Source organism: Oncorhynchus gorbuscha, linkage group LG12 (genome assembly GCF_021184085.1).
Source record: "Oncorhynchus gorbuscha isolate QuinsamMale2020 ecotype Even-year linkage group LG12, OgorEven_v1.0, whole genome shotgun sequence".
Classification (NCBI taxonomy): domain Eukaryota; kingdom Metazoa; phylum Chordata; class Actinopteri; order Salmoniformes; family Salmonidae; genus Oncorhynchus; species Oncorhynchus gorbuscha.
This window is the reverse complement of record NC_060184.1, coordinates 52913705-52985793: the sequence shown is the minus strand read 5'-3', so window position 1 is coordinate 52985793 and position 72089 is coordinate 52913705.

The following is a 72089-nucleotide window of genomic DNA, read 5'->3' as shown; positions in this document are numbered from 1 at the left end:
GAGCGTGTGCTACAGGTGGGAGATGCTATGGTGACCAGCGAGCTGAGATAAGGGGGGACTTTACCTTGTAGGGTCTTGTAGATGACATGGAGCCAGTGGGTTTGGCAACGAGTATGAAGCGAGGGCCAGCCTACGAGAGCGTACAGGTCGCAATGGTGGGTAGTACATGGGGCTTTGGTGACAAAACGGATTGCACTGTGATAGACTGCTTCCAATTTGTTGAGGAGGGTATTTCGAGGCTATTTTGTAAATGACATCGCCAAAGTCGAGGATTGGTAGGATGGTCAGTTTTACAAGGGTATGTTTGGCAGCATGAGTGAAGGATGCTTTGTTGCGAAATAGGAAGCCAATTCTAGATTTAACTTTGGATTGGAGATGTTTGATATGGGTCTGGAAGGAGAGTTTACAGTCTAACCAGACACCTAAGTATTTGTAGTTGTCCACGTATTCTAAGTCAGAGCCGTCCAGAGTAGTGATGTTGGACAGGCAGGCAGGTGCAGGTAGCGATCGGTTGAAGAGCATGCATTTAGTTTTACTTGTATTTAAGAGCAATTGGAGGCCACGGAAGGAGAGTTGTAATGGCATTGAAGCTTGCCTGGAGGGTTGTTAACACATTGTCCAAAGAAGGGCCAGAAGTATACAGAATGGTGTTGTCTGCATAGAGGTGGATCAGAGACTCACCAGCAGCAAAAGCGACCTCATTGATGTATACAGAGAAGAGAGTCAGTCCAAGAATTGAACCCTGTGGCACCCCCATAGAGACTGCCAGAGGTCCGGACAGCAGACCCTCCGATTTGACACACTGAACTCTATCAGAGAAGTAGTTGGTGAACCAGGCGAGGCAATCATTTGAGAAATCAAGGCTGTCGAGTCTGCCGATGAGGATGTGGTGATTGACAGAGTCGAAAGCCTTGGCCAGATCAATGAATACGGCTGCACAGTAATGTTTCTTACCGATGGAGGTTAAGATATTGTTTAGGACCTTGAGCGTGGCTGAGGTGCACCCATGACCAGCTCTGAAACCAGATTGCATAGCAGAGAAGGTATGGTGAGATTCGAAATGGTCGGTAATCTGTTTGTTGACTTGGCTTTCGAAGACCTTAGAAAGGCATGGTAGGATAGATATAGGTCTGTAGCAGTTTGGTTCAAGAGTGTCCCCCCCTTTGAAGAGGGGGATGACCGCAGCTGCTTTCCAATCTTTGGGAATCTCAGACGACACGAAAGAGAGGTTGAACAGGCTAGTAATAGGGGTGGCAACAATTTTGGCTGATCATTTTAGAAAGAAAGGGTCCAGATTGTCTAGCCCGGCTGATTTGTAGGGATCCAGATTTTTCAGCTCTTTCAGAACATCAGCTGAACGGATTTGGGAGAAGGAGAAATGGAGAAGGCTTGGGCGAGTTGCTGTGGGGGGTGCAGTGCTGTTGACCGGGGTAGGAGTAGCCACGTGGAAAGCATGGCCAGCCATAGAAAAATGCTTATTGAAATTCTCAATTATGGTGGATTTATCAGTGGTGACAGTGTTTCCTATCTTCAGTGCAGTAGGCAGCTGGGAGGAGGTGTTCTTATTCTCCATGGACTTTACAGTGTCCCAGAACATTTTTGAGTTAGTGTTGCAGGAAGCAAATTTCTGCTTGAAAAAGCTAGCCTTGGCTTTTCTAACTGCCTGTGTATAATGGTTTCTAGCTTCCCTGAAAAGCTGCATATCATGGGGGCTGTTCGATGCTATAGCACATTATGTCAAATCAAATCAAATTGTATTGGTCACATACACGTGTTTAGCAGATGTTATTGCGGCAAAATGCTTGTTGTTTCTAGCTCCGACTGTGCAGTAATATCTAACAAGTAATATATAACAATTTCACAACATATACCCAATACACACAAATCTAAAGGAATGGAATAAAGAATATATAAATATATGGACGAGCAATGACAGAGCGGCATGGACTAAGATACATTAGAATATAATAGAATACAGTATATACATATGAGATAAGTAATGCGAAAATATTTAAACATTATTAAAGTGACTAGTGTTCCATTTATTAAAGTGGCCAGTGATTTCAAGTCTATGGATAAAGGCAGTAGCATCGAATGCGCTAGTGAGGGCTATTTCACAGTCTGATGGTCTTAGAATAAGCTGTTTTTCAGTCTCTCGATGCCAGCTTTGATGCACCTCCACTGACCTTGCTTTCTGGATTATACTGCGGTGAACAGGCAGTGGCTTGGGTGGTTGTTGTCCTTGATGATCTTTTTGGACTTCCTGTGACATCCTTCCTGTGACATGCATTACAGCCATGCGTAATTGGCCGTCTCCCACCACGGTTAAGGAGATGCAGCGACTTTTAGGGTTTGCCAACTACTACCGGATGCTCCCATTACCTCACTGTTGAAGGGGGGTTTGCAGTGGTCGGTGGAGGCGGACAGGGCTTTTGGGCACCTAAGAGCTCTGTTTACCTCGGCTCCCGTGCTGGCCCATCCGGATCCCTCTTTGGCTTTCATGGTGGAGGTGGATGCATCCGAGGCTGGGATTGGAGCCGTGCTCGCTCAGCGCTCGGGCATGCCACCAAAGCTCCGCCCCTGTGGTTTCTTCTCGAAGATGCTCAGCCCGGCGGAGCGGAACTATGATGTGGGGGACCGGGAGCTGTTGGCTGTGGTTAAGGCTTTGAAGGCATGGAGACATTGACTTGAGGGGGCTAAACACCCTTTCCTCATCTGGACTGACCACCGCAACCTGGAGTACATCCAGGCAGCGAGGAGACTGAATCCTCGTCAGGCAAGGTGGGCCATGATCTTTAGCCGTTTTGTGTTTATCCTGACCTACAGACCAGGTTCCCAGAATTTGAAGGCAGACGCTCTGTCCCAGCTGTATGACACATAGGAGCATCCCATGGATCAGACTCCCATTCTCCCGGTCTCCTGCCTGGTAGCCGGTCATGTGGGAGCTGGATGCGGACATTGAGCAGGCGTTGCGTAAAGAGCTCGCTCCACTCCAGTGTCCCATTGTGTTCCGTCTGTTTCCATGACCAGTTGATCTATTGGGCCCACATATCTCCCTCCTCTATTGATCTGGGGATCGGTCGGATGGTGCGCTGTCTGACTGGGAAGTACTGGTGGCCCACCTTGGCTAAGGACGTGAGGGTTTATGTTTCCTACTGTTCAGTGTGTACCCAGTGTAAGGCTCCTAGATACCTGCTCAGAGGTAAGCCACATCCCTTACCCATCCCACAACGGCCTTGGTCACACCTGTTGGTGGATTTCCTGACGGATCTTCCTCTTTCACAGGGAAATACAACGATCCTGTCCTGTCGTCTCCTCCCTCTGCCCGGTCTCCCTACGGACCTACAGACGGCGGAGGCCTTGTTTACACACGTCTTCCGGCACTACGGGGTGCCTGAGGATATAGCGCCTGATCGAGGTCCCCAGTTCACTTCAAGAGTCTGGAGGGCTTTCATGGAACATCTGGGGGTCTCGATCAGCCTCACCTTGTGTTTTCACCCCAAGACTAATGGGCAGGTGGAGAGAGTGAACCAGGATGTGGGCAGGTTTCCTCGGTCCTATTGCCAGGACCGGCCGGGGGAGTGGGCGGAGTTCGTGCCCTGGGCAGAGATGGTGCAGAACTCGCTCCGACACTCCTCCACTATCCTCTCCCCCTTTCAGTGTGTATTGGGGTACCAGCCGGTGGATGATTGGTTCAGGCACGCGGAGGGGACATGGGAAGCCGCACATGGTCACCTTCAGCGGGCCGCGCAGCGCCAAAAGACCAGCGCGGACCGTCACAGCAGTGAGGCCCCGGTGTTCGCGGTCTGGCTCTCGACCCGAAACCTGCCCTTCCACCTGCCCTGCCATAAGCTGGGTACGCGGTTTGTGGGGCCATTCAAAGTCCCGAGGAGAGTGAATTAGGTATGTTACAGGTTACAGCTTCCCCCTGATTACCATATTAACCCCTCTTTCCATGTGTCTCTCCTCAGGCCGGTGGTGGTTGGTCCGCTCCAGGAGTCTGAGGTGCGGGAGACTTTGAGGGGGCCCTGGCGTTTCCATCCTGGATTCGAGGCGTCGGGCAGGGGGCGTTCAGTACCTCTTGGAATGGGAAGGGTGCGGTCCGGATGAGAGGTGCTGGGTTCCGGTGGCGGATGTGTTGGACGCTGAACTTCTATGGGAGTTCTACATGTATTTATTCCTCTGTTCCCCCTCATGTCTTTGTGTAAAATTGTTTGTGTGTTACGTGCTTTGTACGCACTAGGCAAGCATTTGTTTTTCCATGTTATTACACAAAGATTGTTTGTATTGTATACATTTGATGTTTTGTGACTGTTTTGCGCACTTTACACTTTGCCTTGTTGGCTTGGAGTTTTTTGACACAGCTGCATCTGTCTGTATTTCTCTCCTGATTAAATAAAGTGTGCACCTGTTCACAATTCTCTGCTCTCCTGCACCTGACTTCACCACAAGTACTCACAAGCCTGACACAAAAACCAAGATGAATGTGACTGAATTATTTGTTTTCTGATTTAACAAAAGACAGGACCTGTTCCGATTGAAGAAGCCTATTTTATTTCTTAATTACTAACGCATCAACATGCTTTTTGAAATATAGATTTCCATCAATCAAGATGCCCAGGTATTTATAAGTGTGGACAGAATCAATGACGTCCGAAGCTTTGCTTGATCAACGTGCTTTTTTTTCAAAGTGTTGCAAAATGTGAGATCCCACTTGACCATAGTTCCAGTGGTTTCTTAGATTCCTAGCTGCTTTCAAACACAACCACAAACACAACCACAAACACAACCACTAATAATTTTGCATGCCCAATTTTTCAGTTTTTGATTTGTTAAAAAAGTTTGAAATATCCAATAAATGTCGTTCCACTTCATGATTGTGTCCCACTTGTTGTTGATTCTTCACAAACACATACAGTTTTATATCTTTATGTTTGAAGCCTGAAATGTGGCAAAAGGTCGCAAAGTTCAAGGGGGCTGAATACTTTCGCAAGGCACTGTAGTTAGGATTTTGTACATGTAGTTTCACCTGACAGGTTGCTAAGCTGTCATATGTCATATTGAAGAATGTGAGGTTCTAAGGTCAAATCTTGTTGAAGGCAAGTTTTATGTGAAATGACACTTTCTGCACTCTTGTTCAAATAATGTATTTGATTTAGTATAGTATAAGCTTATGTCTTAAGCATCCTAAATAATACCATAGATACAGTTTTTGAAAAATAGTCAACTTGAAGGCAAAAAAGGGAAGCATGATATAAGATGCAAACCTGGTGTTCCAACTGATTATAGTCTACTAAATTCAACGACATACCGCTGTGCCACAGAGTATTGATAAAAACGAGAAAAAAAACGCAACTATCTGATAATCACATTCTGACATTTATTGATGACCAGCATATGTCCCTAATGTGCATTGTGAACCTATTATGAATCTCTGATTAATGAACTGTTTTTCGGCACAATTTGGAGAAAGCTCCGAAGCCTTCAAAAAGCCCCAGTTTCCCATAACTAATTACTACTGAAAACAACCCTGTGACTATGGTTATCTGTAGCAGTACGATGATAAAGTTGTGAAATAGTGGGAATGGGATGAGTTACCTGAGCAGGGGTTGGGCTGTTTTTGAGTCAATGTTTTATAAGAATCTCCTCGATTTTGGCCGAGATAACTTTTGCCCCTTTCATATTGGATACTAGCCATCCCTCTTTTAAAACTGGGGCCCAAAAGTGGTCAAAATTGTAAATATACTCCAAATGCATCGAGGAACAGTAGGTTTTAGGCCAGTAGTGTACTCAGAGAAGACGACTAAAGTGTTCCATTCCGTGTCCTATTGTTGGTAAAGGCCCGGAAATGAGAACCCTCTTGCCTGTCTCCTTGAGCCTGCCTTGAGCCCTCTGATATCATCTTTTAATTGCTCCGATTTATGAAGATTGATGTTGTTTGTACCAACATGTATGACTACTGTGTGAGCATTAGGGTGCTTCTCCATCACAGCAGGGACCTGGTGACCTATGTCCAGAATACAGGCTACAGGAAGAAGCAGTGGTGCCTTGCTTCCTCAACCACTACATCCCTAACTACTGTAACAACCACCACTGGAGGACGACGAGAGGGTCACTGTGAGCCTGTGGGATGTGCTATGGGGGCTGATCCAGGGGATGGCCAGCTCAGTGACCCATGACCAGATCCAGGGGAGCTTGCGCTGCTGTGCTGAGGTGAGTGGGATGGATGGGGGGGTGGCAGAGGGCCTTGTCGGAGGGCCCCCTGTAAAGTCAGGGGGCTTATATCCATACAACGGTTAGAGAGCTGCAGGTCTGGATGAGAGGGCAGAGGGAGGATATGTTGAAATGTTCCTCCTATCTTACCTCTAACTCGATTCCACTTTGCCTCCAAGGCGTACTCCGGGTTCTCTTCGGTGGGAGAGTTAATACGGGAAATGGTCCAAGGTAGTACCCTAAGTGGATACTGCAGAGGAGCCCAATCTCTTAGATCACCTTGGATTATCCCCTTGGTCATTTAGAATTGTTGCATCAAAAACAGCATGCAATCTTTATGTCTCCTTAGCTATATTGAGACATGTTTTTAGGAACCTCTTATCTCCTAGTAGTTCAATGATTCGGTGTTTTGTAGTATTTAGTTGTCTACACTTTTCACAGGTGTATAAGTCAGTACATTCTTCCTATTTCACCGTGGTGAACATATTCACGTCTCACATATCATGGCTTTACCGTCCATCTCTGGATCCGACTCCAAATCAGAGGAATCCAACCTGCTTTTACTCGGATCCGAAACAGCAGACCCGGGTACAAGAGCGAACCACACTGAGATAAGATTTGCCAATGACAGCCAAGTAACCTAACGTGTCAGAGCTAGCCGGTGCTAGCCTGCTAAAGTTAGCTCCAGGAGACAGTAAAATCCAACCAATACTGTCTGTTAAGAGCAGGAATAACAACATTGTCCCTAACTAAAACACTTAAAACAAGGTATATAAGGTATAAAATGAATAAATGTCTTAAAAACATAAAAAAATATGTGTTATAAAAAAGTTTAAAACATAGAAGCACTGTATCAAAACTCAAACTTTCTGCTTCCTACATGTCACATGATGATGATATGTTTTGCACATTGATTGACTTCAAAGTGTTTTTAATACCATTTTTATATGCTTTGTGCAGCACATTCTCAGCATATGCGTAATGTTAAAATGAGGAAAAAACATTATTATGACAGTTTGTGATCAAAGTTAAAATCTCATTAATAAGATGTTAGTCTTGAGTCTCCATTTTGGTATTTTCCCATAATGACATGATATGAGGACATGTTTGAATATTTATCAGTCTCCTCATTAATTGATATGACAAACATCTAGGATAATGTAAGTTGACGATGGAAAAAACTGTTTAACATATAAATGAAATCCATTTAATCCAACATAGTGACTTACTTCCTGTAATATATTTTGATGAAAGACAAAACATATTCCCTGCCATTTCACCTAGATATAACTATGACAATATGAGATGATTACCACATACAGTTGAAGTCGGAGGTTTACATACATATAGGTTGGAGTCATTAAAACTAATTTTTCAACAACTCCAGAATTTTCTTGTTAATAAACTATAGTTTTGGGAAATCGGTTAGGACATCTACTTTGTGCATGACACAAGTCATTTTTCCAACAACTGTTAACAGATTATTTCACTTAGAATTCACTGTATCACAATTCCAGTGGATCAGAAGTTTACATACATTAGACTGTGCATTTAAACAGCTTGGAAAATTCCAGAAAATTATGTTATGGCTTTAGAAGCTTCTGATAGGCTAATTGAATTAATTTCAGTCAATTGAAGGTGTACCTGTGGATGTATTTCAAGGCTTACTTTCAAACTCAGTGCCTCTTTGCTTGACATCATGTGAAAATCAAAAGAAATCAGCCAAGACCTCAGAAAAAAATAGTAGACCTCCACAAGTATAGTTCATCCTTGGGAGCAATTTCCAAATGCACGCTACAAAATACTAATTGAGTGTATGTAAACATATGACGCACTGGAATTGTTATGAAATAAATAAAAGCTGAAATTATATTCTGACATTTCACATTCTTAAAATAAAGTGGTCATCCTGACTGACCTAAGTCAAGGAATTTTTACTACGATTAAATGTCAGGAATTGGGAAAAAATTGTTTAAATGTATTTGGCTAAGGTGTATGTAAACTTCCGACTTCAAGTGTACGTAACACATATCTGACAGCCAGGTGATTGGAGTCAAACTGACACTGTCAATGTTGAAAAACATGTGTAAACTACATTGTGTAAATTATGTGAACATTAGTCTTAGCTTTTGCACATACATTTCCATAAAGTGTGTTGAAGTAATTGCCTATTGTATTTTGTTCCAGCAGGACCTATAAATGATCAAAAAGAGTTTGGCAATTGACTAACATTGAACTCCACTCCGCACCTCACACATTAGTCCCTCAGTGTTGTTTTGCCATTAGCAAGATGAATCCATTCATGGCTGATTTGCATAAATACCTCTCAGTGTTTTGTTCCCCACTGTTATCTAAGGCCCTCTTCCCACTACATGATATGAAGGAGAGTCTAAGGAGCATGGTGGTGAAAGAGATTTCTACTTTTCACTTCCCATTTTATCCTTACCTTACCTTCATTGTGACTGGCAACATGACATACCAGGTATTACTGCACTGCTGTTGCGAGAAACACAAAAATGTACATTATGTGTAGACAATTAAAGAGTTTATTTTCTCATCTGCATACTCATTACATTTTAGCTTCAAGAAAAAAGCACAGAGTTGTTATAACAGCATGTCTTCATCGAGTAACAGTAGCCTATCACAAATGAACGATTAACCCTCTCATACGAATATAAAAGTACAGACGGCCTACCTTACAACATTACAAGAAACCAGACTTAATTTTTATCTACAGTTGAAGTCGGAAGTTTACATACATACACCTTAACCAAGTACATTTAAACTCAGTGTTCACAATTCCTGACATTTAATCATAGTAACAATTCCCTGTCTTAGGACAGTTAGGGTCACCATTTTATTTTAAGAATGTGTAATGTCAATAATAGTGGTTTATTTCAGCTTTTATTTATTTCATCACATTCCCAGTGGGTAAGAAGTTTACATACACTCAATTAGTATTTGGTAGCAATGCCTTCAAATTGTTTAACTTGGGTCAAATGTTTCAGGTAGCAAGTTTCCCAAAATAAGTTGGGTGAATTTTGGCCCATTCCTCCTTGACAGAGCTGGTGTAACTGAGTCAGATTTGTAGGCCCCCTTGCTAGCACACACTTTTTCAGTTCTGCCCACACATCTTCTACCGGTTTGAGGTCAAGGCTATGTAATGGCCACTCCTATACCTTGACTTTGTTGTCCTTAAGCCACTTTGCCACAACTTTGGAAATATGCTTGGGGTCATTGTCCATTTGGAAGACCCATTTGCGACCAAGCTTTAACTGATGTCTTGAGATGTTGCTTCAATATATCCACATAATTTGTCCATCCTCATGATGCCATTTATTTTGTGAAGTGCACCATTCCCCCCCTGCAGCAAAGCACCCCCACAACATGATGCTGCCACCCCCGTGCTTCAAGGTTGGGATGGTGTTCTTCAACTTGCAAGCCTCCCCTTTTGTCCTCCAAACATAACAATGGTCATTATGGCCAAACAGTCCTATTTTTGTTTCATCAGACCAGAGGACATTTCTCCAAAAAGCACAATCTTTGTCCCCATGTGCAGTTGCAAACAGTAGTCTGGCTTCTTTTTGGCGGTTTTGGAGCAGTGGCTTCCTCCTTGCTGAGTGGCATTTCAGGTTATGTCAATATTGGACTCATTTTACTGTGGATATAGATAGTTTTGTACCTGTTTCCTCCAGCATCATCACAAGGTCCTTTGCTGTTATTCTGGGATTGATTTGCACTTTTCGCACCAACATACGTTAATCTCAAGGAGACAGAATGCATCTCCTTCCTGAGTGGTATGATGGCTGCATGGTCCCATGGTGTTTATACTTGCATGCTATTGTTTGTACAGGTGAAAGTGGTACCTTCGTGTGTTTGGAAATTGCTCTCACGGATGAACTAGACTTGTGGAGGTCTACAATTTCTTTTCTGAGGTCTTGGCTGATTTCTTTTGATTTCCACATGATGTCAAGCAAAGAGGCACTGAGTTTGAAGGTAGGATTTGAAATACATCCACAGGTACACCTCCAATTGACTCAAATTATGTCAATTAGCCTATCAGAAGCTTCTAAAGCCATGACATCATTATCTGGAATTTTCAAAGCTCTTTAAAGGCACAATCAAATTAGTGTATGTAAACTTCTGACCCCCTAGAATTGTGATACAGTGAATTACAAGTGAACTAATCTGTCTGTAAACAATTATTGGAAAACATTACTTGTGTCACGCACAAAGTAGATGTCCTAACCGACTTGCCAAAACTATAGTTTGTTAACAAGAAAATTGTGGAATGGTTGAAAAACGAGTTTTAATGACTCCAATCTAAGTGTATGTAAACTTCCGACTTCAACTCTATATCATGCAAGTCATTACATGTGGTAAAAGGTAGTTGTGACTGAAAATGTGCGTATAAGTCAATTCACTGTAACGGCGTTCTTCGTTTGTCGAAAGAAAGTCGGACCGAAATGCAGCGTGGTGGTTACTCATGTCTTTAATGAAGAAAAACGGAACGATAAATGAAATAACTAATAAATACAAAAACAACAAACGGAACGTGAAACCTAATACTGCCTATCTGGTGAACACTACACAGAGACAGGAACAATCACCCATGAAATACCCAGTGAAACCCAGGCTACCTAAATACGGTTCCCCATCAGAGACAACAAGAATCACCTGACTCTGATTGAGAACCGCCTCAGGCAGCCAAGCCTATACTAGACACACCCCTAATCAACCACAATCCCAATGCCTACAAAAAAACCAATACGACAATACAATAACCCCATGTCACACCCTGGCCTGAACAAATAATTAAAGAAAACACAAAATACTAAGACCAAGGCGTGACAGAACCCCCCCCCCCCTAAGGTGCGGACTCCCGGACGCACCTCAAAACCATAGGGAGGGTCCGGGTGGGCGTCTGTCCATGGTGGCGGATCCGGCTCGGGACGTGGACCCCACTCCATTAATGTCCTAGTACCTCCCCTTCATGTCCTGGGATAATCCACCCTCGCCACCGACCATGGCCTAATAGTCCTCACCCAGAACCCCGCTGAACTGAGGAGCAGCTCGTGACTGAGGGGCAGCTCGGGACTGAGTGGCAGCTCGGGACTGAGGGGCAGCTCGGGACTGAGGGACAGCTCGGGACTGTGGGGCAGCCCAGAACTGAGGAGCTCAGTACTGAGAGAAAGCCCAGTACTGAGAGAAAGCTCAGTACTGAGAGGAAGCCCAGTACTGAGATGAAGCTCAGGTAGGTAGCCGGCTCCGGTAGATCCTGGCTGGCTGGCGGATCTGGAAGATTCTGGTTGACTAGCAGATCTGGAAGATTCTGGTTGACTGGCAGATCTGGAAGAGACTGGTTGACTGCCAGGTCTGGAAGAATCTGGTTGACTGGCAGATCTAGAAGATCATGGCTGACTGGCGGATCTAGCTGCTCTATGCAGACTGGCAGCTCCTTGCAGACTGGCAGCTCCTTGCAGACTGACAGCTCCTTGCAGACTGACAGCTCTTGCTGCTCAATGCAGGCTGACAGCTCCTTGCAGACTGACAGCTCCTTGCAGACTGGCAGCTCTTTGCAGACTGACAGCTCTGGCTGCTTCTTGCAGACTGACAGCTCTGGCTGCTTCATGCAGACTGACAGCTCTGACTGCTCCATGCAGGCTGACAGCTCTGACTGCTCCATGCAGGCTGGCAGCACCTTGTAGACTGGCAGCTCCTTGCAGACTAGCAGCTCCTTGCAGACTGGCAGCTCTGGCTGCTCCATGCAGACTGACAGCTCAGGCTGCTCCGAACAGGCAGGAGGCACCGGCAGCGCTGTAGAGGAGGAAGGCTCTGATAGCGCTGAACAGGCGGGAGACTCCGACAGCGCAGGAGGGAAGGAAGGCTCTGATAGCGCTGAACAGACAGGAGACTCCAGCAGCGCTGTAGAGGAGGAAGGCTCTGATAGCGCTGAACAGGCGGAAGACTCCGACAGCACAGGTGAGGCGAGGCGCACTGTAGGCCTGATGCGTGGTGCTGGCACTGGTGATACTGGAGCGAGGACACGCACAGGAAGCCTGGTGCGGGGAGCTGCTACCGGAGGACTGGTGTGTGGAGGTGGCTCTGGATAGACCGGACCGTGCAGGCGCACTGGAGCTCTTGAGCACCGAGCCTGCCCAACCTTACCTGGCTCAATGCCCACTCTAGCCCGGCCAGTACGAAGGGCTGGTATGAACCGCACCGGGCTATGCAACCGCACTGGAAACACTGTGCGCTCCATAGCATAACACGGTGCCTGCCCGGTCCCTCTAGCCCCCCAGTAAGCACAGGGAGTTTGCGCAGGTCTTCTACCTGGCATAGCCATACTCCCTGTAAGCCCCCCCCCAATAATTTTTGGGGGCTGCTTTTCGGGCTTCCATCCGCGTCGCCGTGCTGCCTCCTCATACCAGCGCCTCTCCGCTTTTCCGCCTCTCGTACTTCCTTGGGACGGCGATATTCTCCAGGCTGAGCCCAGGGTCCTTTTCCGTCTAATATCTCCTCCCAAGTCCAGAAGTCCTTTGATCGCTGCTCCTCACGATTAACAGGGAGAGTTGGCTCAGGTCTGACTCCTGACTCTGCCACTCTCTCCCTGAGCCCTCCCCCAATACATTTTTGGGGGTGACTTTCGGGTTTCTTTCTGCGCCGCCGTGTCTTTCTCTTCGACTCCATTCTCCTATAGCCCTCTTCGCACTGCTCCAGCGAATCCCAGGCGGGCTCCGGCACTCTCTCTGGGTCGAACGCCCACCTGTCTATTTCTTCCCACGTAGTATACTCCATACCTCTGCTGTCCATAACGTCTTCCCATGTCCATTCTCCGAATAATTCATCCTCCTTTCGCTGCTCATGCTGTCGCTGCCTGTTACCACGCCACTCGGTCCGTGTGTGGTGGGTGATTCTGTAACGGCGTTCTTCGTTTGTCGAAAGAGAGTCGGACCGAAATGCAGAGTGGTGGTTACTCATGTCTTTAATGAATGAATCGCGGTACATGGAATAACTGATACAAATACAAAACAACAAAACGGAACGTGAAACCTAATTACAGCCTATCTGGTGAAACTACACAGAGACAGGAACAATCACCCACGAAATACACAGTGAAACCCAGGCTACCTAAATACGGTTCCCCATCAGAGACAACAAGAATCACCTGACTCTGATTGAGAACCGTCTCAGGCAGTCAAGCCTTAACTAGACACACCCCTAATCAACCACAATCCCAATGCCTACAAAAACCCCAATACGACAACACAATAAACCCATGTCACACCCTGGCCTGAACAAATATATAACGAAAACACAAAATACTAAGACCAAGGCGTGACATTCACTGCAACAAGTTCTTGAATGTGGAAGGACATACCTGCCACCAAAACAATTAAATAAAATTCCTCATGATTTGTCAATGTGCACAATTAGTCTGTTGTTCTTATCAACTGTACCCTACTGATAACAACCACAGTTCCAAGTAGCCTAGAGAAGCCTATTGCAGTCTGAGCCTGTCCAGGGGAAACACTGGGCCTGGCCAGGGGAAACATATCGTCCTTTGTTTTTATAGCCTAACCTATGTATTTATAACCAAAAATAGGCCCATTTACTGGTGCTCTGAGAAAATGTGGTTTATTTTCACACTTCGGGTGGCTTGGCTACCTAGCCCTTTTTAATCCAGGTTGTTGTCTCTTGTTTCTGTGTAAAGCAGGGTTTCCCAAACTTGGTCCCTGGGAGCCAAACAATCAACTAATCATCAAGCTTTGATCATTTGAATCAGCTATGTAGTGTTAGGACAAAAAACAAAACGTACACCCCATGGGGTCCAGAGGACCGAGTTTAGGAAATGCTAGTGTAAAGTTTTTTGTTGTTTGTTTTCATCCTCCCTAGGGCCAGGAGTTTTTCTTTAACCATTGGACCTGATTAGAGAAACAAATCTGGTTCCAAATAAAACATTTTTTTTTACAGCTGATTTATAACTATGTCATACGCTACAACAATGGGGCGGCAGGAGAGCCTAGTGTTTAGAGTGTTGGACTAGTAACCGGAAGGTTGCAAGTTCAAACCCCCGAGCTGACACGGTACAAGTCTGTCGTACTGCCCCTGAACAGGCAGTTAACCCACTGTTCCTAGGCCGTCATTGAAAATAAGAATTTGTTCTTAACTGACTTGCCTAGTTAAATAAAGGTTAACAAAACTAGAGGCCAGAGTTGTTTAGGTTAGCATACTACCAGATCAGGAAAAATTCTGGGCCCCAGGAAAACAACCTCCCCCTTTCACCAATCTGGGACCTTTGCCACCACTGAAATTACCATGCAATGTTACATTTAAAAAAAACGTATCATATTTGTATGATCTATTTTCTACATGTTTTTGGTGATGGGGATGAGCTTCCATAGTTTTATGTGGCTGACTTTACTGTGACAATTTCAGAATGTAACAAGCTGTTACGGATATTTCAGGTACAAACTCAACAAAACAAGTCTCAAATGTTAGAAACATTTCTATTCATTTCAGCTGTTTCAAAAACATTGTTTTGCTATTTCCATTTATACTGTGGGAGTTTTGGCTCAACGACACAATTCTGTTTAAACTGCCCAGCTACAATGGGGACAACTGTCAGGCAAGTATCGTGTGCTACCTCCGGAGGTAGCGGTCGAGATGTAGCAAGTACTCAAATGTACATTCGAGTAATATGTGTAGCCGACGATACTTTTACGAAAGTGTAGTAAGTGTGAAGAGGCTATAGTTATATTTGTATCTGCATTGAGAATCCCTCGCTGTTCACTTGCCTTAGAATCTTGAGCTGTCTGTCCTTACTCCACACTATGCACAGCTGCATAGGTCAATGAACAGCTTTTCAAACGACTTTTGAATTGACTCTGTGTTCATGCTTTCCTCCAAGGTGTATTTCTATGATAATCCAATCATGCGGCGAGGTTAAGGTTAGGTCAGATGGCTCTCCCGCTATCTCTCTCTGAATGACCTTCTTGATCCAAATCAGTCAGGTTTCAAGACTAGTCATTCAACTGAGACTGCTCTCCTCTGTATCACGGAGGCGCTCCGCACTGCTAAAGCTAACTCTCTCTCCTCTGCTCTCATCCTTCTAGATCTATCGGCTGCCTTCGATACTGTGAACCATCAGATCCTCCTCTCCACCCTCTCCGAGTTGGGCATCTCCGGCGCGGCCCACGCTTGGATTGCGTCCTACCTGACAGGTCGCTCCTACCAGGTGGCGTGGCGAGAATCTGTCTCCTCACCACGCGCTCTCACCACTGGTGTCCCCCAGGGCTCTGTTCTTGGCCCTCTCCTATTCTCGCTATACACCAAGTCACTTGGCTCTGTCATAACCTCACATGGTCTCTCTTATCATTGCTATGCAGACGACACACAATTAATCTTCTCCTTTCCCCCTTCTGATGACCAGGTGGCGAATCGCATCTCTGCATGTCTGGCAGACATATCAGTGTGGATGACGGATCACCACCTCAAGCTGAACCTCGGCAAGACGGAGCTGCTCTTCCTCCCGGGGAAGGACTGCCCGTTCCATGATCTCGCCATCACGGTTGACAACTCCATTGTGTCCTCCTCCCAGAGCGCCAAGAACCTTGGCGTGATCCTGGACAACACCCTGTCGTTCTCAACTAACATCAAGGCGGTGGCCCGTTCCTGTAGGTTCATGCTCTACAACATCCGCAGAGTACGACCCTGCCTCACACAGGAAGCGGCGCAGGTCCTAATCCAGGCACTTGTCATCTCCCGTCTGGATTACTGCAACTCGCTGTTGGTTGGGCTCCCTGCCTGTGCCATTAAACCCCTTCAACTCATCCAGAACGCCGCAGCCCGTCTGGTGTTCAACCTTCCCAAGTTCTCTCACGTCACCCCGCTCCTCCGTTCTCTCCACTGGCTTCCAGTTGAAGCTCGCATCCGCTACAAGACCATGGTGCTTGCCTACGGAGCTGTGAGGGGAACGGCACCTCAGTACCTCCAGGCTCTGATCAGGCCTTACACCCAAACAAGGGCACTGCGTTCATCCACCTCTGGCCTGCTCGCCTCCCTACCACTGAGGAAGTACAGCTCCCGCTCAGCCCAGTCAAAACTGTTTGCTGCCCTGGCCCCCCCAATGGTGGAACAAACTCCCTCACGACGCCAGGACAGCGGAGTCAATCACCACCTTCCGGAGACACCTGAAACCCCACCTCTTTAAGGAATACCTAGGATAGGTTAAGTAATCCCTCTCACCCCACCCCCCCCCTAAGTTTTAGATGCACTATTGTTAAGTGACTGTCCCACTGGATGTCATAAGGTGAATGCACCAATTTGTAAGTCGCTCTGGATAAGAGCGTCTGCTAAATGACTTAAATGTAATGTAATGTAAATGCATATTTGGAGCATGGAATAGCTGTATAGCCAACACTTCTAAACCTGTTCTTTAAAATTCCTGCAAACACTGACTTGATGCATTTGCACAGACAATATGCAGTATGCAGAGCATAGAGGTCAAAAGAGATCTGACAAATAAATATGCATTCATTTTATTCAAGTTATTGAAAATATTTTCCTTAATCTAGCAACTTTTCAAGTAATAGCATTATATAATTTAAAAACCATAAAAATGATGCTGTAGTTATGCTGCTACCTGTGTGAATACACTGGAAAAATAGCTTATTCTGTTGCTTGGTCTGTGTTCCTTGGTATCTGTGTGCCTTGGTGTCTGTGACCCTGGGTGCTGCTGCTACTGCTGCCTCAGTCACATACAGTAGTTTGTTATAGATACTGCCGCTCTCTGACTGACTCTCTAGACGCCATGCATCACTGGGGCAGATAGGCAAATAAAGTGATGATGCATGTGTCCTTGGTGGGCGGGTCAATCATAGTTTTTATCTCTGGCAGCATTAGCAGAGAATCGCCGTCTCCAAGGTCATGCCTTCTCCAGGGCCGTGTCCCCAAAGGCACCCTCTTCCCTAAATAGTGCACTTTTTTTTACCAGTGCCGACAGGGCTTGAGTCAAGGTAATGCACTATAGAGAGAACAGGTTGCCATCTGGGATGCAGCCAAGGTGAAACATCAGATGATAGGCTGCTGCATCCCTGCTATCATCATGTCTGAAATGAAAGAAGACAGCGTGCGTGAAGTCTCACTGTTAACTAATAAACCTAATGATTTATTTTAACTATGAAGGGAATATTGCCTGAAATGGCACTTTTCACCTCCAATAGATTTAGCTAGAGAAATATGAAGCTGGCGTTGTGTGATGAGTACTCACTGTGAGATATATTTGAAAAGAATATACTGTACACAAAATGTGCAGATCAGAAATAGTAAAACAAACATTAAAGAAATATGGACTCAAAATATTCTGCACATACTATATTTACAGTACCTGAAGAATTGTTTGCAGAGAAGGCATGACCTAATTTGGACCTGTGATTTGAGTGCAACAGTACAGTACATGCCTTTAAAAGACACTGAGAAGCGCAAAGAGCAACGTAAATGGGGAAAAATACTAAACAAAACAAAAAACATCTTCCTTCTCTTCACATGAACATGTGCCACAGGTGGGTTGCCAGTGAATAAGTGAATGGCTAACCTCTGGAATGATGGACCACTGTAGGGGTGATATTAGTGGGGCAAAAGGAAGGTGACCATGCGTGGCAGAAAAACCATGTTTACTTAGTGGGAAAACTCTGAGAGGCTTAATATGAAACAGATTGCCGGGGGGGGGGGTTCGAGTGTTGGCATTCTGAGGTTCTCTCCCTACTGGTTGTTGCCTAGCCTTTTTGATGTGTTCTTCCCTGTGGCTGTCGACCAACTAAACCAATAAATCATACTGACAATAAATGTTGTGACATCTACCACACAGCAACTGATGGCTGACAGAAGTCTGCTGATATGTACAGAATGGGTTGTCTTGGAAATATGAAATAATATTTTTTAAAGATGCAATATTACATTGCAAGACTAGCTGTTTTGAGGACAGGTTGCCTATCCTGCGACACTTCTTTTTTATAGACACAAGCACTGATCATGACACAAACTTTTCACACTCCTCTTGTTGGTGGAGAGAACATCTTGCATGTTTTTAAGCTTATTTCATGCAATTCTACAAATGGTGTCATTGGGTGCAGGGAAAACAAGGTATACAATGACTGGCATGACAAGAGGAAAACTGATGATGCACCTTGTGCAGTCTATTATTGCAAATTTCAAGAGTAAATTGAAAGCCGGACTGAGTTCCATTTTCTTTTTCTTAAATAAATAAATACAAAATAAGGAAAGAAATTCTACAAATTAACTTTTAACAGGGCACACCTATTAATTGAAATGCATTCCAGGTGACTACCTCATGAAGTTGGTTGAGAGAAGACCAAGAGTGTGCAAAGCTGTCATCAAGGTGGCTACTTTGAAGAATCTAAAATAAGTAAATAAATAATTGTTTAACAGTTTTTTTGGTTACTACATGATTCCATATGTATTTTTTCATAGTTTGATGTCTCCACTATTATTCTACATTGTAGAAAATAGTCTAAATATAGAATAACCCTTGAATGAGTAGGGGTGTCCAAACTTGTGACCGGTACTGTACATGAAGTGAGAAGAAAATAATGAGAATGTGAATTTTATCAACAGTAGCCTTCACAGATGTAATTATCTCATGAGGTTAATTATGTGATGCATATTGTAATCCAGGAAGCGTGTCCAAAATTAGAGAGATTTCAGGTGAATTTATTCTCACTTCACATGACCTTTTACCTCTCACTGCTGAGAACATTATTACTGGGAATCATAGTAGTGTTCGTTGAAATATACAAACCGGCAATTATTTTTTGGTAGAATCAAATTCAGAATTGAGCAGTACATCTTTTCATTTTTTTCTTCTAGATGCCATCTCTGAAGAACACATTATCCTCAATATTGCTACTGCAACCTCGGCTTTGGAAGTTCCCTGAACTGATGATTTCATAAAATGATACCATCACATTGAACTCCATCCATCAACAATGTCAAATATTATTATTTATTAAAAAGATCCACATGCTCAACTAAGCGCATGTCAATTCCATTGAGCATAGTTATACATTATATACAGTGCATTTGGAAAGTATTCAGACCCCACTTTTTCCAAATTGTGTTGCATTACAGTCTTATTCTAAAATTTATTAAATTGTTGCTTCCATTGATCAATCCACACACAATACTCGAGTCTTCTTGGGTATGACATTAAAAGGCTTGGCACACCTGTATTTGGGGAGTTTCTCCCATTCTTCTTTGTAGATCCTCTCAGGCTCTGTCAGGTTGGATGGGGAGCATCGCTGCACAGCTATTTTCAGGTCTCTCCATAGATATTCTATCAGATTCAAGTCGGGGCTCTGGCTTGGCAACTCAAGGACATTCAGAAACTTGTCCCGAAGCCACTGCTGCATTGTCATAGGGTCGCTGTCCTATTGGAAGGTGAACCTTAGCACCAGTCTGAGGTCCTGAGCGCACTGGAGCAGGTTGTCATCAAGGATCTCTCTGTACTTTGCTCCGTTCATCTCTCCCTCGATTCTGACTAGTCTTAAAGGCCCAGAAAAACATCCCCACAGCATGATGCTGCCAACACCATTCTTCACCGTAGGGATGGTACCAGTGTTCCTCCATACGTTATGGTTGGCATTCATGCCAAAGAGTTCAATCTTGGTTTCATCAGACAATATATTATTGTTTCTCATGGTCTGAGAGTCTTTTGGAAAAGTAATGTGCCTTATACTGAGGAGTGGCTTCCGTCTGGCCACTCTACTACAAGGGCCTGATTGGTGGAGTGGTTATCCTTCTGGAAGGTTTTCCCATTTCCACAGAGGAACTCTAGAGCTCTGTCAGACTGACTATCACGTTCTTGGTCAAGGCCCTTCTCCCCCGGTTTCTCAGTTTAACCAGGCTCTTGTAAGAGTCTTGGTGGTTCCAAACTTCTTTCATTTAAGAATGATGGAGGCCACAGTGTTCTTGGGGACCTTCAATGATGCAGGCATGTTTTGTTACCCTTCCCCAGATCTGTACCTCTCAGCGCTCTACGGACAATTCTTTCAACCTCATGGCTTGGCTTGTGCTCTGACATGCACTGTTTACTGTGGGACCTTATATAGACAGTTGTGTGCCTTTACAAATTATATCCAATCAATTGAATTTACCCCAGGTGGACTCCAATCAAGTTGCAGAAACAATCTCAAGGATGATCAATGGAAACAGGATGCACCTGAGCTCAATTTCGAGTCTGTAACCGTTTTCCTCCTCCTCTTCGTCTGAGGAGGAGAAGCGAGAAGGATCGAAGGACCAAGATGCAGCGTGGTAAGTGTTCATGATGTTTATTTTAAAGACGAACTGAACACTAAAATACAAAAACAATAAACGTAACGTGAATAACCGAAACCGAAAACAATACCGTGTGGTAAACAAACACAGACACGGAAACAAACACCCACAAACAAACAGTGAAACCCAGGCTACCCAAGTATGATTCTCAATCAGAGACAACTAATGACACCTGCATCTGATTGAGAACCATACTAGGCCGAAACATAGAAATCCCAAAATCATAGAAAAACAAACATAGACTGCCCACCCCAACTCACGCCCTGACCATACTAAATAATGACAAAACAAAGGAAATAAAGGTCAGAACGTGACAGAGTCTCATAGCAAAGGTTCTGAATTCTTATGGAAATAAAGTATATCTGCTTTAAATTTTTTACACATTTTCAAAATTTCTAAAACCGGTTTTTGCTTTGATATTATTGGGTATTGTGTGTAGATTGATGAGGACATGTTTTTATTAATTCCATTTGAGAAGAAGGCTGTAACGTAACAAAAAGGGGAATAAGGGAAGGGGTCTGAATCTTTCCCTAAATTTTCTTAACTGGTACCGGGGGACCTTCAGACAAGTCTTGTGAGGTGTTTTAGAGCAACACAACCGACATGTATGTGTTAAGGAGAGTCTCACCTTTCCATGGAGGGATCATATTAGTGTGAAGCCCAAACTGTTCGGACACTACAGACAGAAGTTGGCAGATCGACTGTACTGACTTAAGTTGAGTCCTGACACACTTGTGAGAGTTGTGGAGCAAAACGGAGAAAACCATTGTGTTCGTGAGAGTCTCATCTTGCCATAGAGGGGTGTGTAGGTCAAATCATTTGGACGATACAGAAAATTTAGTGAGAAGACAGATTTTGGGGAGGTTTTGGTGTGACAAACAGCAATGCCACCTTTCACCGCAGCTGCAGAAGTGCGACATTGGCATTTGTACATTTAACCCTTTTCTCACCAATTTCGTGATATCCAATTGGTAGTTACAGTCTTATCCCATTGCTGCAACTCCCTTACGGACTCAAGAGAGGCTAAGGTCGAGAGCCATGCGTCGAACTCGGTCTGAAACAAACAGATTTCAATAGGGATGTTCATATTACGCTAATTAGATTTCTACACCCAGTCAGCATCATTCACACCATGTTGTCATTATGAAAATGTATACACAAAATATATTTGAACACCAATCAAAATTATTTTTAGTACATGTCAATATAGAAAAACAGGCAAACATAATCAACTTTCCAAAAAACATTATGTTTTGTTTCAAGCTTGTTAGCTAGCTAGATAGCCAGTTCAAATATAAAGCTGAAGTCGGAAATTTACATAGATTTAGCCAAATACATCTAAACTCCAATTCCTGACATTTAATCATAGTAACTTGATCCTAACTGTCTTAGGTCAGTTAGGATCAACACTTTATTTTAAGAATGTGAAATGTCAGAATAATAGAAGAGAGAATTAATTATTTCAGCTTTTATTTCTTTCATCATTCCCAGTGGGTCAGTAGGTTACATTCACTTAATTGGTATTTGGTAGCATTGCCTTTAAATTGTTAAACTTGGGTCAAATGTTTCAGGTAGCCTTCCACAAGCTTACCACAATAAGTTGGGTGAATTTTGGCCCATTCCTCTCGACAGTCTTGGTGTAACTGATTAAGGATTGTAATTTCTAAATGCCTGAAGGTACCACGTTCATCTGTACAAACAGCAGTACGCAAGTATTAAAGGAGACTCGTTCTGTTTCCTAGAGAGGAACATGTGTTGGTGCGGAAAGTGCAAATCAATCCCAGAACAACAGCAAAGGACCTTGTGAAGATGCTGGAGGAAACAGGTACACAATAATCTATAGCCACAGTAAAACGAGTCCTATATCGACATATCATGAAAGGTCGCTCAGCAAGGAAGAAGCCACTGCTTCAAATCTGCGTAAAACCAGACTACGGTTCGCAACTGCACATGGGGACAAAGATCGGAGAAATGTCCTCTAGTCTGATGAAACAAAAATAGAACTGTTTGGCCATAATGACCATTGTTATGTTTGGAGGAAAAAGGGGGAGGCTTGCAAGCCGAAGAACACCATCCCAACTGTGAAGCACGGGGGTGGCAGCATCATGTTGTGGGGGTGCACTTCACCAAATAGATGGCATCATGAGGATGGACAAAATATGTGAATATAAGGAACATCAAGACTTCAGTCAGGAAGTTAAAGCTTGGTTGCAAATGGATCTTCCAAATGGACATTGATCCCAGGCATACTTCCAAAGTTGTGGCAAAATGATTTAAGGACAACAAAGTCAAGGTATTGGAGTGGCCATCATAAATCCCTGTCCTCAATTCCACATCCATTTTTTGGGCAGAACTGAAAAAGTGTGTGCAAGCAAGGAGGCCTACAAACCTAACTCAGCTACACAAGCTCTGTCAGGAGGAATGGGAAGCTTGTGCAAGGTAACCCAAAATATTTGACCCAAGTCAAACGATTTAAAGGCAATGCTACCAAATACTGTCACGCCTTGGTCTTAGTATTTTGTGTTTTCTTTATTTATTTGGTCAGGCCAGGGTGTGACATGGGTTATTGTGGTGTGTTTTTTGTCTTGGGGGTTTGTGGGGTCTCTAATTAGTCTATGGCTGCCTGAGGCGGTTCTCAATCAGAGTCAGGTGATTATCGTTGTCTCTGATTGGGAGCCATATTTAGGCAGCCATATTCTGTGAGTGTTTTCGTGGGTGATTGTTCCTGTCTTTGTGTTTGCACCAGATAGGGCTGTTTCGGTTTTCACTTTTCATTATTTTGTAGTTTCCGCTTGTATTGTTTTTTCCTTCATTAAAATTATATCATGAATCATCATCACGCTGCATTTTGGTCCGATCCTTGTTCTACCTCTTCATCAGAGGAGGAGATAGAAGAACGCCATTACAAATACTAATTTAGTGCATGTTAACTTCTGACCAACTGGAAATGTGATGAAAGAAATAAAAGCTGAAATTAAATCATTCTGACATTTCACAATTCATAAAATAAAGTGATGATCCTAACAATTTTTACTATGATTAAATGTCAGGAATTGTGAAAAACTGAGTTTAGATATACACCTTCGCCAACCGACTTCAACTGTATATACTGAGATCATGTGACAGATCATGTGACACTGAGATTGCACACAGGTGGACATTATTTATCTAATTGTGTGATTTATGAAGGTAATTGTTTGCACCAGATCTTATTAAATGGCTTCATAGCAAAGGGGGTGAATACATTTGAAACCATTTATTTTTCATTTCACTTCACCAATTTGGACTATTTTGTGTATTTCCATTACATGAAATCAAAATAAAAATCTATTTAAATTACAGGTTGTAATGCAGCAAAATAGGAAAAACGCCAAGGGGGATGAATAATTTTGCAAGGTGCTGTATACATGAAATTGTATATGTTAATGGAATAAAAAATACATAAAATGGTCCTTACTGGAAAACCACATGATTTCATGTGTAAAATCACATAATTTCACAAGCAAAATTCTACATGAGAAACCAAGTTTTTGAAACACTTAAAACATGTGATGACATTTCACATGAAGTCTTACATGGATTTTCACATGTGAACAAAATCTTTCCAGTGGATTCAAATATTTTTCCACATGAGTTTTCACAGTTGACCGATGCCCTGCAAACCAAGATTAGTTAGAATATTCATGCAGACTGAGCTTTTAACATAGTGTTTTCATCTTACATATTTGACACACATAATGACATTGTGTATGCTTATTTATACAATAACTATTATTCAACATGTCCTCTCCTGGGATTTGAACTCACAACGTCTTGGGTCTATCAATGACTGTTTTCACCTGTATTTTTTTTCATTTCGCTTCACAAATTTGGACTATTTTGTGTATGTCCATTACATGAAATCCAAATAAAAATCAATTTAAATTACAGGTTGTAATGCAACAAAATAGGAAAAACGCCAAGGGGGATGAAAACTCTGTACAGCCTCATACTAATTTCATTAGCCTATGTTAGCTTAACCGTCCCGTGGACGGGACACCGATCCCGAATAAATTTATTAATGTTTACATATCTTACAGAACTCATATCATATGTATATACTGTGTTCTGTATCATGTAATGCATCTTGTCTATAATGCTCGGCCATCGCTCATCAATGCATTTTTTATGTACATGTTCTCATTCCCATTTTAGATTTGTGTGTTTTAGGTAGTTTTGGGGGGAATTGTTTGATTACTTGTTAGATATTACTGCAGTGTCGGAACTAGAAGCACAAGCATTTCGCTACTCTCACATTAACATCTGCTAACCAATTGTATGTGGCCAATAAAATTATACTTGATTTGATTTGACCTGAAGGACACATACTTTCATGTGGCTGTTTATATCACAGGAAGTTCCTGGGGTTCCATTTTGAAGTTCTGGAAGTTCCAAGTTCAAGTTCAAGTTTTTATGGCTAATGAAAGATTCAATATCATGGTAAGGGGTTTACCGCCAAATGGTATTGCTAATATTTAGTCTGCAAGGGCACACGCCACAAAAAGGTTATATGATATAAGTGGCGGGAGTTTGAGCTTTGGTGCGAAAATAAAGGGATTGTTCATTTTTAGAGCTCTCTATTTTTGAGCAGGGTTGTTCATTCTCCATGCTGAAGGTGTGTATGGCAGCTATTGCAGCATGCCATGTGAGAATTGATTGTGCCACTTTAGGGGTTCAACACCTGGTGGTGCGGTTTTTAAAGGTGTGTTCCATCTCAGGCTGGTTTCTAAACCTATGGAGCAGCATCTTTCAACTAGATAGTTAAGGCTATTTCTCTGGCATATGACTGCAAAAGGCAAGAACTACACGACCACTCAGGGATCTGGAGACATTTTAGGCGTTGTTTATAGGGTTGCCCATAGGAGATATTTGTGCTGCAGCAAGTTTGGCATCACCACACACTTTTGTGAGGCTTTATCGCTTGGATATCCCTGTCACCCACAGTGTGCCTACAGCTGTGGCAGGAGAGGGTCATTAGAAAGCAAGTTTTTGTGTTGACTCTCTGGGTGGTCTGCCGTGGGCAATTTCATATGGTATCTGGTGGGTTCGGCTTAGGCCATGATTTCATGTCCCATAGCTGTGTAATACCGAGTTGACCTACTGAAAGGGAGCGAACATGACTATAACTACCATTTTATGACGGAGCGAAACAAGGTACAACCCCTGATTGGCCCTACGCCGCCCAGTTCCTAGTCAAGCGTGATTATAATGTTCTTCCGTAGAGGGCTCTAGAGTGCGAACTACCCATTGCTGTTTTGTACCTTGTTTCCCTTCTTTAGGGAACAAAAGTTCTAATCATATCTGTATGGTAAATATGGTAAAAACGATTCCTTAATAAAAAACATTGTTTTTTTTACATTGAACATCTAATAGTTATATCATAGAGTAAAAGTAGGTGAGCTGTTTTTGTTTGTTTTTGTGAAGCTAGCATTCAGTTTCTACTTATAGAACTATTCCTTTTTGTTATTTTTTTGGTTTGTTTTACATTGAACATCTAATAGTCAAATCATAGAGTAAAAGCAGGTGAACTGTTTTTGTTTTGTTTTTGTGAAGCTTGCATTCAGTTGCCACTTATTCAGATAACATTCACACAACAAGCTTGTCACAAGAGGATTTATGGCTGCTTTAGGCTCCCAAAGTGGAGTGTAACTGATAAATAAAAGAAAACATTTAAAGCTGCTCTCACTACACAAAGCATCCTTGATTTAATCTTTGCAAGGGGTCTGGATGTGCGGAGTCCCTTTAATATCTACTGTGTGTGCTATAAAGTTTTAAGACAAAAGTACACATCTTCATTTATTTTCAACAGAGTAAGGCACTTGTGTGACTTAGTTTGTGGGCATTAAATTTAAAAAAGTATCAGAATATTTGTAAGAGTTGCTATGGGTACTGGCAATACCCTGTAACAAATACTAAAAGAAAAATACTCTCACTTCAAGATGGTGTATTCCTACGGTATGCAGACGTTTTAAAGAAATCATCAACCCTATTACTTTATCTGGCACTTAATATAGTTATTTTTGGTTTTTTGAACAAGACATCATCCATTCATGCATTATGCTCACAGGTTATGGTTTTAAATTACACAGTAAGGAGACCCATTTCCACGTGATTCAGTTGGTACATGTGTGGTCTTGGTTTTAAATACACCGTGTTAACACAGTGTTAGCTTCAACATTCACTCATACTGAGCTAGAACGTTTTTTTATGCTATTATTACACTAAAATGTTGAATGCATTGGCCATGCTGTCAATCAAGCAATACTTTCAAATAACTGGAAACTCGGAAGTGGGAAATCTCAGACTGCAGTGAGTTCAAGACAACTGGGAACTATGGAGAAATGTTGTCCCTGCCTCTCACTCTGTTGTACACCTCTGGTCACACTGCTATAGGGATTACATGATGACAATAAACGGGGCGTCAGACAGACAGACAGACCACACTATAGAGATAGGGTATGTCCCAAATGGCAACCTATTGCGTACATAGTGCACTATTCTTGACCAAGGCCATAGGGCTCTTGTCAAAAGTAGTGTAAAATGTAGGGAATATGGATGCCATTTCAGAAGCAGACACAATGCTGTAGAGAGACGAGAGAGAGAGAGAGAGAGAGAGAGAGAGAGAGAGAGAGAGAGAGAGAGAGAGAGAGAGAGAGAGAGAGAGAGAGATGTTTCTGAGTAGGAAGCCAGTCCATTACAGGTTGACCCTAAAGGGTCATTTAGGAAAAGCAATCAATCTCAAAATGAATGTCTCAGTTGGCTTTGAGGAAAGAGACAGGATATAGACAGTCTGCTAAGAGGACATCAAGGACGTACTGTACATACAGTGAGCTCAAAAGTATTGGGACAGTAACACATTTTTTGTTGTTTTGGCTCTGTAATCCAGCACTTTGTATTTGACATGATATAAAAGTGTATACTATCAGCTTTATTTGAGGGTATTTTCATCCATATCGGGTGAACTGTTTAGAAATTAGAGCCATTTCTGTACATAGTCCCCCCATTTTAGGGGACCAACGTATTGGGATATAAGTGTGTTAAAGTAGTATAAAGTTAAGTATTTGGTCTCATATTCATAGCACGCAATGACTACATCAAGCTCGTGACTATACACTGTTAGTTTTTGTTGTGTTTCAGATTATTTTGTGCCCAATAGAAATAAATGGTAAATAAGAATAGAATATGTGTCTAAACACTTCGACATTAAGCTGGATGCTACCATGATTATGGATAATCCTGAATGTATCGTGAATAATTAGGAGTGGGAAAGTTACAGAGTCATTAATATCACCCACCCCCCCAAAAAATGCTAACCTCCCCAGTTATTGTAATGGTGGAGGTTAGCATGTCTTACCCCAGCCACGTTTCACTTCCTCATTGCTCGGTGTACAGTATCAGGGCATACAAAAGACATGACCAAGCTTCAAAAACAGTCAAATATATCCTTTTAGTGTCTGATATGTCATTTTAGAGTCTGACATGCTCTCAGTGTTGTGATGTAGGTCTTTAGATGTTGTACACATAGAATTGTGACATTGCAAACTTCGTCCGCAATGTTATAATCCATTTTCTGCGTCTCGAGCTGTTTTGAAATTTCTTGTGTACATCTAAAAATACCTACATAACTAGACTTAAAGCATAACATATCATACTAATTTCAGTGTTATGGATTTAAATGTACTATGTTAAGTCCAATCTATGTGCGCAGGCTGGCACATAACAAGTCATCTAAGCAAGCAGTGATTCTGATGTTGTTTTAACATGGTGCATTGTGTGGAGTCCCCTGTCTACATTATACTTGTGGATGGCAATTTCAGATGTTCAACTCAAATTACTTTTCATTGTGTTCACAGATCAGTCAGCACACATTTGGATTATACATGTGACAGACTGGCTCTATTCGGTTTTATGTAGCAAAATTTGAAATTGTGTTTTTTACATTGGAGAAAGTTAGAGACTCAGAGCTTAAAAATGGTTTATCATACACTACAGTGGAGAAACAATGAGAAAGTTGACAAACTTCTAACCTCACTTTTAAGAAAATGGCACTTGAATGTTTTGTTACCTACTGCAAGCTATTCTTTGTCGACAGCAATATTCATACCCTTTTAAGCTTTTGCTCCACACATCTCTTTAATGATTCACATGTGAGGGTATGTACTAAACAACCAAAGATTTCAAGACTAAAGGCTGGTTTATACTACAGGTGTGCTTGGAAATTTAATCTGGAGTGCCAGAGTGTGCTTTGGGCATTCGTAAACTCAGAGCATTGTCAGATTGGCCATTCATAAATTCAGAGTGTTTCTCTCTCGGAGCATTCAGAGCGCACACAGGACGCTCTGGCCGAAAAGTACTGTAGCGCTGATCCAAGTGTTCTGACCTAACAAGCTAACTGCCTAACATTGACTAGCTTGCTAGCTACTTACAGACACAAATGAGAGAACAGCTCATTCTGACCATTTTATGCCAGCATCCCGGAGTCACCTCATCACTGTTGATGTAGAGACTGGTGTTTTGCAGGTACTTTTTAATGAAGCTGCCAGTTGAGGACTTGTGAGGCGTCTGTTTCTCAAACTAGACACTCTAATGTACTTGTCGTCTTGCTCAGTTGTGCACCGGAGCCTCAAACTCATCTTTCTATTCTGGTTAGAGCCTGTTTGCACTGTTCTGTGAAGGGAGTAGTACACAGCGTTGTACGAGATCTTCAGTTTCTTGGCAATTTCTCACATTGGAATAGCCTTCATTTCTCTGAACAAGAATAGACTGTGTTTCAGAAGAAAGTTATTTCTTTCTGGCCATTTTGAGCCTGTAATCGAACCCACAAAAGCTTATGCGCCAGATACTCAACTAGTCTAAAGAAGGCCAGTTGTATTGCTTCTTTAATCAGATAAACAGTTTTCAGCTGTTATCCTTTTAAAATTATAAACTTGGATTAGCTAACACAACGTGCCATTGGAACACAGGAGTGATGGTTGTTGATAATGGGCCTCTGTACACCTATGTAGATATTACATTAATAAAATCAACTGTTTTCAGCTACAATAGTTATTTACAACATTAACAATGTCTACACTGTATTTCTGATCAATTTGATGTTATTTTAATGAACAACAAAATGTGCTTTTCTTTCAAAAACAAGGACATTTCTGAATGACCCTAAACCTTTGAACGGTAGTGTGTCTACTTAGACCAATGCCAGTTTGGCAGGGAGGAAAGGGCAGAGTTGGGACCCCTCTGGATATCCGTCCAGAGCCTTAGCCATCCATGTCCTGCCGTAAACATTTCCAGTAGATAGCTAGCTTTTTTTAATTAAGTGTGTTTAAGTGTAGTTGAGTAGTTTGCATGCATCATGACTTTAGCGTTATAAGTTTACAACCACTGACTGGAGAGTGGCAAGAATTACCCCAGCTATCTGTATCCTCATTCTGTCCATCTCTGGAATGTTTCCAAGGAGAATATTTTTAAGCCCCTCCTGTGTAAGGGGTCAATTACTTTTTCAGACAAAGGAATTGGACGTTGCATAACTTTGTTAATTAAATAAATAAAATAAGTATACAATTTTCTAGGATCCATTTATCTAATATTAGGTTTTGGTAGAAATCTGACAACATTGATTATCAAAAATTGGCAAAAAATAGAGATATTCAGAAAGAATATCTCTATGGCAAATACTTTTTCATTGCATTGTATAAGTAGGCTGCGGACAATGTGCCGAATATCAATCAGAATACAACAAGTAAGAAGTATAATTGATTGATCTGCAACATGTTATGTGGAGGCTTGATATCTTCAATTATGTACAGTGTTTACTATGCTTGTGATCATTCTGTTTTGACTGACAGAAAAGAATATGACTGGCACAGACTCCACTGGAGAATATATCAGTACCACAGGCAATCCCACTTGTGCAGAGAGCGCCGTAGGCAGAGGTGGATTCAATCACACTAATGTCATATCCTTTTTATAATCTGAATGTAAATTGCCTTCAATAAATCTGAACATGGGAATTACAATTTAGTAGTTTGCTTATTTCAGTTATGAATTTTGCTGGTTGAGGAATGTTGAGTAGAGGTTATCAGCACTACAATGAGACAACTAAATACTTGTGTCACTAAAACCTTCCCATGATCCTTTAGAATGGGATAAAACTGTCCACTGATAGTGTGTGTTGGTGTATGCGCATGTGCATGGGTGGGTGCATGTGTGAAACGCTAAGTAAAGGTCCCCCTTGGCTAAAGGGAGATTGATTAGCGGTGAAGTCATAATTGCTGACTGAATCACGTCCATAGTTAATCAATCTTTGGCTGAAGGATGAATACGTTTGGTGAAAATGGACAATACTTCATAAGGTGATGCACGGTTGATAGAGGACATATTCATTCATCACAGGTGGCTTTCCTTGATGGATATACCGGCATCAATGGTGGGCCATATCCATCAATCAGGAAAGGGGAGGTCAGCTTTGAAGATCAAAGCCCCAGCTCCCCGCTAAACCATACAGAAAACCTACAGAGCTATAGGGGTAATAGGTTTTAAAAGGGATATAAGGATATAATCACCTGTTAAATTCACCTTGAGGTGTCAACATTCCGTCTGACTCATGCTTGTTAAGAGTAGGTAGGGTCAGAAAGTGAAAGTAGAGTTTAAAGTTCCTTGAAACATCAGTTGAGTTCTAGCATCCATTGAGTTCTAGTGTTCCTTTTGTTGTTCTTTTTGTTGTTCTTTTTGTGGACAGACGCCCACCCGGACCCTCCCTATGCTCTTGAGGTGCGTCCCAGAGTCCGCACCTTAGGGGGGGGGGGGTTCTGTCACGCCTTGGTCATTGTATCTTGTGTTTTTGTTATATGTTTGGGTAGGCCAGGGTGTGACATGGGTTTATATGTTGTATTTCGTATTGGGGTTTGTATTAATTGGGAGTGTGTATTATTAGGGGTGTATCTAGTTAGGCTTGGCTGCCTGAGGCGATTCCTAATTGGAGTCAGCTGATTCTCGTTGTCTCGGATTGGGAACCGTATTTAGGTAGCCTGAGTGCGCGTTGTATTTCGTGGGTGATTGTACCTGTCTCTGTGTTAGTCACCAGATAGGCTGTAATTAGTTTCACTCGTTTGTTGTTTTCTTCTTCAGTTATTTCATGTACCGCATTATCTTCATTAAAAGTCATGAGTAACCTACACGCTGCATATTATTATATTATATATATTTCGGTCTGACTCTCTTCAAACAACAGACGAAGTACGTTACAGTTTCCTCCAGCATCCTCACAAGGTCCTTTGTTGTTATTCTGGGATTGACTTGCACTTTTCGCACCAAAGTACATTCATCTCTAGGAGACAGAACGTGCCTGAGCAGTATAACGGCTGTGTGGTCCCATGGATATTATACTTGCGTACTATTGTTTGTACAGATGAACGTGGTACATTCAGGCATTTGGAAATTGCTCCCAAGGATGAACCAGACTTGTGGAGGTCTACAATTTTTTTTCTGAGATTTTGGCTGATTTCTTTTGACATAACCATGATGTCAAACAAAGAGGCACTGAGTTTGAATGTAGGCCTTGAAATACATCCACAGGTACACCTCCAAATGACACAAATTATGTCAATTAGCCAATCAGAAGCTTCTAAAGCCATGAGATCATTTTCTGGAATTTTCCAAGCTATTTAAAAGCACAGTCAACTTAGTGTAAGTAAACCTCTGACCCACTGGAATTGTGATACCGTGAAATAATCTGTCTGTAAACAATTGTTGGAAAAAATACTTGTGTCATGCACAAAGTACATGTCCTAACCGACTTGCCAAAACTATATTTTGCTTACAAGAAGTTGCCTTGTTTGATAGATTGACATACCCTAAATTCATTTTTAAACGGATGGGCATTTACATATATCAGTTGTGCTTTATTGGACCACCATGCTGATGATGCCATGCATTCCGTCATTTTTGTGTTTATACTTTCTCATAACGACAATGACAAATTAAATTGTGGACGACAATCAAACATAGTATAAACCTGCCTTTAGTCTTTAAATCTTTGGTTGTTTAGTACACTGCCATCGTACTCACTCTGTTTTGCACATGGCCTCACACGTGTGTCCTTAATTAAAGAGATGTCTTTGGCTATGACTTAAGAGGGTTTGATCGATGCTGAATGGGTGTTGACAAAGAGAGAGTTCTCCAGTAGGTGTTCCAAACCTATTCAAGGGCCATTTTCTCAAAAGTGGGGTTACAAGTTTATCAATTTTCAAAGCAGAATGTCTTTCCCATTGTTACTCAAATGTAGTCTACGATATACAATTTTCTAGCTCTGAGTCTCTACTTGTATCCAATGTTTAAAACACTATTTCAAATTTTGCTACATAAGACCGAATCGACCCGGTCGGTTAGATTTGGTGATACACAAAACAACTCAAACATTGAAATTGCATCAGTGATTTAAAAAAATATACATCTCCCATTTGGGATGTCTTTTTGTGATGTTGTTCACAGTAGCACTGACAGATGTGTAGATTTGACAAGTTCATCTGAGTTTTGAGCGACCTTTTCCCACTCATTCCACGCTGGCTTTAGAACTATTTAGCCAGCAACTAGCTAGTATCTTTGCCATAGATGAATGGAGTAAACTTTGAATTACATTTGCAGACACCGTACAGTAAAATGATGGTACCAGTAGAGTAGCTATATAAATACAGTATGCAAACCAACTACAAACAAACCTTCTCCGATGTTGGTTACATGGCGGTATTTAATTATATTAGGTATTGAGCATCCTGAATCCAAGTGTTTGACACTTGGCTGGGAACCAGTAACTTTATGATCACACTTTATCAATGTAGACTCAAAAGTTAGAGGTTCATCCACATATCATCCAATTCCCCAAAGAATCATGCATTTAACATTTGTGACTTAAAACGTGTAAGTATTATAATCACATATAAAATAAATTGGTATACAAATTGGTGCAACAAATATAGCCACAAAATATGTTAATGAGCCAGGAACAACAATACCTTCCACCCACTAGTAGTAAAAAGGTTTTTGGCACCAAATATATGGTACGGTACTGTATTCTGTGGGGTAGATTTATAGTACCATTTGAAAATACATGTTTTTTACACAATGCACTATCATTTACAGAATGCTGCAGTACATTTTTTAAAATACTTGATAATACCTAAAATAACTGTCTAAACTGCAGTTTCCCGTTACAGTTTATTTATCTCCTCATATAATTGAAAAGTATGTTACGGTTTTCTTCCGTCGTCGAAGGAGAGTCGGACCAAAATGCAGCGTGCTAATTTTGATACATGTTTAATAATGAAGAAACACGAACAATACAAAAACAACAAACGGAATGTGAAAACCTATACAGCCTATCTGGTGACAACTAACACAAAGACAGGAACAATGACCCATGAAATACTCAAAGAATATGGCTGCCTAAATATGGTTCCCAATCAGAGACAACGATAATCACATGACTCTGATTGAGAACCGCCTCAGGCAGCCATAGACTATGCTAGACACCCCACAAAAACCCCATGACAAAAACGCACCACAATCACCCATGTCACACCCTGGCCTGACCAAATAAATGAAGACAAACATACATTACTTCGACCAGGGCGTGACACAGTGGAGACAATTTGATATTTACAGTTAAGCCAGTTAAACCAGGACACTCAATTTTAATCTCAGTGTCAATTCTTTCAATGTTGCTCTCGTCACGAGATTATTTGATTGTGCCATTATTAACACAATTATATTTTAATGCACCCATACTTGCAGTATAATGAGTACTTAACCTGAGTTGGAGAACAGACATGGATCCCTGCTCTGCCTCTTGCCCATAAAATCAAATTACTTTATAATCTGAGAATTAAATTAATTAAATTCATATATCAGTGAATATCCGGGCTTAATGCAAGTTCATGGAATATCTATTTTTATAAGCTAAAGCCATGGTCTTCTTAGTAAAACATTCATAGTTATAAAAAAAATGGTCATGGTGTAAATTATACCAATGTCTGAAAATGTCAATGCCTGTATTCTGTAAAGATGTGATGTGAATTGATATCCCTGGCCTAAACACTATCAACAACCTTATATATGTCAGTGTATTAATGGGTCTTTGTGGTTCATTAAATGCAGTGTTAAACAACATCATTGAACCTCATTCATAGAAACACTGATATATTGAGGCAGTGAGTCAGGGACTGATATTGTGCACATTATGCTTGTACATGCAGACTCAACTATGCCTGTCACGATGCAGACACCCTGCATGACCCATTTAAATTCAACCTTGAACCATCCTACCATTTAATTTGAGGGAAGACATTGAAAACAAATCCACAGCCTTCAACTATAAAGCTGTTGAAAAATATGCTAATGTTTTTATTTTTTATAGTTTGTGTCATACAAGTTAGTCACAATCAATCAACCCCCACTTGTCTGTGTGACATCTCTATGGAACTAGTACTTTTTAATAGAAACTCATATAACATTCGCACAATGTACCCTTGTGGAAATCCTTTAGTTTTCAGTGTTAACCATGTTCATTTCTTAACCCTCTAAGCTCAATATGACTGTCTGCATATATCAGGAGAGGCTAAATAAATCATTGGCTGATTTAGCATATTAGTGGCAATGATTGTATGTGGATTCCTGCATGCCCAATCCAGTTGTATATTGAAAACAATTATACATAATAGGCAACGTAGTAATCACTTTCCATTCTACTTTGCATATAGGTCATTATCCAGGGGGAAACAATCTCTCTGTGGGTTATACTGTGATGACTACTAATGAAGTGTGTCTCATAAAGGCTTAGTTAAGCCTACATAAGCCCTTTATAAGTCTACATAAAAGCTTCACAAACCATTTGTAAGCAAATGCCATAGCGTATAAATGGTGGCAAAAGTTTATTCTACATTTGGCAAAGCAACACTTGTTATTTCACACATATGTTGTGGGACTTTTGCTTATACATGATTTATGATAAATCTATGTAAGGCCTCAAAGGGTTTATGAAGACGTTGTTTAAGGTTTGACTTTCTGAGTGAGTGTCTATCTTTGGACACCAATTGACTGACTTTCAACTGTGTCGTGAGAGACACTTCATCACTATGACTGCTCTGCCACAAATGGCACCTTATTCCCTTTATTGTGCACTACTTTAGACCAGGGCCCATGGGGCTATGGTGAAAAGCTGTGCATTATATAGGCAATAGGGTGACATTTGGGATACAGTCTTATTATTCAGCAGGTGGAAGTAAGTCAGAGCAGATGAACAGATGACATCTTAAGGTATTACACAGACTGCATTAAATAAATTATATCTGGCTGCATCAAACAAAAGGCTACAAAGTTAGGGGCTGACAAGCGTGTGACATTATTTTCAGAGAGAGCGAGAGAGAGAGAGACAGAGTGCATGAGAGAGTGCATGAGAAAAAGAGAGAATGAGATAGAGAGGCAGAGGCAGCCTGTGTTGAGATTTATTTCCACCAGCAACACCACTAGTTATTTATCCCTCCTATGCATTTTTATTGACTTCATGTTACAGACAATCTGAGGGAATTTATTATGAAACTGGAATGCAAAGCATACTGTATTATATTTATAAATATACAACCAAGATATTTGCTCCTGATTCTTTATTTGCGATAGAGCTCAAAGGACAGTTGACAGTGCGGGCCATGCGATGCTTCATCAATTTCTTTAGGGTTGTCATTGTCAGAAGTATCCATTTACCCTTGCAGAGCTGTTTTGTATTCTACACATACTAATTAATGTATTGATTTACATTTTAGGCCCATGGCAGAAATTGAGGATGGCGATGACACTATTTCTGCAGGCAATAAGCGCCCCCCAAAAATACTACAGTTTATTATAGAATACTAGATGACTTACAATATAATTCTATACTAAAATGTGCTATACTGTAGTATCCCTTGATCATGTGTAGTATTTACTATATGTAACGTCGTTCTTCGTTTGTGGAAAGAGAGTCGGACCGAAATGCAGCGTAGTGGTTACTCATGACTTTAATAGAAAAAAGTGACACATGAAATAACGATACAAAATACAAAACAACAAACGGAACATGAAACCTAATTACAGCCTATCTGGTGAAACTACACAGAGACAGGAACAATCACCCACGAAATACAAAGCGAAACCAGGCTGCCTAAATACGGTTCCCAATCAGAGACAACGAGAAACACCTGACTCTGATTGAGAACCGCCTCAGGCAGCCAAGCCTAAACAACACCCCTAATCAGCCGCGATCCCAAATACTACAAACCCCAATACGAAAATACAATAACATAAACCCATGTCACACCCTGGCCTGACCAAATATATAACGAAAACACAAAATACAATGACCAAGGCGTGACACTATAGAATGTTGTAGTACACTGTAGAATACTATAGTAAATACTACAGTATTATCCACAAAAAAACACTGCAGTAAACACTACAGTAATGTTGGCAAAATCAATAAAAACAATAAAACAACACAACACCTTTTTAATTGCATTACAAATTTCAGGTCTGCTGAGCTCAAACTTGAATGTTGTGAAAATTCTGTGCAAATTCCAGAGCATTTTTACTGCGAACACTGAGGCTGAACCTGCATTAAGTTAGAGTTTTAACAGTTGTCAAGAAGGCTACTGTGGCTATTTGATCATAATGTAAGTCTACCAGAGTGTATCTTCTATCTCAAGGCCATCAGACTGCTAAACAGCCATCACTAACATTGAGTGGCTGCTGCCAACATACTGATTCAAATCTCTAGCCACTTTATTAAAAAGTGGATGTAATAAATGTATCACCAGTCACTTTAACCAATGCCACTTTATATGATGTTTGCATACCCTACATTACTCATCTGATATGTATATACTGTACTCTGTACCATCTACTGCACCTTGCCTATGCCGCACGGCCATCGCTCATCCATATATTTATATGTACATATTCTTATTAATTCCTTTACACTTGTGTGTATATAAGGTAGTTGTTGTGAAATTGTTAGATATTACTGCACGGTCGGAACTAGAAGCGCAAGCACTTCGCTACACTCACATTAACATCTACTAACCATGTGTATGTGAATAATACGTTTTGATTTGATCAAAAACAATGGAGAAAATGCATCCCATAACATTTTAACATGCAAATAGCTGTTCTATCATTCAGCCTACAGTAGCAGCCAATGTGTGTTGTTCAATGTAAACCTAAATTCCATGAGACTTAAAGAAACAAACATGCAGGACTTGACTTTAACCTGTTTATCCACTTGTCCTTCAGACAAGGAGGTGACTGAATATTTTGTTGGGTTGTTTGATGCAAGAAACCACTTGCATTCTATTCACATATCATTATTACAGATAATCAGACAAATGATGCTACCTTCTGCATAATTGCTACTTAGCTTATTGAAGCCTGTTTCAAAATAAAACACTTCCACTCTAAGACAAAGAAAATCTTTCAAAGTTGTATAGAAATGCAAACATTTTGTTCTCTTGTAAGAAGAAATGACTCCCATATTGCTGACTACAAATGATATATAACGGGGCTAATAACTCACTAACTAGCAAAAGATAGAAGAAACATGTGCACATGTGGTTACATGCAGCTCTTACTTTGATCTAAAAACAAGTGCATCTACTCATGACCACAACTGTAAACACAGTCCAGTTCAAAGTAAATGGCAAAGATCCATATATGGCAATGGTCTATTTGCATTTATAAACTGGGTGGTTTGAGCCCTGAATACTGATTGACTGACAGATGTGGTATATCAGACCGTATACCATGGGTATGGCAAAACTTTAATTTTTACTACTCTAATCACGTTGGTAACCAGTTTATAATGGCAATAAGGCATTGCAGGGGTTTGTGGTATATGGCCAATATACACTACCACGACTAAGGGCTGTGTCCAGGCACTCCACGTTGCGTTGTACATAAGAGCACACCTCCTTGGACCTTATTGCTTAAATAGACATACTGCAGCTCTGATTGGTTATGCCGCACTGGTCTGTGTAGAGTACAGGCTGAGTCCTGCACAATAGAATCCAAGGAGACAAGGAATAACAAAATATATATGTATTAAATAAAGTAAACTAAATACAATTAACAATGGTGTGTGTAATCAGTAATCAGTAGTGTAAGTGAGTGTTTTGAATGCATAAATGTGATACCAATGCAAACAACCAAAAGGCCACAACAATACCACAAGAAAATCTATAAAGGTGTCTGCAAGGAGAGAGTCTCTCCAATGAATGGGGAAGAGGTGCATTTATCCTGGGACACACCTGAGCCCAGGTGTGTCCCATTTCTCTGACGACCCTCCCGGCTCCGCCCACCGACGTCCTAATAAGGAAAACAAGAGCAAAGAGAGAGAATTCGGCAGACAGAGTGGGAGGATAGTCACACATTTTTGAGGATCTCAGACAATACGAAGAGAAGTTGAACAGGCTAGTAATAGGGGTAGCAGCAATTTCGGCGGATAATTTTAGAAAGAGTTGGTCCAGATTGCCTAGCCCAGGTGATTTGTAGGGATCCATATTCTGCAGCTCTTTCAGAACATCAGCTGTCTGGATTTGGGTGTAGGAGAAAGGGGGGGGTCTTGGGCATGTTTCTGCGGCGGTGCAGAGCTGTTGACCGGGGTAGGAGTAGCCAGGTGAAAGGCATAGCCAACCGTAGAAAAATGCTTCTTGAAATTAACAATTATCGTTGATTTCTCAGTGGTGACAGTGTTTCCTAGCCTCAGTGCAGTGGGCAGCTGTGCAGTGGGCAGCTGCACTGAGGCTGCACCCAAAACATTTGGTAATTAGTGCTACAGGATGCACATTTCTGTTTGAAAAAGCAAGCCTTAGCTTTCCTAACTGAATGTGTATATTGGTTCCTGACTTCCCTGAGGAGTTGCATCTCTTGGAGCTATTTGATGCATATGCAGTACGTCACAGGATGTGTTTGTGCTGGTCAAGGGCAGTCAAGTCGGCAGTGAACCAAGGGCTATATATGTTCTTAGCTTCAAAAAAAATAACGGTGCATACTTATTTACGGTGTGAGGAAAGCACTTTTAAAGAGCAACCAGGCAACCTCTACTGACGGGATGAGTTCAATATCGTTCCAGGAAAACCGGGCCAGGTTGATTAGAAAGGCCTGCTCGCGGAAGTGTTAAGGGAGCATTTGACAGTGATGAGGGGTGGTCGTTTGACCACGGACCCATTACAGATGCAGGCAATGAGGCAGTGATCGCTGAGATCCTGGTTTAAGACAGCAGAGGTGTATTTAGAGGGCAAGTTGATCAGGATGATATCAATGAGGGTGCCCATGGTACGGATTTAGGGTTGTACCTGGTAGGTTCCTTGATAATTTGTGTGAGATTAAGGACATCTATCTTAGATTGTTTAGGTCACCTAACAGTACGAACTCTGAAGATAGATGGGGGAAATCAATTCACATATGTTGTCCAGGGCACAGCTGTGGGCTGAGGGGGGTCTATAACAAGTGGCAACAGTGAGAGACTTGTTTCTGGAAAGGTGGATTTAAAAAAATAGAAGCTCAATTTTTTGGGGCACAGACCTTGATGGTATGACAGACTTCTTCAGGCTATCTCTGCAGCAGACTGCAACTCCACCCCCTTTGGCAGTTCTATCTTGTCAGAAAATGTTGTAGTTGGGGATGGAAATTTCTGAACTTTTGATGGCCTTCCTAAGCCAGGATTCAGACACGGCTCGGACATTAGGATTGGAGTGTTCTAAAGCAGTGAATAAAACAAACTTAGGGGGAGGCTTCTGATGTTAACATGCATGAAATCAAGGATTTTAAATGAGAGAAGTCAACCAATGAGAGCGCCTTGGGAATAGGTGTGGTGTTGGGGGCTACAAGGCCTGGGTTAACCTCTACATCACCAGAGGAACAGAGGAGGAGTGGTATAAGGGTATGGCTAAAAGCTATAAGAACTGGTCATCTAGCGCTTTGGGGACAGAGAATTAAAGGAACAGGTTTTTGGGCGTGGTAGAATAGACTCAGGGCATAATGTACAGATACGTGTATGGTAGGATGTGAGTACAGTAGAGGTAAACTTAGTCATTGAATGACGAAGAGAGCGGTTGCGTCTCTGGATGCACCAGTTATGCCAGGTGAGGTCTCCGCATGTGTGGAGGGTCTGACAAAAGAGCGATCTACTGCATTTAGGGCAGGGCTGGGGGCTCTACAGTGAAAATAAAACAATAATAACTAACCTAATCAGCAGTAGACAATGCATATTGACATTAAGGAGAGGCATATGTAGCTGAGTGATCATAGGGTCCAATAAGCAGCAATAGGTAAGTCAGGAGCCATTCGGTAGTCGCTACTACGCTAGGCGAGCTGGTGGTGGCAGCATCATGCTGTTTTCAGAGGCAGGGACTGGAGACTAGTCAGAATTGAGGGAAAGTGATAGGAGGAAAGTACAGATAGGTCCTTGCTCCAGAGAGCTCAGGACCTCAGACTTGAGCAAGGTTCACCTTCCAACAGGACAACGACCCGAATCACACAGCCAATACAATGCAGGAGTGGCTTCCCAAATACAGTTGTTCAAGTGTCATACTCAAGAACACTCAAGGCTGTAATCGCTGCCAAGGGTGCTTCAACAAAGTACTGAGTAAAGGGTCTGAATGCTTCTGTGAATGTGATATTTCCGTTTTACATTTTTATTTAAATACATTTGCTAAATAATCTAAAAACCTGTTTTGTTATGTCATTATGGGGTATTGTGTGTGGATTGATGAGGGGAAAAAAACATTTAGAATTAGACTGTAATGTAACAGAACGTGGAAAAAGTCAAGGGGTCTGAATACTTTCCCAAATGCACTGTATAATGAGAATAAATAGCCTAATAGTTTATCAACATATTAAGCTAAATGTTCTGATCTGTTGCATCAGGCTCATTGGTTACAACAGTTTTTGTTATGTTAGTGGTTGTATTAATTTGGGATCTATTGCATCTCACATCTGTTACAGACTATGTTTGGAATATTAATTTCTACCACTGAATAGAATAGGTCAACTTTTGTACTAGGGGTGACATTAGATTGACATAGGCTAGTGATTTTTCCGTTCGTTAGGCCTTCTCATCTTGTTGGCTGATGAAAAGTAAATGAAAGTTCTTCAAATATCTTCAATATGCGCCAAGGAACTGGATAAGGACGTGTGCAGTTGCTTCCTGGATGTGTCTTCACTTGTAGCCTGTGAGAAAGACCCGATCACATGACGGAGAGCCATGTGAGTGAGACGTGCTTTGGAATGCAGCCGGGAGAAGGGAATTATAATTATTATATTCAGTCCATGAGGACACAAAGGCCACCTGTGGCAAAAGGAATATATTTTTAGGGGGCATTATAGCCACACAAAGGGGATGTAGCCGTTAAATTTGAGGCATTAGCAAGTGCTTATCAAATTGGGAATGAGAGAGACTGATAAAGTGTGTACAGCCTGCACCAAAAACGAAGCAGATCTCATGCCTTTCATACAACTTTTTCAAATCATCATTAGAGTCGCATCATGCAGTCTTAGAATGTATTAAAAATCAAAACATATAGCCCAACATTTGTATCACAACTAAATTAAGCATATAGGAGAACCTGTTTCTTTGTTAACCATTCAACACAGAATAGTGAATGTGCACAATCCCTCAAATCATGTAGAGAAAATATCCATTCTATTTTATTAAGCTTATTTTATTAAGCTTTCAATTGTATTCTTCATACTATAAAATAATATAAAATAATGCCATGGAATTCTAAACAAATCAAGGTTGCTAAATGAACTAGTGTAGCCCCACAGCTACAGTATATCGCATAGCCAGATCAGGGCCTAACATAGAGACAACTCTGTCACGATCACCTGGAGTGGTGAGTGCAGAGTCAATTGCAGAGAGCAGAAGAACGGCGGAAAAACGTCATTATTGGGATTCCCAAACGAACGCCCAAAACAATAGGCGATACATAGACAGAAAAATAGTCCGAGCCAACACAGGGCACAAACGGACAGGAACACAAACAGGCACACCCTGACTAACAGAAAACAATCCCGCACAAAAATAGTCAGGCCTAACAGGCCTAAATAGACATGAATCAAGAAACCAAAATAAGCGACAGGTGCAACCAATAAGAACAAACAAACAGAAAAGGAAAAAGGGATCGGTGGCGGCTAGTAGATCGGCGACGACAACTGCCGAGTGTCGCCCGAACAGGTAGGGGAACCACCTTCGGTGGGAGTCATGAAAAACTCAGGGTATTCTATTCTGTTCTTCTGAAATAGACTACATTTTTTCAGATAGTGTTCAATTAAAATAAATAATGGATTTATTGTGATGGTGTAGGCTATAAAATATGGACTTATTAGACTGTTCCAAAGGGCTTGTAGGCTATTGACTGAAGCCAGGTGATGCTACTTGTACTTATGTTAAATAACAGTCAATTACTGTGAGACTTGCAGTTTTTGTATTTTGCAATTTCACCGGATGTTGTCGAGGTGGGGTGCTAGCGGCACGTCTAGCCCAAAGAGCTTAAATTAAGTACTGCGTTGTGTGATATAGAGTCTTTATGGATGTGTTATGAATGACCCAAAGTGTCTCACTTCAAACTAATTATTAACATTCTGCTGATTTATGAAGATTCTCTTATGATCCACAGGTTCCTGTAGGATGAGAGCGGTATTTACATGGGGTGATGGAACTGTAAAGCTTCGAGTTTGTGTGTGTTTGTCAGAATCCGGATGATTTGGAGTAGTCCAACCTGAGACTACCGCACCAGGTATTCTTCTGTTCCCATGCTGGAGACCAGGGCTTGATTGTAACCTGTTACAATGGTGGCAACATTTTCTGGCTGATCTTTCAATGGAGGAGAGCGGGAATGTGTCAAAGACCTGACTGGGCCCAGCACCGCTCGGTATGGCTCCTTTTGGTTGTGTGCGTGTTTGTCTACTGAGGAACATGTTACTTGGTTCCAGAAGAAGACCCTTTCAATTTCGTTAGGTTGGGGGCTTTTATTAAGGTAAGTGTTTCTTGGTGTAATGACGTTCCCAGGCTATTGCACACACAGCACATTAAACCAGCGATAGCAACCATTCAAAGTTGGCCTTAGTGGGAGTGACCATGGAATTCTATAGGAGTGAACTTACAGAGTAAAGTATTTGTCATCATCAATGATTAACACAGTCAAACAGTCATAATTATGGCTAAACCCTGACCGTTTCCACAATGTATCTTCTTAAAATTAGATTTTAAGCCTAACCCATACTGAAGGCAAAGTTTGATGTGTTTTTTCACCAGACCTTCCGTGCATTTAGGTGGAAGTGTCTGGTCACAAGATTAAGTGTAATGTGACTCACATGACATCACTTCAGCCATCCTTCAGCACAAATTCATATCATATTCGACATAGTGAGTTGTGTCACATTTGACATTGGTGATTATGTCACACAGTTAATGCCACATTTATGAACCATTTATAAAGCATGACAATTTTATAGATGCTTTGTAAGACATTTATGTATGAAGGCATTAAGGATTTATAAACTGTACATCTATTACATTCATCAGCAGAGGACTGAGAAGGACTGAAGATGACTACGCGAAAAAAATGCTGTACATTTACAGCAAAAAATGTACTGCTAGCTACTGTAATTCTATATTACAGTACAGTACTGAAAAGAGCAATGTAATGCATTATGGGAACTCAAAATTAGAGCAGTTTTACAGTAAATTACTATTATTTTACTGTCTAGTGTTGTGAGGGCGGAAATGTTGTGGGCGGGGAAAATATTTTGAGGCGTACCTTGAAAGACGATATATTTGTTGCAAATTCTGTACCCCACAGAATACAATTACTGTACCATACCATATTTATTCAATCTAAAAATGTTGTCCTGTAAATCTACAGTAAATCACATGCTACTGTGCTGCCAGTAATTTACTGTAGTTCAGTACCAGACTACAGTACCATGCTGTATTTGTGGAATCTAAAAACCTTGTCCTGTAAATCTGAAATAATTTACTGGCTACTGTGCTGCCAGTAATTTACTATAAAAATTACAGGACATGTTTTATAGTGTAGTCTTCTTGGTCTCACTGCAGTAAATGTATGATGTGTGTTGCACCTGCCTGTATGCCTACAACTATTTATTTACAACTTTACTGCAAGATTGCATTTTCAAAAGGGGTTCTCAGTGCATGTTAGAAAGTCTATATTTAATGTGCTGGGGAAAGCATCATACATCTCTAAGGCTCTCATCAATTTCCATCGATGGCAGTCCAAATCACTCAGTGTGTGAAAAAGCTGACACTTCTCTCTTTGACTGGGTGCAGATTGGAAGCTATCCGGCAATGGATTCCTAGGACTTCTCGCTCATTTATCAAGACCATATTTCCTCTCTGAGATTGCAGGGGTGGAGGATATTCAGATGTACTGAGAGTCTTTTCACGACAATGCGGATATTTTCTCTAGTACCTTCAATAAATGGTTTTGCACTGTTGGATTCATGTTAATAAATGTCTAGAATAAATGTTAATAAATGTCTAAATGTCAATGTCTATCTCAGCTTGAGAGGAAATGACAGACAGACAGACAGACAGACAGACAGACAGACAGACAGACAGACAGACAGACAGACAGACAGACAGACAGACAGACAGACAGACAGACAGACAGACAGACAGACAGACAGACAGACAGACAGACAGACAGACAGACAGACAGACAGACAGACAGACAGACAGACGTGCGGGTCATGTGGGGTCATGGCCAAGCTTGAGAGAGAATGAAGAAGATTGAGTACATACAGACAGACATGCTTATATTTGTCCTGTTTCACACATGTACCTGTGTGTAAACTGTACATGTGTGAAATAGACACCCTCAGAGAGTGGGGATCAGCCATTATTGACAGTGACACTGCAGTATATTAATTATGAAAAATATCAATAACATTCCACCTATCGGAACTTTACTGCATTAAAGGGCTACATGCCTTGTTCAAGAACAGACAGACAGATTATTCATCTAGTCGGCAGAGAAATTCAAACTAGCAACCTTTTGGTTACTGGCCCGCTTTAACCGCTTGGCTATTTACCACCCTAAAGAGACAGATAGACACAACAACAGGCAATTATTTCATTAATAAGTAATTGACTGTTCAACAGTTCCATTCCATTGTAAGTAACATTCTTCTGTATTTGATTGGAATGGATGAGTGTAAGGATGTACTCAGGGCCCACTTTCTTAAAGACTGATGCCCATCAAAGCCTTTCTCACAGACCATTGTGAGCTGGATTGTTATTGAAGCTTTACAGCTTCTCTGTGTGAGCTCCACGACTTTATTGTGATATTCCTCAGTAGTTTGGCTTGGCTATGTTCAGATTTTTCCCCTATCATAGGCCATAATCATATATACAGTACAGTAATGCTATTAGTCCTCATAGGACTGTATTATAAGTACATTAAACAATGAGTGTGTAATGCTCATCGTTAAATGAAGACCAAGGATTAGCGTGGTAGGCGTACATTTCCTTTAATTTTAAATGTTCCACCAAAAACAATAAACAACTCAACCAACTTAAAGCTAGGAGTGCAAACACATGCAACAACCAAAGACAAGATCCCACAACAGAAAGTGGGAAAAAGGGCTGCCTATGTATGATCCCCAATCAGACAACGATAGACAGCTGCCTCTGATTGGGTACCATACTCGGCCAACAAAGAAATAAAAACATTGATTTCCCACCCTAGTCACACCCTGACCTACCAAATAGAGAATTTAAAGGATCTCCAAGATCAGGGCGTGACCGAGTGTTATTCCACTGTAAGATTAAGTTTTAAAATAGTACCTGAATTTATGTGCATATACAAGTACACTCTCAGAAATAAAGGTTTAGACTTGTTCTTAAAAGGTGTACAACAACTTGTCACTGGGGTGGATAAGGTCATCCTTTGTAACTTTAGTTGTAGGTACATAATTGCACTTTAGTTCATACTTGGGGATTTTACAGTTGAAGTTGGAAGTTGAAATACACCTTAAACAAAATACATTTCATGTAAGTTTTTCACAATTCCTGACATTTAATCCTAATAAATTTTTTATGTTTTAGGTCAGTTAGGATAACCACTATATTTTAAGAATGTGAAATGTCAGAATATCAGTAAAGATAATTATTTATTTCAGCTTTCATTTCCTTCATCACATTCCCAGTGTGTCAGAAGTTTACATACACACAATTGAAATGTTTAGCAATGCCTTTAAAGTGTTTAACTTGTGTCATACGTTTCGGGTAGCCTTCCACAAGCTTCCCATAATAAGTTGGGTGAATTTTGACCAATTCCTCCTGACAGAGCTGGTGTAACTGAGTCAGGTTCGTAGGCCTCCTTGCTCACACACAATGTTTCAGTTCTGCCCACACATTTTCTATAGGTTGAGGATAGGGCTTTGTGATGGCCACTCCAATACCTTGACTTTGTTGTCCTGAAGCTATATTGTCACAACTTTGGAAGGATGCTTTTGGTCAATGTCCATTTGCAAAACCCATTTGTGACCTAGCTTTTAACTTCCTGACTTATGTCTTGAGATGTTGCTTCAATATATCCATGTAATTTTCCATCCTCATGAAGACATCTATTTTGTGAAGTGCACAAGTCTGTCCTGCAGGAAAGCACCCTCACAACATGATGCTGGCACCCCCGTGCTTCACGGTTGGGATGGTGTTCATCGGCTTGCAAGCCTCCCCCTTTTTCCTGCAAACATAACGATGGTCATTATGACCAAACAGTTCGATTTTTGTTTCATCAGACCAGAGGCTAAGTCAATATAGGACTCATTTTACTGTGGATATAGATAATTTTGTATCCATTTCCTACAGCATCTTCACAAGGTCCTTTGCTGTTGTTCTGGGATTGATTTGCACTTCTCGCAACAACAAAAAATTAGCCTATCAGAAGCTTCTAAAGCAATGACATCATTTTCTGGAATTTTCAACGCTGTTTTAAGGGCACAGTCAACTTAGTGTATGTAAACTTCTGACCCACTGTAATTGTGATACAGTGAATTATAAGTGAAATAATCTGTCTGTAAACAATTGTTGGAAAAATTACCTGTGTCATGCACAAAGTAGATGTCCTAAATTACTTTCCAAAACTATAGTTTGTTAACAAGACATTTGTGGAGGTGTTGAAAAAAAAGTTTCGATGACTCCAACCTAAGTGTATGTTAACTTCTGACTTCAACTGTACCTTTCTTACATACAATCCACAGGTACAAAAGTGTACCACCACAGTGACAAAGCCATATGTACCTAGTAAGTAAAAAAATACCTACCTTTACGACAGACCACTTAACCTTTTCACACGTACCAACAAACGGGTGTGATCATTCTACAGTGGTCCCTGCAGCATACGCTCAAACCAGTGTGATTAGAATGCTTATTTAGAATGTCCAGTTTCGATTGACGCAACAGTCAGCTAGTCACACTATTTTTTCAGAGAAACATTTTGCACAAACACAGTCCTTACAAAGTTATGCCCTGAATGTGACCAATTTATATTTGGATGCAATGATTAGACATTCACAGAAGAAATGACTGCATACACAATCATCCAACCGGAAAATATAGGCTACCTTAGTCCTAGCTCTAACTGAGGAAAGATTGATGTCACACAAGCGGTCATATTTAGATAACTCTCGGCTGTCAGAAACCACAATATGAATTAGCTAATAGCAATTACAATTTATATATCATCACATCGCAGGTGAACTCACCATTGATCGAAATCATTTAGTTAAAAACTATCAAGAAATCTAAATTAATCCAACAATGTGTAGTTTGTGAGCACCGCCATGTTTGTTTTTTCACGTCAACCAAAGATATAAAGAGGAGACAAAATGAGTTTGGTCTGTTAGCAGTATGTTAAAGTGGGTGTGTCGTCTATGATCATTCACTCCCCTTCATTCACTTCCGGAAGTTTACCCTTCACCTCATTATAACATCTTTGATCTGACAGATGTTTACATGACACCCAGAATGAATTGTATAATATCAACAAACATGGCGCCACACATAGCTGGCAAATAGATTAGCATGAATTTATTATATTCAGTACAACCTTAAAAAAAGTATTTTACACACATCAAAGGTGTCCATTACAATCCACGCAATAATTGGAATGGATTATTTGTCACCATTACTTGAAAACATGAATAAAACTGTAAATACATTATGCACCATACATACAACTTTCTGTATGCTACAGTAGAAATGTCAACACAACATACAGAAATTAAGGCAATTACAATGCCTTGCAAAAGTATTCATCCCCCTTCTCATTTTTCGTATTTTGTTTCATTAAAACCTGTCATTTAAATAGATTTTTATTTGAATTTCATGTAATGGACATACACAAAATAGTCAAAAATTGGAGAACTGAAATGAAAAAACTACTTTAAAAAATAATTGACAAAAAAACAAAAAAAACGAATTACAACCAATTACCTTCAGAAGTCACATAATTAGTTAGTCAATCTGTGTGCAATCTAAGTGTCACATGATCTCAGTATATATACACCTGTTCTGAAAGGCCAGGAGTCTGCAACACCAAGGGGCACCCCCAAGCAAGAGGCACTATGAAGATCAATGAGCTCTCCAAACAGGTCAGGGATAAAGTTGTGGAGACGTAAAGATCAGGGTTGGGTTATAAAAAAATATCAGAAGTTTTGAACATCCCATAGAGCACCATTAAATCCGTTATTAAAAATGGAAAGAATATGGCACCACAACAAACATGCCAAGAGAGGCAATTTATATATCCTTCCTGTTTGGCCCTGTCCAGGGGTGTCCTCGGATGGGGCCACAGTGTCTCCTGACCCCTCCTGTATCAGCCTCCAGTATTTATGCTGCAGTAGTTTATGTGTCGGGGGTCTAGGGTCAGTTTGTTATATCTGGAGTACCTCTCCTGTCCTATTCGGTGTCCTGTATGAATTTAAGTGTGCTTTCTCTAATTCTCTTTTTCTCTCTTTCTTTCTCTCTCTCGGAGGACCTGAGCCCTAGGACCATGCCTCAGGACTACCTGACATGATGACTCCTTGCTGTCCCCAGTCCACCTGGCCGTGCTGCTGCTCCAGTTTCAACTGTTCTGCCTTATTATTATTGGACCATGCTTGTCATTTTTGAACATTTGAACATCTTGGCTATGTTCTGTTATAATCTCCACCCGGCACAGCCAGAAGAGGACAGGCCACCCTACATAGCCTGGTTCCTCTCTAGGTTTCTTCCTAGGTTTTGGCCTTTCTAGGGAGTTTTTCCTAGCCACTGTGCTTCTACACCTGCATTGCTTGCTGCTTGGGGTTTTAGGCTGGGTTTCTCTACAGCACTTTGAGATATCAGCTGATGTACGAAGGGCTATATAAATACATTTGATTTGATTTGATTTGATTTGAGAGGGCAACCCACCAAAACTCACGGACCAAGCAAGGGGGGCATTAATCAGAGAGACAACAAAGAGACCAAAGATAACCCTGAAGGAGCTACAAAGCTCCACAGTGGAGATTGGAGTATCTGTCCATGGGACCACTTTAAGCCATACACTCCACAGAGCTGGGCTTTATGGAAGAGTGGCCAGAAAAAAAGCCATTGCTTAAAGAAAAAAGTAAGCAAACACGTTTGGTGTTCGCCAGAAGGCAACATATGAAGGAAGATACTCTGGTCAGATGAGACTAAACTGTAGCTTTTTGGCCATCAAGGAAAAGGCTATGTCTGGCGCAAACACCTTTCATCACCCCGAGAACACCATCCCCATAGTGAAACAAGGTGGTGGCAGCAGCATCATGCTGTTGGGATGTTTTTCATCGACGGTAACTGGGAAACGAGTCATAATTGAAGGAATAATGGATGGAGCTGAATACAGAGAAATTCTTGAGGGGAACCTGTTTCAGTCTTCCAGAGATTTGAGACTGGGAGGGACTCAACAGATGTGGCGGGCCTGGCACAGCTCCTGGTATATGTCTCCTATGTTTATGGCGGGTCAATTAAGGAAGATATCTTCTTCTGGAAACCAGGACAACAGGCGAGGATATTTTTTAAGTACTGGACAGCTTTGTGACATCAAATGGACTTTGGTGGTCAAGATGTGTTGGGATCTGTACTGATGGCGCAAAAGCCATGACAGGGAGATATAGTGTAGTGGTAACGCGCGTGCAAGGAGTTTCTCCCGATGCCACTTGGGTGAACTGCAGCATCCATCAAGAGGCTCTTGCTGCCAAAGGAATGACTGACAGCTTGAAAGATGTTTTGGACACAACAGTGAAAATGGTTAACTTTGTTAAAGCAAGGCCACCGAACTCTCATTTATTTCCTGCACTATGCAATGATATGGGCAGCGGCCAACATTATTGATTATTATATCATTATCTGTGCCCTGGTCCTATAATAAAAGCTCTTTGTCACTTCCCACGAGCCAGGTTGTGACAAAAACTCACACTCATTCTTATGTTTAATAAATGTATTATATAGTGTGTGTGTGGCAGGCAAAAAAAACATTTGATATTGCGCTGACCCTTGTGCTAGAGGGGGTGTCATGTTTTGTCTTATATTGTCTTGTCATTTTGCTTTTCCTTCTGTTCGTTTTCCCCCTGCTGGTCTTTTTAGGTTCGTTCCCTTTTTTCTCTCTCCCTCTCTCTCTCTCTTCTCTCTATCGTTCCGTTCCTGCTCCCAGCTGTTCCTATTCCCCTAATCAATCATTTAGTCTTCCCACACCTGTTCCCTATCTTTTCCCCTGATTAGAGTCCCTATTTCTCCCCTTGTTTTCCGTTTCTGTCCTGTCGGATCCTTGTATACTGTTCACCGTGCTGTGTCTTTGTATCGCCCTGTCGTGTCGTGTTTCCCTCAGATGCTGCGTGGTGAGCAGGTGTCTGAGTCTGCTACGGTCAAGTGCCTTCCCGAGGCAACCTGCAGTTCATTATCGAGTCTCCAGTCAGTTCACGTGATTACGAGTGAAATTGTTTCTTATGCTTTATTTACCGCTCCGATTTGTCTAGGAGTATTGCTATTTCCTTAAACTGGATTAAAGACTCTGTTTTCGCCAAGTCGCTTTTGGGTCCTCATTCACCTGCATAACAGGGGGTACACAGCTGGATGTTGAATGTTTGAAGGGGTTTACCGGACAATAACATTTTGGGAACCAATGCTGTAGTAAATTGGTTATTCAATGTGTTTGTATGGGCTAATAGCAGTAAGGCCACAAATAATTTTAGGGGATATATCAAGTGGTCTTAAAATTCAAAATCATATTACTAAATGATACTTGGTATGATCTTCTTAAAACAATTCCACATACAGTAGCCTAGTATAAGTCTTAGACTGTTATGGGTTAAACAAACTTGCATATCATAGTCATGGATACATTAACTGTGAAACTGCACTCTTACTAGCTTGGATTCTGTATCAGAAAGGGGATATGTTTTAAATCTATTAACACTTCTTGATTCACCCATCCCGTTAGCGGGATCATTTTCGTCAACCACCGCTGAATTGCAGAGCGCCAAATTCAAATTAAATCACTAAAAATATTTAATTTTCGTGAACTCACAAGTACAATATAGCAAAACACACCTTAGCGTGTTGTTAATCCAACTGGCGTGTCAGATTTCAATAAAGCTCTTCAGAGAAAGCATACCAAGCGTTTATGTAAGCACATCTCTCTCTCAATAGGCAAAATGTTACAAACAGCTAGCAGCCAAGTAGATTAGTCACGAAAGTCAGAAAAGCAATAAATTAAATGGCTTACCTTTGATGATCTTCAGATGTTTGCACTCAAGAGACTCCCAGTTACACAATAAATGTTCATTTTGTTCCATAAAGATTATTTTTATATCCAAAATACCTCCATTTGGTTGGTGCGTTATGTTCAGAAATCAACAGGCTCGAGCGGTCACGACATCGCAGACAAAAATTCCAAATAGTATCCGTAATGATCGAGCAAAAATGTCAAAAGTTTTTTATAATAAATCCTAATGTTGTTTTTACAATATATAATCAATAATATATCAACCGGGAATGTAGCTTCTTCAGAGAGCGAAGCTGTTGCGAATACAAAATGCTGCTGGCACCCAGCCATAGAATGAGGTGATGTGATCTTTCTCGCTCATTTTTTAAAATAAAAGCCTGACACTATGTATAAAGACTGTTCTCACCATGGGGAAGCCGTAGGAAAAGGAATCTGGTTGATATCCCTTTAAATGGAGCGAAGGCAGGCTATGGAACATGGAGCTTTCAAAATAGAAGCCACTTCCTGGTTTGATTTTCCTCAGGTTTTCGCCTGGAACATCAGTTATGTTATACTCACAGACAATATTTTGACAGTTTTGGAAACTTTTGTGTTTTCTATCCTAATCTGACAATTATATGCATATTGTAAATTCTGGGCCTGAGAAATAGGGTATTATGGGTACGTTTTTCATCCAAACATCAAAATACTGCCCCCTACACTCAAGAGTAAAAAAAAAAAAATGGGGCTGAATCTTGAAATTTATTTTGGAGGTACTGGTCTTGATGATGTCTGGCCTGGTCGTTGGACTACTTTAGCCCTGCAGGGTGGAGGAAGGACAACCTCAGAGCAAGCAGACACACCTGGAAACCAGTAACCCTGAGTTCAATGGAGGCACTCACCTGTGGTCCGCTCACTCCAGGTGTAGGTTGGTTTCTTTAAAGGGGTTTCTTCCGCCGACCCCTGGTTGTGGTGGTGTTCTCTGTGTCTGGTCTGGTCTCTCCTTCTGTTGAACTGCTATGAGTGATTGTCGGTCAGCTGGTCCTGGTCTGGATGGTGGTGGCCTGAGGAAGGCAGATAACAAAAAAATAAACATAGGAGCAGGGCTGCAGGCCAGGGGGTAGAGGGATTATGAAGGCTTGCCACGACAGTGCTTTTACTCGGCTCAAGGCCTGCAGTCCCTCATCCTCTCTCCAGGAAGCTGGTTCGATACTGGTGCTGGACACTGTGTGGGTCCCGGTTGGTCTGTGGGCTTGGAGGTCAGGTCAGGCCTCCGTCATGACACAGTTACCTTTCCGTCTTCCCCTCTCCTTCAGGTGTCGGTGTGGTCAGTGGACTAGGGGAACAGCACCAGCTGGAGTCAAGCCACTGTTACTAGCGTTGTCCCCATTATGTCAAAAAGAAAAAGAGAGAGAGAAAGAAGGTAAAACGAGGGACACAATACCAGAAAATCTCCCCCATACAGGCTTGTGCATAATTAAGAGAAAACCAGAGTTGTATGGGAATTTTTATTCACCCACAACCTACATTCAGAATGACTGCCAAGGAGACTACCTAAGTCATTTAAAATGCAGCAATCATTTCAGTAACTGGTGCAAATATATATTTATAAATTAATGATATTTATTTTTGTGTAGCATAAGATTAATCAATCAATTTACATGCAAAAACAGATAAAAAATGTACATTAAAAAATCGACCTGCTGTCGAGCATGCTGTGAAATATGATAATGATTATGGTAGACATTTTTCTGTTTAGGGTACCACCCCAGTTACAAAGCTGTTAGTTTATTTTTGGTGGCAAAAATTCATAATTGTACATAATGGTGGGTATTCAGGGTACACAAAATGTACCGCCACACCGAACCCCTTTCTTTGACAGTGAGCGTATGATGATAATAACTTTCCATTCATAATATTGGGTACAGAAATATATCATTATACTCTGTATTCACACTGAACTGAACAGTACCTGAACATATGTGAACTCATTATGCGTAGCTCTGATCTTTTTGTACCCCAGGGAACAATACAGTACCTTAACCGTACCCTTATTTCAAAGAGTTTATGCTAAAATACACTGAATGAGGGGGTAGTCTTTTCTAATGAAAGCTTGTAATTTGTTAAATGCTTTCCAGTAAACCAAGAGCATGCTTTTCAACAAATCTATGCCCTGATCCATATTCAAAAGCACACTGTATTGATTTGGGTTGTTGCAGTTAATAATGAATGCTAAATTGCTTAGAGATAATACAGTCTATGGATCACAGGGAAGCAAATCATGTCAGATGCTCATACAAAGTCATTTTAAAGCAAGCTGGATCCGAAATGGCACCCTATTGCCCACATAGAGCACTACCTTTGCCCATAGTTCACAATGTAGGGAATAGGGTACCATTTGGGACTCAAACCATTAGTGTTTTATGTATTCAAAATCAAGCTATTTATTTATTCCAAAGCCATACAGGGTAAGATTAGCATTTCCAAGCTTTTTATTTAATTTGATCAGTTATATGTATGGACTGTTTCAAACTCTACTGAATTACGTAATATAGTTTTTAATATTTTCTCATTAATTACTTTCAGTACCATTCAAAAGTTGGGACACGTCTACTAATTCCATGTTTTTTCTTTAGTTTTACTATTTTCTACATTGTATGGAATCATGTAGAAACCAAAACAAAAAAGTGTTAAACGAATCAAAATATATTTTAGGATCTTCAAAGTAGCCACCCTTTGCCTTGATGACAGTCCAGTACACTATTGGCATTTTCTCAACCAGCTTCACGAGGTAGTCGACTGGAATGCATTTCAATTAACAGGTGCTCCTTGTTTAAAATACATTTGTGTCAATCAGTTGTGTGACAAGGAAGAAGACAGCCCTATTTGGTAAAAGACTAAGTCAAGATTATGCCAAGAACAGCTCAAATAAGCAAAGAGAAGTCCATCATTACTTTAAGACATGAAGGTCAGTCAGGACATTTTCAAAAAAAGTTTCTTCAAGTGTAGTCGCAAAAACCATCAAGCGCTATGATGAAACTGGCTCTCACGAGGACCGCCACTGGAAAGGAAGACCCAGTTACTGCTGTATAGGATAAGTTCAATAGAGTTACCAGCCTCAGAAATCGGCAATTAACTGCACCTCAGATTGCACCTGAAAGAGTTCAAGAAACAGACACATCTCAACATCAACTGTTCAGGGGAGACTGCGTGAATCAGGCCTTCATGGTCGAATTGCTGCAAAGAAACCACTACTAGCAGGACACCGGTAAGAAGAAGAGACTTGCTTGGGCCAAGAAACAAGAGCAGGCAAGTGGAAATCTGTCCTTTGGTCTGATGAGTCCAAATTTTAGATTTTTGGTTCCAACCGCCATGTCTTTGTGAGACGCAGAGTAGGGGTACAGATGATCTTTGCATGTGTGGTTCCCAACATGAAGAACGGAGGAGGAGGTGTGATGGTGTGGGGGTGCTTTTCTGGTGACAGTCAGTGATTATTTAAAGTTCAAGAGACACTTAATCAGCATGGCTACCACAGCATTCTGCAGTGATAAGTCATCCCATCTGTGTTGCACTTAGTGGGAGTATCATTTGTTTTTCAGCGGGACAATGACCCAAAACACACCTCCAGGCTGTGTACGGCCTATTTGATCAAGGAGGAGAGTGACAGAGTGCTGCATCAGATGACTTGGCCTCTACCATTTACCCGACCTCAACCCGTTTGAGATGGTTTGGGATGAGTTGGACCACAACGTGAAGGAGAAGCAGCCACAAGTGTTCTGCATATGTGGGAACTCCTTCAAGACTGTTGGAAAAGCATTCCAACTATCTCATGAAGCTGGTTGAGAGAATACAAAGCTGTCATCAAGGCAAAGGGTGGCTTTGAAGAATCTAAAATATGTTTTGTTTTGTTTAGCACTTTTTTGGTTACTGGTTTTGATTCCATGTGTTATTTCATAGTGTTGAGGTAGAAAATAGTAAAAATAAAGAAAACCCCTTGAATTAGTAGCTGTGTCCAAACTTTTGACTGGTACTGTATGTTTTTGGTAAAAATAAATAAAATATCCATTTAGCGAGTGACAGTTGACATTAAACCAAGCTGTTTGAATAAATGGACAGAGAGAGAGGAGGGGAAGGTAGGCAGGTAGCCTAGTGGTTAGAGCATTGTGCCAGTAACCAAAAGGTTGCTGGATTGAATCGCCGAGCTGACAAGGTAAAAATCTGTCGTTCTGCACCTGAACAAAGCAGCTAGCATAGTGTTCCCTCGTAGGCTGTTGATGTAAATTAGAATGTGTTCTTATTAACTGACTTGCAGAGATAAATATGGTTAAAAAAGGTACCTAACAACCATTTCTGACAACTAGTTGTCACTTGCATATGCACACAAAGGTTACAACATTAACAAACATGCATGAACCCATACCACCAATATGCTGTAGTTTACAGAAATTGTAGTGTGAATAGGGTCAGTGACACATGACATGTTTCCATTCAGCTAAACAATACCCAAAGTGCTATTGTATGTTCTCCACAAAATATTCTGTGGGGCTTATTTTTGTATGCAGGATTGAGCACCATACAGCTCTGCTCACCCGGGAGTGCTTCGGTAAATGCCTTGACCTTAAAGTTAATAATGCATTCAAATGTCTGTGTCTGAAGAAAATAATAAGTTTGATGAATCCAACATTATCCCTGCTTGGTTCTTTCTAACAAGACTATGCAACATCCCACTCTGTGACCACACAACATCAGTCCAGGCCTTTCTCTCTGTCCTGCCATTTAAGTTTGCCAAAAGACTAAAAGTCGGAACCATAATTGCATACTTGGGCCACTTCCAAAATAGCACCTTATATATGAAATAAGTTGCCATTTTGAACAAAACCTTTGAGAAATGAATGAGGATTCATAAATAAACTCTTGAAAACAACACACTCGTCACCCAACTGTCCCTGTCGGGATTCTAAACTGTCAATTATATCACCAGAGCGAACATGCTCTGCATACTGTTGTCCAGCAGTGGACCAAACCAATTCATTATTTGATCTCTGATATTCCGTTGTGAGTGCAAAAGTTCAATAGTACGTCACTGGTGTGACTTGAACATAGTCCTGCTTGGGACATAATCCGCATGCATGGTGTTAACTCTCCGTTCATCAATCTATTATTTCCTGATAGCGTTCATAATATTTGAGACTCTACATGGCGGTTTCTTTATTGCATTTCACTAAGAGATTCTCAATTGATTTTGTTGTAGTACAGGACAAGGCTAAATCAGTATCAGGGAAACTGACCCTTTCAAGATTGAGGCAATAGTCTATTACAGGATATTCTTCTATATCTGTTTCCTGCAAAACTCTAATTGACAAAAAATACCCATTTCAATGATCAACCACCTGTTTTATCCAATAGTACAGACAGACCAGACTGTATATTGTACATCAGTGTTGTATTCAGATACCCCCTGAGTATTATGTTTGCCAGACCCTTTCCTGCCCTGTTCCACTCTCTGTGTCTGTTCAAGGAACCTGCAAGCCCGAAGGCCTTGAAGTCAACTCAGCCTGTGATTACATCCCAATCTGCACCCTATTCCCTATATAGTGCACTACTTTTGACCAGGACCCATTGATAAATACTTCACTGTCATGCTCCGAGCACATGTCCTTCGTCATTAGGGCTACCTCTTGAATCTCCCGCAGGATTGGCTAACATGAGGGGATCTGTCTTCATTGGGTACAGTCCAGCACACTGCATGCTTCTGCTCCAGTTTGAAGTCTCTTAGGAGAGGCGGCTGTGGATGGATGTGAAATACACTGATGAGAGTCTGGTCCAACATGTCAGAAAGTTAGACCTGAAAATATTCTTCCCACTTTATCTCCATCACACACAAGATGGAATGTATCAATTAATGAATGAAACCTCTATCTTATACTTGTTGAGGTTGCATCAAATTACAGGCTACAAGGTCAGCAAATTGCTATTTTTCTTCAGATATAATTCAATTTTCATTTCAACATTATAGACGAGCAAAAACCATATATCCACCACCATGCAACTTTGATCAGAAGAAGAAAAGGTTTTGGACGACGAGAGATGGAAGGAGGAGATTAAATTGTGTTCAGAGGTATTATGCTTCTCAGAATTGGTTAAAAATGAAAAAGTTGAGCTTCAACAGTGGAGTTCGAGATCTGTATGGCCAAAACAAATCGATAGACGGAGCAGATGAATCAAATCCTGGCTCATCAGACGAATCCTGTGGGATCACCGTACTCTCCCCAACAATGCCCACCCATTACTGCTCAATCCCTCCCTGATCCCAAAATAAAGCCGGTACATCCCATATGGCCAAACCCAGCTCCACAACAACCAGCACTACAGCCGTCAACAAAAGGGCTGATTCAATACTGATTAAAAATGTTAATGTAACACGCAACAATTATTTATTTTTTACTGATTTACAGTTCATATAAGGAAATCAGTCAGATGAAATAAATGTGTTAGGTCTTAATCTATAGATTTTACATAACTGGAAATAAACATCTGTATAGTATAAATCGGTAACATTGGGGAGTGGATCAGTACATTATTAAGCTGAAACATGAGGTGATGGCAGAGGACGAATGGCACGACAATGGGCCTAATGATCTCATCACGGTATCTCTCTGCATTCAAATTGTCATTGATAAAATGCAATTGTGTTCATTGTCCATAGCTTATGCCTGCCCATACCATAATCCCACTGCCATCATGGGGCACTCTATTTACAATGTGTGGGGGAGAAAACCGCTCCATACACGTGGTCTGCGGTTGTGAGGCTGGTTGGACGTACTGCCAATTCACTAAATCGATGTTGGAGGTGGCTAAAAGAGAAATTAACATTAAATTATCTGGAAAAAGCTCTGGTGGACATTCCTGCAGTCAGCATGCCAATTGCATGCTCTCTCAAAACTTGAGACATCTGTGACATTGTGTTGTGTGACAAAATTGCACATTTTAAAGTGGCCTTTCATTGTCCCCAGCACAAGGTGAGCCTCTGTAATTATCATGCTGTTTAACCAGCTTCTTGATATGCCACACATGTTGAGTGGATTATCTTGGAAAATTAGAAATAATCACCCACCTGGAGGTAAACAAACTTGTGCACAAAATGAGAGAACAATAAGCTATTTGTGAAACAGACAAGAAATAAGACAAACAGAACTTGAGTGTGCATAAATATTCACCACCCCAAAGTCAATACTTTGTAGAGCCACCTTTGGCAGCAATTACAGCTGCAAGTCTCTTGGGGAATGTCTCTATAAGCTTGGCACATCTAGCCACTGGGTTATTTGCCAAATCTTTAATAACCTCTTGAGACTAGGGGGCAGTATTTAGATTTTTGGATGAAAAGCGTACCCAAGATGAAACTGCCTATTTCCCATACCCAGAACCTAGAATATATATATAATTTTCAGATTAGGATAGAAAACACTCTAACCTTTCCAAAACTGTCAAAATATTGTATGTGAGTATAACATAACTGATATTGCAGGCAAAAACCTGAGGAAAATCAAACCAGGAAGTGGCTTCTATTTTGAAAGCTCCATGTTCCATAGCCTGCCTTCGCTTCATTTAAAGGGTTATCAACCAGATTCCTTTTCCGATCGCTTCCTCAAGGTGTCAACAGTCTTTAGACATAGTTTGAGGCTTTTATCTTGAAAAATGAGCGAGAAAGATAACTTTGCATCAGTGGATAGCTGGGTGTTCGCATGAGTTTTGCTTGCGCAACAAAGTAGGGCAGCCATGGCCTCTCCCTATCCCATTGAAAAAGCGACAGTCCCGGTTGATATATTATCGATTATATATTTTAAAAACAACCTGAGCATTGATTATAAAAAATAGTTTGTTTCTGTGGACATTACAGATACCATTTGGAATTTTTGTCTGCGATGTCATGACCGCTCGAGCCTGTGGATTTCTGAACATAACTCGCCAAACAAATAATCTTTATGGAACAAAAGGAACATTTATTGTGTAACTGGGAGTCTCATGAGTGAAAACATCCGAAGATCAAAGGTAAGCGATTTAATCTATTGCTTTTCTGACTTGCGTGACCAATCTACTTGGCTGCTAGGTGTTTGTAATATTTTGTCTACTGAGAGAGATGTTCTAACATAAATGCTTGTTATACTTTCGCCGAAAAGCTGTATTGAATTCTGACAAGCCAGATTAACTACAAGCTAAACTGTGTTTTACTATATTGCACTTGTGATTTGATGAAAATGAAATATGTTTAGTATTTGATTCATAATATGTTTCATTTGAATTTGGCGCACTGCAATCCAGCGGGTGTTGATGAAAATGATCCCGCTAAAGGGATGGATGCGTCAAGAAGTTTTAGTGCAAAACTGCTCCAGCTCCTTCAAGTTGGATGGGTTCCACTGGTGTACAGAAATCTTTAAATCATACCACAGATTCTCAATTGGATTGTGGTCTGGGCTTTGACTAGACCATTCCAAGACATTTAGATGTTTCCCCTTAAACCACTCAAGTGTTGCTTTAGCAGTATAACAATTGTCCTGCTGGAAGGTGAACCTCATCCCAGTCTCACATCTCTGGAAGACTGAAACAGGTATCCCTCAAGAATTTCCCTGTATTCAGCTCCATCCATCATTCCTTTGATTCTGAGTAGTTTCCCAGTCCCTGTCGATGAAAAACATCCCCACAACATGATGCTGCCACCTTCATGCTTCACTGTGGGTATGGTGTTCTAGGGGTGATGAAAGGTGTTGGGTTTGCGCCAGACATAGCATTTTCCTTGATTGCCAAAAAGCTACATTTTAGTCTCATCTGACCAGAGTAACTTCTTCCATATGTTTGGGAAGTCTCCCACATGCCTTTTGGCAAACACCAAACGTGTTTGCTTATTTTTTTCAGTAAGCAATGGCTTGTTTGGAATGTTCGGACAAAGATTACAGGTAACTTATGAGACATTTTGTAGTCATGTCGCACAACTTGGAACCGGTGTTTTTCATGATTAAACGCACCATCTAAATGGATATTTTGGATATATAACAACAAAATTAATCGAACAAAAGGACCATTTATTGGACATATTGGAGTGCCAACAAAAGAAGATCTTCAAACGTAAGGCATGAATTCTATTTTTATTTCTGTGTTTTGTGTCGCACCTGGAAAGGGATGAAATATGATTTTCTGTGCTTGTTTGTTGGGGTGCTAGCCTCGGATAATTATGTCATTTGCTTTCGCCGTAAAGCATTTTTAAAATCTGACACCATGGCTAGATTAACAAGAAATGCAGCTTTAATTTGGTGTGTTGAACTTGTGAAAATATGACAGTTAAATATGTTTCTTAATTATTTTGAATTTCATAGCAAAGGGAGTGAATACATTTGCACGCACCACTTTTATTTTTAGATTTTTTTGAAAGAAGTCATTTTATTCATTTCACTTCACCAAGTTGGACTGTTTTGTGTATGTCCATCACATGAAATCCAAATAAAAAGCTATTTCAGTTAGAGGATGTAATGAAACAAAGTAGGAATAACGCAAAGGGGATGAATAATTGTTCAATGTGGTTGGCATGTTGTGTAAATCAAATGATACAAATCTCCCCCCAAATAAATTAATACTATGTTTTAAGGCAACAAAATAGGAATAATGCCAAGGGGGGGGTGAATACTTTCGCAAGCCACTGCCACAAGCACATTCCTAAAGAAAATATTGTACTTTTTACTCCATACATTTACCTGACAACCCAAAGTACTCGTTACAGTAAAATTGTGAAATTCCCACACTTATCAAGAGAACACGTGGTCATCCCATTAAACAAAACTTTATATTATAAAAAATATTGTCTGAGTGTTGGAGTGTGCCCCTGGCTATCCGGGCATTTTTAAAACAAGAAAATATTGCAGTATGCTTTGTTTAATATAAGGATTTTGAAATTGTTTATACTTTTACTTCTACTTTGTATGCTTACGTATATTTAAAACCAAAGCCGTTTAGACTTTAACTCAAGTGTTATTTTAAACTTTTACTCAAGTATGAAAATTGGGTACTTTTTCCTCACCTGCGTGTGAGTATGTGTGGATAGAAAACACTCTGACGTTTCTAAAACTGGTTAAATCACGGCTGTGACTATAAGAGAGCCTGCGTTTTATCGAAAAGCGGAAGAAAAACTGTTCACTGAAAACTGGAAAAAGTATCAATGCGCCACCTGCATGTATTGTTGATGGAAAACCAAATTACATGGGGCTGAGATTGCAAGTCCTACAGCTTCCACAGGATGTCGCCAGTCTTGTCAATTGCCTTCGCTTTGTTTCTTGGTCAAACGAGCGAGAGAGAGCTCATTCCTTCCGGTCTCCGACAGGATGTTTTGGAGTAGAAATTTCTGAACATGATTTCAAGACATGGAGCTATTGAATACACATCGCCCCGTGATCAATTTGATAGATTATTAACGCTTACTAATACCTAAAGTTGGATCACAAAAGTATTTCGAAGTGTTTTGTGAAAGTTTATCGTCGACTTTTTGAATTTAAAAAAAATGACGTTACGTTATGAAACGCAATTTTTTTCCGTTTATCACACAGTCTTCATAGATCGATATCTAGGCTATATATGGACCGATTTAATCGGAAAAAAAAGACCCAATAGTTATTATGGGACATCTAGGAGTGCCAACAAAGAAGATGGTCAAAGGTAATGAATGCTTTATATTTTTATATTTTATTTGTGCGGTTTGTGTAGCGACGACTATGCTAATTATTTTTGTTTACGTCCCCTTTTGGGGTGTTACATGCTATCAGATAATAGCTTCTCATGCTTTCGCCGAAAAGCATTTTAAAAATCTGACTTGTTCCCTGGATTCACAACGAGTGTAGCTTTAATTCAATACCCTGCATGTGTATTATAATGAACGTTTGAGTTTTAACTAGTACTATTAGCATTTAGCATAGCGCATTTGCATTTCCAGAGCTCTAGATGGGACGCCTGCGTGCCAGGTAGGAGCAAGAGGTTAACAAAAGTAAAACTTTTTATGACATGGAAAAGATGTTAAAAAGTCACTTTGTTAAAAAGCTGTCTTCGGTCCTTTATACAGGAGCGGGGTGAGTCCTTATCAAACTCGACTCCTCCTGCTCTTCTGAATCAATCACCATCCTGTCCTTCGAGGCCCAGAGAAGATCCCTCCCCGAGGCACCGCAGCGCTGTCAGGCCATGGCCGCTGGGGCCTTCGGTGTTGTGTGGAACCCATTGCCTGGGGTCGAGGCCCCCTTTCTTCTGTACTACCCCCAGGGCTTCTGTGGCTACCATGGCCACTGTCTACTCATTTCGCTACCAGCAGGTTGCGGGAGGACCACAGTGCATCCTTTAGGCATGTGACGGTGGTCCAAAGCTTGGTGAAGGCTTTCGGTGGAATAGGCCTTCAGCCCACTCCATACAGCACGAGCTGAGGCATTAGCTGGCAGACACAGGGAGATCAAGGGGCCTGCTTCCTTCCACAGGTCCCTGGCGGCTCTGCACTCCCAGAGCAAGTGCCTCACCGACTCCTCTTGGCCACAGCCTGGTCGGGGGCATGCAGATATCCTCGCCATGCCCAAGGAGTGCATAACTGCCCTGACCAGGAGGATCTCATAGGCGACCATCCAGAACAGGTCCCAGTACCGATTAAGGAGAGCAGGATGGGCCACGTTATGTCAAACCGTTATGGGCTCGTCTATAGCATGCCCGTGCACTGGACACACTGGTTCCTGCTCCTGCACAAGAGAGAGAAGAGAGCGGAGATTAGTTAAAACCATGACTTCTTCTTTTTCCAGTTTAACATGTCTTAAAAACTTCTGGAGCTGGGCATAGTGTTTGGGGAGCAGGAGAGAGACTGGGGCTCGCAGGCTGACTGGGCTCAGCCTCAGGGTACTGAGGTAAGATCCCAGCCAGAACCGTGTGAGGGCCTGTGTCTTGTTGTTGACCGGGGAGGTGGCAAGAGTGAGATGTAACGCTGTGTAGCTGCTGCCCAGAAACAAGTAGAGGTCAGGCAAGCCTTACCCCCCTTTGGACCTGGGCCTCTTGACCACCTCCCTTCTCAGCCTCTCCCACTTGCTTCCCAACAGGAAGTCAAACAGCATCCGTCCCAGAGCTAAAAGAGTTCTTCGTTGGGGGATAAAGCAGAACAGATTAATAAAAGCACAGGTAAAATCACAGCTTTAATGATTTAAAACCTTGCCCTCAAAAGTCAGCTGTCGAAGTCCCCACTCCAATTACCACTCCCTTCTTCCTCCCAGTCAAACTTTACTCTCAGTACCCTTCTGTCAGTCATTTTAACAGTTTGTAGTAGTCTGGTCAAGTCTGGGTCAGTCCATGGTCTGAAAAATTGGGCCTCTGTCTTTTCTCTGTTCAGGCTCCAGAGCCCGTACCAGTCTGCCCTGTCCAGGGTCCTGTCTACAGATAAAAGGTCAGAACGTAAAATGTTGACATTGTCCATGTAAAAGATGCACTTGGTGGTCACCCCCCCTCCCAACTCCCCGAATACCCACCCCACTGAAACGTTGGTCCCTTCTCAAGACCTGTGCCAGTGGTTCAATTCAGGCCACAAACAGAAGAGAAGATAACGGACAGCCCTTACGGACGCCGCAGTGTACTCCCACCCCTTTCGACAAATGCCCATTGACAAGGATTTTGATGGTGATATCCCCATACAGCAGTCCCACCCAAGCTAAGAACCTGTCCGGAAAGCCATTTTTTTGCAGTTCCATGAAGAGATACTGGTACGAGACCTGATCAAAAGCTTTTTCAAAATCTAAATTTAGGACTACAAGCCACATGTTTCTGTCTCTCACATAACAGATGGAATCTCTGATCAGTACCAGGCAGGCAGTGATACTCCTTCCGGGAATGGCACAGGTTTGGTCCGGGTGAATCACCTTCCCTAAAACAGAAAACATTCTGAGTGTTAAAACCTTGGTAAACATTTAAAATCAAAAATTTAAAAGGGTAATTGGTCTCCAGTTCTTCAGGTCAGTCCTGTCATTTTTATTTATGTAAAAGAGTTACGATCCCTACTCTAAAACTGTCAGGTAGTCTGTCAAGGTGTTCAAGGTCAGTAAAAAGAGTCAGAAGTTCTTCTGCTAAAACATCCCAAAAGGTCAGATACAATTCCAAGGGGAGGCCATCCTCCCCCGGTGACTTACCCCTCTTAAAATGTTTCAGTCCTTGGTCGATTTCTGTCCTCGTCAGGTCTTTTGTTAGGTTGTCTGTGTTGGGTAAGGTCCTGTCGATGTATGTTAAAACGTCCCCCATGGTCTCCTCACACATCCTTTACTCCAAACAGTTCCCCATAAAAATCCTTGGCTACTTTCTTTATTCCTTCTGTATATGTTTTTAAAACCCCATCTTTGTTTTTTTAAACCTGTCATTATACTCCCTTCACTAACTTTTTTCTTTAAAAAAGTACCTTGTGCACTTCTCCCCTTCGAATTCCCTTTCCCTTCTTAAAATAACCCCCTACTTTTCTGTTCTGCTAAAAATGCCATTTCCTTTTTTACTTCTTTAGTTTCATGGTTAAAATCAAAGCCCTGTTGACCTAGATTAAAATACCTTTCCAGTCGCCTCTGCAGTCCCACCATGAGTATCTTTTTCTTTACAATTCTCCTTTCCTATCTCTCCAAATAAGGTCCTCGTCCTACCCTTCACCATTTCCCACCACTGTGATCGTATGTCAAAGAAGTCCTGTAGAGTCTGCCACTGGCTGAACTGCTCCCTGTACTGACTAACTACTCTATCATCTACTAAAAGGGAGCAGTTCAGTTTCCAGGGCCCTCTTCCCACAGTCACACCCGATGTTAGTGGAAGGGTGCACGTCAGCATTACGTGATCTGAGAAGAAAGCAGGGGTTTTTCTAGCACCAGTTGGGGGACAGTCCCTGGTAAACAGATAATCAATGCAAGAGGCTCTGGTGCGGTCACCAATGGTCCAGGTGAAGCCCTCCTCTCTTGGATTCAGGGTTTTAAAACAGTCAGTCAGTTTAAAATCCTTGCACAACCCTTGGAATAAAGCTCTTGACCTATCTACCTTAAAATCCTCTCCCGCCCCTCTCCCGTCTGCTCTACTTAAAACACAATTGAAATCCCCGCCCACCAGTAGAGGATCCCTCCCTAGGATGTGGGACTGCAGGTCTTCTAAAAGTGCGCACCGGTCATGTTTGTCGTTAAACCATACACTATTAGGATCTTAAAATCCCTCCCAATAAAAGTGCAATTGGCTAAAAGAGCACGCCCACCAACCACCAACGTGCTCCCCCACACCACTACCTGTGGGGTCTTGATTAAAATGGCAACCCTGTCATTCTTATTACATTTGGAACCACTAATGGTTTTAGAAGCTTCAGAGTGTTTTCTATCCAATATTAATAATAATATGCATATATTAGCAATTTAGGACAGATTTTGATGCAGTTTACTATGGGCACGCAATTCATCCAAAGGGGAAATACTGCCCCATATCTTTAACAGGTTTTAAATCAGGATTTAAAAAAAATATTTGGTTGGGGGAGTTGGAGGGGAAGGTTCTTCCTCCCCCTGGGTGCTCTCCCATTCCACTTTGCCCTTTTTCAACTTACCCTGTTCGGGGTCGGAGAGCTCTTCGGCGTTTATTTTATGTGGGGGAGGTGTTTCTCCAGTGTCTCTCCCCCTTCTCCCGTATCTCCTGACACCGTCTCCATAGTGCTATCCATTCCCGTGATGTCTGACCCACTTGGGGAGCTCTAACTCAAAACCTCTCCAGAGCCATCTTTCTCGGTCCTTTCTACTTCAGGTGTCACATCAGTCTGGGGCAGGGTGATTGGGGTGGGGAGGTATTTGTCCTGTCCTCCCACTTCTTCCACCACCGTACCTTCCGCACCCTCCACTACAGCCAACACCTCCACCACCACCGGCACCACAACCGGCCACAACCACAACCGGCTAGGTGGCCATGTTGTCCACACTTACGGCACAGCTTGGGCTTGTCTTTGTAGGGAACATGGCCACTGTTCTCTCTGAGGACTATGGTGGATGGGATGGATTTCAACCCACCATAACCCCCAGGTTCATCCCTCTGCTGGACAGTGACCCTCCATGCCCCAGTCCAGATCCCATCGGGATCCTTCACCTGAACCAGGGCCCACTTCAGGTTGCAGTACCTGTCCAGCCACACTGCCATGTCCTCCGGCTGTACGGTTTCGTTGAACATACTGATAATAACAGTATTAATGCTATTATCTGTCAGCTTGGTCACCTCGAACATCGTTGTCAGGGACCCCTGGGTGTTCAAGGCATTCTGGAGTTAACAAACTATAGTATTGGCAAGTCAGTTAGGACATCTACTGTGTGCAGGACACAGGTAATTTTTCCAACAATTGTTTACAGATCATTTCACTTATATCACTTTATTACAATTCCAGTGGGTCAAAAGTTTACATACACTAAGATGACTGTGCCTATATTAAACAGCTTGGACAATTCTAGAAAAAGATGTCATGGCTTTTGAAGTTTCTGATACACTAATTGACATCATTTGAGTCAATTGGAGGTGTACCTGTGGATGTATTTCAAGGCCTACCTTCAAACTCAGTGCCTCTGCTTGACACCATGGGAAAATCAAAAGAAATCAGCCAAGACCTCAGAGAAAAATTGTAAACCTCCACAAGTCTGGTTCATCCTCGGGAGCATTTTCCAAATGCCTGAAGGTACCACATTCATCTGTACAAACAATAGTATGCAGGTATAAACACCATGGGACCACGCATCTGCCATACCTCTCAGGAAGGAGACGCGTACTCTCTCCTACAGATTAACGTACTTTGGTGCAAATCAATCCCAGAACAACAGCAGAGGACCTTGTGAAGATGCTGTAGGTAACAGGTACAACACTATACTGTATATATCCACAGTAAAACAAGTCCCTACATCGACATAACCTGAAAGGCTGCTCAGTAAGGAAGAAGCCACTGCTCCCGAGGGCTGAGTATAACTGCATTTTGTCACAGTTCACACTATAATGTGCTCCTTCCGGCAAATTTTCATACAGTAAACTTCCTGCAGATAGTAAAACCATGGGATGTCTCACATGCTGTGGTCGCACCCAAATTGATGGAGCTAAATTGCCAGTCTTATGAGTCACACAAATACACGTTTCTATCAGGTTAGAAATAACACTAGTATATAACCAGACACAATTCTATAAGCAGTAAAACACGGGATAGCATGACTAATGTTGTAATGTAGCAGGGGGAAGGAGTCAAAGGCATTAATGGACTAGGGAATCAGGGACACTAAGAGGTAGGGAGGAGCAGTCAGAGGAAGTAATGGACTGGGAGGAAGGAGGTGGAATGGTGAGGGGTCTAGGAGGGGGAGACAGTTTCTTGGAGGGGATAGTGGGTTTTACAGGTCGTGTTTGCTGGCGTTGGGGTTTGAGTTCTTGGGTGGTCTTCTGGTTTGGTCTCTTGTTGGTCTATTGTTTGTCTGGTCTTTTACGTTTGGTCATGTTTGTCCAGTTTGAGTCATTGTGATCTCAGTTCTGGAGTTGTGAGGCATGGGGTTCTTCTGTTTGTTTGGCCTCTCTTTGAAATGTTGGAATAACCAAATACATTTACCTTAAACTTCTAAAATCTCTGGTTTATCTTTAATACGCACAACCCTGTGAGGTGGAGATTTTGCTGGGGTTGTGTCCCTTTCTCCTCTCTATCTACACTCTATCCTTTTATTTGGACAGACCAAGAGGCAGCAACAGTAACAGTGGCTTGAGCAGCCTTTCTGGTACAGTAGAAAAGGTCAGGAAAGCCTGAAGGACTGAGGAGTACGGAAGTTAAGTGGCTTGACCGCAGCCCGACCTGACTCCCCACGGACCACCCCAGACGCCCCCAGCATTCAGAACCAGCTGCCTGGGGAGGAGATCACAGACTGCAGTCCTTGAGGCGAGTAGAGCGCTGCCGAGGTGAGCCTTACTCTCTCTACCCTTGGCCTGCAGCCCTTAGCACTCTCTTTCTCAGGCAACCATCGACTAGACCAGGACCAGCAGATGCCAACCACCCAGAATAGACTAGAAGGCATTACCACCAACCTACACCCAGAGGAATGACCAAAGACACCAACCTACGCCTGGAGCGAGCAGACCACAGGAGAGTGCTTCCATTGACCTACAGGTCACAGGATTCCATGTGTGTCTACCCGCTCTGAGATTTGTCCTTTCTCCGCCTGCAGGACTGGAGACGACCCAGAAACCACCACCAATCAGCTGAACAAGATGACCAGGAGGAACACAGGAGCAATTCAATGCTACAGAGCAGTACGTCTGACACTAATCCCCAATGAGGAAGCTACCGAGAGCAGCCACAACAATTACGACACCAGAAACTATAACCCGCCTGGAATTCAAAAGGGCAATTCACCAGAGATGTGATTACTTTGTGCCGTCTGACTTGAACTGAATGGGGAAACCCCAGGGTCACAGGAATAATTTGAAGCCAGTTTCAAAACCCGGCAGTTACTAGAAAAATGTTGATCAACATTCAGAAAGTGCAAAGATTCAGCCCCGTTTGACAAACTCAGAGCATACCCCCTTTCCGACTAAGAGTCTAATGAAGTTACACAACAGTTTTCAGAATGAATGCATTCTGGACAAAGTAAATGTATGGACTGGGGCATAAAAATGTCTTGACCTGTTAAGACTGGAACCAATCGGAGTGGGTGTAGTCCAACAACTCCCCAGCCCCATCACACTGGGAAACAACATACTACGGAATGCCAAACTGTGCAGGAACTGGAGTCTAGAAGGGGGTAACGGTATCTCAGAGAGGACAGGGGGTTTTGTGAGATGTGTTTGCTGGCATTGGTGTTTAGGTTTTAGGTTGGTCGTCTGGTCTGTTGTTTGTCAGTTTGGGTTGTCATTTAAGACCTAAGGTGATGGGTTCTTCAGGTTCTATGGTCTCTCTTGAAACCGGCTCTCCTTTGACCAGCGGTTTGGAGGGGTGGAAGTGGCAAGGAAAGGATTTGTTAGGGGTTTAGAGGTGGAGGGGCCGATAGGGGTGGAGCCTGTTTCAGGGATATCTTGGGTGGTGACAGGGTATGGAACATTTCTGGGACATGTTGAGTGGTGGTTTGGCTGGTGCCTGTGTCAAGCTCTGGGTATGGGTCTTCATTACTGTTGTCTGCTGGAGGGGTGGGTGGTTGAGATTTTGGTTATTGGGGATGGTGGTGTTGGTGTTGGCCCTTTCCCTGCCGGCATAGTAATTATCCAGGTTTTTACAAAAGTGGACAATTTTCCACACAGATCCTGCAGATGATGGCTGTGCAGGCATTGCGGCCAGATGGCCCAGTTGACCGCTGTTCCTGCACAGTTTGGGATGCCGTAATAGTGGACCGGGGAGATGTTGGACTCCGCCCATTCCTGTTGGGTCTGGTCTGAATTGAACAAGCCATTTTCGTGCATTTTCGTAACTAACTGAAAGCAACCCCTCAGTCTTCTGATCTGAGCAGTTGGGTGATAACACAATAACCCAACATGAACAACAAACCTTGCTCTTTTTAAGGAAAACAAACATACTATGTTAAAACATGTTATGGCTGCAACCCTTTGTTCTCAATTTCCGCCTGAAGACATACCCAAATCTAACTGCCTGTAGCTCAGCCCCAGAGGCAAGGATATGCATATTCTTGGTATCATTTTACATTAGAGTTTGACTTCGCTTTACATGAAGTATTCGCCAGGATATCTTCAATGAAATCGTTGAAACTACAACTTTCTGAAATACAGCTGCGAGTAAAAAGCCTTACAGCAACCCTTCTGATCGTCAAGGCGAAAATGGAGTTCCCTGCGCGTGCGATTACAACCAAGGAATTGTGGTCCAACCCCAAACCATTACATACTGGCGTTTACCTCAGCTCATTGGCTATCTACCCAGCTAGCTATGTAAGTCATAATTTTACCTTCAGATGTGAAAGTCTAAATAACTGTCGTGGCGGAAAATGTTTCTGTTCTTGATTGCTCTTCTCAAACAAAAGCATGGGATTTGTTCTCTGTAATAGCTATTTTAAATTGGAAAACGTAGTTTGATTACCAAGATTCAAATCTTTTGAAGGGTGTAAGACACTTGCATTTTCAAGAATGTTTAATGTTACGAAATTGTATTTTTTAGTTGTCACTCTGAAATTTCCCCTGATGTTGGTCTCTGTACGGGGACAGCAGCCATATGTGGACCTCACTTCACCATAGTTTTTGTCTGCCTCCTCAACCGCCCCCGTGGCCTCTTATGAGCGGCGACCCTCGCCACCGACCTCGGACTGGGGACCCTCGCCACGGGTCCCGAATGGACCGGCGATACCGGCAGTGCCGGACAGGCGGGAGACTCCGGCAGCGCCGGACAGGAGGAAGGCTCTGCCAGCGCTGGACAGGCGGGAGCACCTGTAGGGAGGAGACAGAGAGACAGCCTGGTGCGTGGGGCTGCCACAGGGCCCACCAGTCTGGGGAGACCTATAGGAGGCCTGGTGCATGGAGGAGGCACCGGATGGACCGGGCTGTGGTGGAGCACTGGAGCTATGGTGCGCAGCCTTTGCACTACTCCCCCAGGCTGTATGCCCACTTTAGCCCGGACCATCCTGAGTGCAGGCACAGTTTGAACCAGGCTGTGGGTAAGCACTGGAGCTCTGGTGC